The following is a 72,089-nucleotide window of genomic DNA, read 5'->3' as shown; positions in this document are numbered from 1 at the left end:
GCAGAGAGCAAGGATAAAGACTACATTTCACCACCCAAAAGAGCAATAACAGAGGCTGCAGCTGAATCCAGGTCAACTGCAAAATCACTCCTAGGTGCTTTAGCTCCTAGGTTTCTGCACATGCTTGTTTCCTCAGCTCTTTTGGGAAGTTCTTTGCTTTAACAGAAATTAAATGATTAATCTTCACCTGAGCTATTTTCAAAGCTTGTTAGGTTATTTCAGTCCCAGACCTATCAAGCTGACCTGGATGGCTACTCCAGATATATTTCATTGTACATTTGTCTTGTTGTTACAAAGATGTAAGTGATGTTTCCGCCTATAAAAAACAAGGCATTAATAAAGCCCTGATAGTCTTTGCATTTCCTATAGTCACGTGGTCATCGGGCAAATTCTCCCTTCTTTCCGTGCTCATTGAAAAATCAAGCTTTTAGCTCTTCTCCTGGCATCAACATATGTCTGGGAATCCCCAAAAGCACTGAATAAATTACTGTGATTTCTCTAGCGTTTTTAACCACCTGTCTCTTTAATATGATTGTGATTCTGATGCATGGAAAAATTTGCCAGCAAAACATTAGTCTCATGGTTGTTGTTTTTGTGTTGTTTTTTTTTTTTTTTTTTTACATTGACTGGTTACCTATTAGTCTGGATAGCATCCTGTTCATCTGCCACTGTAGAATATTTAATTTGTCCTCCTTCTCCTCCTCCACTCATTCCCAAATATATATGCAAACCAAATGACAGGAAGACCTTCACTTACTTAAATGAGAATACTGTATAGGGATTGTATAGGGAGAGGTTTAAGATCTCATATTCAGAATATCTTACATCTCAGATTTCCCCGCTTTAAGTCCCTTTGAAGTTCTTTTTTTAATTGGATTGGACTCGGAAATTAATTATCATGATTCTCAGCAGCTAGAGACTGTTTTACCTCCTCAGAGCCTTGCTCAGATGTTAATGAATTAAGGACAGTTTGCATCTAATTTGGTCTAGGTGACTAAACGGCTCAGATAAGGGTCGCGTTTCCATACACGCTGCCTCATTTGTAGCTGCTGGAGATGCAGATGCTGTGGGATGGCTGACATCTAAGGGTTTGCTCAGAGAGGATCCTTCCTTTTGCAGCATGGTGTCATTAAGCTCTACTCCGAGCAAGTTTTTTGACAGGGTGTTGGAAACAGTGGAGCTCCCGGCGCTGTACGTGCAACTGCACCAGTTCACTCGGAGAAACAACCCAAAACCACGGACAGCTTGTACCAAGGTAGACGGGTGTAATAAAGTGCTAAATATATTCAACCGTAGTCAATGGCTCATTGCCGGTGGGTTAAACAACCTTCTGCCTTGCCGAGGGTTTTTATCTGACAGCAAGGTTAGAGTGAAACACCAGAAATCCAATATCCTTTCTGTGAAATACAGAAGGAGAAAAAAAAATATGTGGACTAAAATTATGACTTTTAATATCACATTTAGTTTGTCCTTTGCTGGGATTGGTAGGCTGTGTTTCAATGCGTTATAATTGATATTGCTCATAACACCAGGGAAAAAAAGAAAGAGGGCAGGCTATAAACTAAAGGATTGGAGCTGTAAGACAAGCATATTGTGAAGTGACAATAGGGAATAAGGTGGTTAAAGGGATCACTAGATGGCAGTCTGTTCTCCAGCAAGGGTAATCGTGGACAGGAGATAGAGGCTTGTGGAGGGAGACACAAAAACAGCGGGGAGGAAAGCAGCTGTAATGGCATAAAATTATTGAAATGGTGTCAAATTTGCTTTGCTTTACGCCAGTAGTCCCAGAGCAGCCAGAGCTCCCTCCAGAGCAGTCTCATTGTGTCAATGGATTCATGCACAGGAGAACAGGTGAGATCGGTCTGTTCACACACAAAGCAAAAGAAGATAAAAGAATTCAGTTAAAAAAAATAGACAAAGACAAAGAAAATAAAGAAAAATGTCTTGGCAAATATTTAAGTCTTGGTTTGGGATGTGAAAATACAACAGCTCAAACTCAAGCCCTAATGAATTTTTGGATAGAGACTGCATACATTAACGTCACTTACTTACACAGCATCAGTGCAGGAGTGTCATATATTTTAGATAGACTGAAAGCAGTAGAAAATCTCCATACTTGGTGAGTTTATATTGTTGATTATTTCTGTCACAGCCCTCATTGTGCCTCGGGCTATGCTAACTGTAGTAGAGAGGGAGAGGTATCCCCAACCTGTAAAGCAATACTGGGAATTGATTAAATTGTACAAATTGAGGCTCACTCCCACATTTTCCTTTCATGGATATGTCAGAGTGACTTTTTTCTCAATAGCTGCAGAATTAGACAAGATATCAGTGATATCTTTCCCAGTGCTATAGACTAAGACAGTGCCATCTACCCACACCTATATTTAAGAAATATATTAGTCCCCACTAGACTCAAGAGCCAGAAAATAACCAGTAGGAGATAATGTTCAGTTGCTTATCCAATGTGCACAAAGTCTTCCTAAAGTTATTGCTTTTTAAGACCTTCAACAGTCAGTCTGTGGTCTGTTCTTTATTTCTACAGGAATGTAGGAATATGGCTGTATTTATTGCTTACTTGAGAACTTTTCAATGTAACATGATAAAAAACATGCTGTTTTAATGATCTGTAAAGGACTTGGTGATGACTTTCTACCTTTAACCAAACTTATACCTCAAACCTCTCTGATACCTTGACCATCTTTCTAGACAAGTTGCCAGACCTCTTCCCCAGGCAAGTGGTCCTCTGTGCATCACAGGTAGAGAGGCTTTGTGTTTCTGCTCCTATAATTTCATCATTATAGGAACAACAAATTGTTCCCACTGTTTCTGAAGTAAAATACTGTAGATCTGTTATTCAGGGAAAAGAGAAGAAAATGCGTTGGCTCTTTATTTTGACACAGATTGAGCATTTTTCTTTTAGGTTTTCAGAATTTCAATGAAACTGAAATAGTGGGTGTGTCTGTGTTATTTTAACTCAGAGCAGCAGGGCACTTTCGAAGCAGAATTCTTCAGCATGCTGTTCACTACGCTTCATGTTTCAGAATGGTTTTGGAGCGTATTTTTAGCAGATGAAGCTAAAATATAAAAAGCACTCCTGTAACGCAGCAGCGTGTTCTAACCACTAATGGGCCTTCAATCTGGAGTTAGTCCACAGTAAACGCACCTGAAATGAGGGCAGCGTGGGCTTGGGTTCCTCAACAACAGCTGTTTTGTTCTACAAATATGGTTTTTCTTAGCAGCACTGCTTGCAACCCTAATACAGCTTTGTATCCCAGCCAGCCTCACAAAAGCACACAATTTCAATGAACAAAACTTATCCAGCAATATCCTATCCACTTCATATCTGTAACCTTGTCTTCATTATTTTTACCTACGGCACAAAAAATGTTGCAGCAATTCTGTTCCCTATTCAAATCAGGAGTCTTGATTTTTTGAACCTGCAGACTGATCTGACCATTTGGGGTATCTATTTAGACTTGATGCCTTGGTCTCCCTCAGAACAAAACAGAGGACCTGGAAGAACCAGGAGCATCTAGATTGCTAGATGATGCTCACACTTCTGATGCATTAGGCCCCATTGACTGTAACACAAAGGCAAGTATCAGGATGTCTCAGCATATGAAACATCCATGTGAGCCTGCTTTCAGGGTCTAGCAGGAGACATTTAAAGCTGAGCTAATCACATGAGGCTCATTCTGTAGTCAATTAAGAGAAACAGGGGCTTGCAGAAAGCATTTAATCTGACCTACATTAGAAATGTATCTTTGGACAAAATAAATCACCTGACAGATAAATATATACATATATTTCAACAGCAGTGGTATTATGTGAGATGTAGGTGTTCTGGTTTTGGAATCAGATTAATGCTATAAGGAGACCAGCTAGAAAGATGCAAAATTACGGCTTGGGAAGAGGAAACTGATTTCTTTTTCTCTAAATCACTATAAATCTCAATACTAACAAAATAAAAACGTCCATAGTGATGAAAAATTCCTCAGGTGACAGGTCAGGCAGGCAATTTGCTGTTTCTGTGGAAGAATTTATTTGAGATGAGAGTACTGTGCACAATCAGAATATTATATATGTAATAAGCAATTATCAGTTGAGCTCTGTTCTGCAGGCTCAGTGTAGAAAAAAGATATCTAGGGCTACTGCTTAGTATTATTGTCTTATGCTGAGTTTCACCTTGCTGTAGTTGTATAGAAATGGGGATTTCTTCTCTTAAACCTTTCTCTTTCATGGTAAGGATAAGATATTTGTCATTTTTGTCCCTGGTGCCATATTATCTATTTCATACCATAATAGTTCTCCTTTGTCTGCACTGCCACCTTACTTGATAATATCAAAGCAACTCCATCTCCTTCTCCTTATGCATGTATTTCTGGGATGATGTGCAGAAATGAGGATAATTCATGTCATGGGACTCGCATAGGTTCATGTCATCATAAACCTAGAAAGTGTTTACGTGCATGTGGTTAAAACTCGAAAGCCCTGTGGCCTGCTCTCTGTTATTTTGCTGTGATGTTAGCATATAGATTGACACACCGGTAAAAGTAGATGAAGATATTTATGTTTCACCCTTAGAGGAAATCCCCTCTGTTGCACTACTTTAGCTTAGCAATACACTTTCCATAGTATGCTTGGGCATCAATCCTTTGCAAAAATATAAATACTGATTCTCTCTTCCAGGTATTCCTCTGTTCCTTCCTTCCTGTTTTTGATTGGTTTGCCTTTAGTCCTTCTTCACAGAAAATCCTCTTAGAAACTAATGGAGTTTGTAAAACCTTCTATGTCACTATAAAACCCTACCATAGCACTTAGTGAACAACTGCACATTTGCTAGTTGATGTTAGAGGTCACGAAAAGGAAATGGATAAATGCCCTGGGGAATTTCATGGGCTTTTTGATCAACTTCTTTTTAGTGCAAACATTTTACAAGAGTTCCTGTGAAGGTGAGCAAAGTTTTATCTCCCAGGGATATGGAAGAATAACTTGTAGCAGCTCCAGGCCACAAAACTTACCTCAGTTCTCTTCATAGTTACTGCTATTAAGGGCTTGACTGTCACTTGATCTCCACCTTTCTCTAGTTGGTGCTTGCTCCTTCCTTCACATTCTTATGACTTGCAATCTTTGTCTCCCTTCAGGACTTCCTTGATACATTTAGTATTCTGGTTCCTGATCTTGCTCTAATGCTGCTACTAGGTTGGAGGAGCACTAGTTTCTTATAAGCATTATCTCATAAGGGCATAAGATGCTGGTTATTTCAGATGGCTTTACACCTCGATCACCTAACTATTCAGATAAGTAGTAGTAGTTGTTGTTGTTATCATCATCATTATGTGTTGCTTCTGGCAGTGTTCCCAATAGCTGTTTTCTTCAGAAACAAAGATGTTTTGAGGGGTGTTGTCTTGGTCATACAGGAAGATGCATAAATAATCCTGTGCTTCTCTTTCAGTTTCAACAAAAAATTGGTCCATGTGCCAATTTACATTAAGTATCTTGTACTCTGGAGGTGGCCTTTGGTTATCACAGAGCCTCATAACAAAGAAAACTGAACTTTTGGGGGTCTGGAGATCAAACTATGCAGTAGTACTGAAAACTAACCCCTCTCGCAAAGACTGAATCAACACCTAGAAAGAGAAAGAGGGAGAGAAAGAGGGAGAGAGGGAGAGATGGAGAGAGGGAGAGGGGGAGAGAGAGAGAGAGAGAGAGAGAGAGAGAGGGAGAGAAAGTGAGAAAGTGAGAAAGAGGGATAGAAAGAGAGAGAGAGAGAGAGAAAGAAAGAAAGAAAGAAAGAGAGAAAGAGAGAAATGGTACCCCCGACTTGCTCAGCTCCCAGATATATTGACACCTTTCAGCCACCCTGATGTCAGATGATGCTGAACTGCCCTAAGGGCACTGCCACGGGCACAACTGGTTGCAGAGCCTCCCAAGGGCTTTGGAGGGAGCCTGGTGGAGCACCATGCTGATGCTACCACAGAAAGCTGCCTTCAGGTGTCCCTCAAAAGGTGGCAAGGCTGCATCCAAAAACCTTTTGGATTGAATATGTGGGATATTTGTCACTGTCATATTTTGAAAGTGATTTCTGTCCCTGAGCTAAAAGGTTTTGGCTGGATGTCTGCATAGTGTTAAACCGTGACTCTCAGTAACCAGTAATGAACCATTCCCTGTCACCAAATATTAATTTATGGTGTAATAATAGTTACATGCTTACTATTAAATATTACTAAATATAACTCATGTGCATATGGAATAAAGTCAGTTTTGTGACTCCTCTTAACTCTGGTCCAGTTTCATTAGCTTTTATTTTCCTCACCTATCTGTGTCCGTTGTCATTATTGTCAGTTTGGGGGCATTCATTGCTGAAACATTCATTTTAATTATAGCACAATAAGGGAAGAACTCTTTGCGATATTTACTGGTGGAATACTCAGGAAATTTTTAATATATTGAAAATAAATCCTGTTTATAGCATACTGCTTTCCCAACTGTAGAAGACTTTAGCAGTTCATATATCATGCATTTACCACCTTTTTAACATTTAAACAGAGCTTGGAATTTATACCCTTTGATGACTCACTAGTCCCCACTGCTCAGATGTAATCATCACTCAGTAAGAAGTGAAAGAACTGAACGAACTCAACTAATTCTGCGGTGCTGATCTGATCCAAAGAGCTGAACGAAGCAGATTAATAAGCAGCAATATGATCTACTCTGACAGACAGACTTGGGCACGTCAAATCAGGCAAAATCTGATCCATATTCACACAAGGTCAGGTAACAGAGAAACTGAGGCTGATGAATGCTCAGTACAGAAGCCCATTAAATAAACTCCTGCTAGACTTCGGCTGGCCCCTCAACCCATGAGAAACACAACCTTTGATGAATAAATGATTCATCATTTCCTAGGAACATGTGGAAATCACAGAACAAGGTATTTGTAAAAGTTGTTTGAATAGACTTTGGCATGGCACAACTTTGATAGGCTAAGTGTATCTTATTATGGTAGGATAACATTTTATAGGCCTGATAGCAAGGCAATGTCTAAGTAAAAGACTAGATCTTCACTACTGAGAGACATAATTGTGTAGTATTGTTGCCATTTTCCTCTGACATGTGAAAGGGTTTGACATAGTCATATATTCATCCTCATATTTTTGCTGTTATTGCTGTTATTGCAATTAAACACTAAGAACTGGATACTGCCTTTGTTTAGGCTTTAGGCTTTAGCTGTACCTGAGATCAGGCCCTGCCTTGGTATGTCGCTTGGAGCTTGCTATGCATCTCTAAGAACTCCTTTATTGAAGTATGCAGCTGCGCTGCTTTGGAGTTTGTGGTACTTGCAGTGTTGATGTGCTTTGGAGGTGCAAGGAGGTTTGGTAGCAGCAGGCTGCAGCTTGCTGAAGGGGGTTGCCGGAAGGGAAGAGCCTCCAAACGGGCGAGCTGTCCCAAAAACGGAGGAGAAATCGCTCAGTCTGCCCAGAGACAGCTGGACGGCTCCTTTGCAATGCATGGGACTCAGCTGCTTGGGATTGCTTGCGCTGAGATATGTAATTCATGTGTGGTTTAAGGGACTCAATTTCACTGAGGTGATGCTGATTTACCCCTCCTGATGATCTGACCATATATATTTATTTAAAGTCCTGTCAGATTCGAGGTACCTTAGAGCCCTGTGTGGTCTATATTGCCTGTAGGATGAAATAGTGTATCAAGTGAAATAAACCTCAGCACTGGTACTGGGTATTTATGGCTGTTGTCACCTCCTTCAAATGGATGCCTGACAAACAGCAACCTGAAGTGAAACAAGGTGGCTCAGGGATAAAAAGCTTTCTTAGCAACACTAAAGTCATAGCACATCATCTCCTCTGCCTGCCTGTCAGCTAGCTGGTACTAGGATGAAGGCTGCTGAAAAGCAGAAACACCTTTACAAGCCATAGAAAGGAAAAAATAAAAAGATGCAACTTAGCCATAGTCAGAGCTCCTTCTTGGCCACCCCCTCCAGAAGCAGAGTGATGTCTCTCTGTCTTTGGCAGAACCAGGATGCCCTGAGCCATCTCTCTCAATGAAACTTGCTCCTTGGAGTAATTTCTTCCTACCCCACAAGCCCTGGGGACTAAATGGAGCGATATGCTAGGAGAAAGGTCACTTTCTTGGGACCAATAAGCTAGACCATAGGCTGTCTGTTCACACAATGCATCCACAATCTCTTTGATGCATTTGCATTTTCCCTGTCTCCCCTCTGCTCCGCACTGATCACTGCCCTTCCATTGCCTTCCCCTTTGCCTTCCCTGGCTTCCTCTGCTTAGCTACCCTTTGCCTTGTCTGTTTTGACAAAGTCTTTTTGGGTCAGGGATTTCCACAGTACATAGTAATTAATACAATGGGATTCCAACCTCAGTTGACCTGTGTGTAACTGTGTGCAACCCTTATGCTGCCATAAATTTCACCATTTATTTTCTACTGTTCTCAGGATGTTGTGCTAAAGGATATCAGTAAGGACTGAGATTTCCAGTTTAAACTATGATCTTTGCATTTGACTTAAAAACAACTTGCTAAAACTACTAGATTGAAATAGGGAAAACTTTTGTGTTTATTTAAGGAAATAATTATTAATAAAGGCCCCAGGACTGCCCATATAGCTGGCACTATGGAAATATAGATAAACTGATGAAGTGTAAACTAGATAAGTGCCCAGGGAGGTGGACTGAAAATTGTCTGAAAGAGCAAGACCACAGAGTTATGACCAGTGGCATGAAACGCAGCTGGAGAACGGTTACTGGTGGAGGAACCCCAGGGATCGATAGTAGGGCCAACACTGTTTAACATCTTTAAAGATCTGGATGGTGGGACACAGGACACCCTCAGCAAGTTTGCTGATGATGCCGTACGAGAAAGAGTGGCTGATAACATAAGTGAGCTGTGCTGCTCTTCAGAGAGACCGTGATAGGCTGGAGAAATGGGTGGAGAGGAACCTGATGAAGTTCAACACTAGGAAATGCCAAGTTCTGCTCCTAGCAGGAGAAAAAAACCTCGCAGGCTGAGAGCTAACAAGCTCAAAAACAGCTTTGCAGAGGACAAGTTGAAACAGCAATGTGCCTTCATGGCAAAGGTGGCCTACCGCATCCTGAGCTGCATTGGGAATGCTGTTGGCAGCAGGCCAAGGGTGGTGATCCTTCATCTTTTTCAGCACTGGTGAGACCACATGTGGAGCGCTTTGTCCAGTTCTGGAGTCCTCAGCACAGGAAAGACAGGAACTTACCAGAAAGGACCACAAAGATAATTAAGAGACAAGAGCATCTCTCATACAAGAAGGGGCTTAGAGAGCTTGGAGCGTTCAGTATGGAGAAGATAAAGGTATCTTATCAATATTTATAAATATCTGACAGGAAGGTTAAAGATGCTGGGGCCAGATCCTTCTTGGTGGTTCCCAGTGACACATAACAAGAAGCAACTGGCACAAATCAAAACACAGGAAATTCCTTCTGAACACAAGGAAACATTTCCTTACTGTGAAGGTAACTAAGCAGTGGAAAAGGTTCACCAAATGATTGTGGAGTGCTTGCAGACACTCAAAAGCAATCTGCTCTAAGTGACCCCACTTCAGCAGGAGGGTTGGACCAGCTATCTCCTGAGGTCCCTTCCAAATCTGGCTATTCTGTGATTCTGTAATATGTGACAAATAAACCACCTAGCTGCCTAGGTAGCTAAGGCTGGGATTCATGTTGCCTAAAATCTAGCAACAGTGAAGAAATATTTACATCCACAAACGCCGATTCACTCCACATGTCAAAAATGACCTTCCAGATAGGCTAGCATAGACCTGCTCTTTAGATAGTTGAAGCTCAGGAACACTCCTCAAACAAAATAACATGCTTTTGGAGGACCAATATATATTTCCTTTTCCTCTCTCTATGCACACTACAAATTCAGTATGTGGTCTGCTTGTCTCAATTCCATGGTTGCATCCACCTACTTCTCCAGTTTGTTTGGCCTCAAAGCATTAAAAGATTATGAGGATTTCTGCAACTTATGTTATTTTGAAAACAGAACTTGTGAGAAAGATACCCCCTATCAATCCTAAGTTTTATGAAAAGATGCAACAATAGCATCTGTTTTTAATGCTTGCTTGTGCACCCACACACCTACGGCATTGTATTCATTTTGCATGCCCATTTTGTGACAAGAGATCCAAATCTCCAATCTTCAAAAGATCTTCAGTTTTCAAAAGACCCAAATGCTGACCATTCCAGTTGAAGTCAACAGCAGACACAACTTGTAAGGTAGGGATTACTTGGAGTCCATTTATTTACCTAATCTTTACAGTCAGGCTTGCTTCCTGTCCATTTAACCTATTTCAGTACCAGTATTTCCCATTATTTTCTGCCTGGGGACAACTGTTGGGGTACAAAGAGCACAGCAATGCATTTTCTAGATTAAACAGTGAAAACAGAATGAATCACTGCTTCATACAGTCTGTTTTTGAAGGAGAGCCAAGAGAGGCATTGATTTAAAGAGTAAAGTAATTGGCGCTTTGAGTTTTGATCTCACATATAGAAAACATAGAAGTTCAAGAGACCAGAGAATTCATCAGAATTGATTCAGTGTGACAGGGTAGTGCAGAACTTCTGAAAAGTCACATAAAATAAAGGCTAACCCCCACAAATCCTCCAGTTGATCAAATTGTTACCCCTTCGACCTCTCTTCTCACTGGGGGAAATGAAAGGAAGAGTTTTTTGGGGGGCATTTTATTTGGGCAAAACTAAAGTGGGTGCATTCGTAAGTAAAATTAAAAAAGAAAAGAGTTCACTGTAACTACTTTTTAAAATTTATATAGATGGAGCTCGGTCAAGTGTCTAATGTAACAGGAACAGTGAATTTCTAGGACTGAAGGCTCTAGAGTTGCTTCACTGTGCTTGACTACAGCTACCTTCAAGACGTGCTACGTAAGTAACTATTATCCCACAGTTTTCACAGAGGCAGAAGTAGTTCAATTGTCTGAAAAAAAAAAAGACAATAAACAAATAAATAAAACATATATAAGTCAAGATACAGGCATTTCAGCAAGTTTTTTACACACACACACACACACACACACACACACACACACACACATATATATGTGTCAAAAACATCAACATTTGTCTGCAAGAGTAAACCTAAATCAGAATGGCAGAATGGGATACTCTGTTTTAGGAAGGAAACGCATTGAAGAAATTCAACTGATTAAATCAGAAATCTTTGGCTACCACTGTGAAGATGGTAATTAACATCAGGGCTAGCTGAGATTTTCTCCTGGCTTTAAGGACCATGCCATTTCCCAAAGCTTTGAAGTGACAGCTCTAAGAGAATGTCGACGTCATGGACATACTAGAACTATCTTTGCTATTTTCCTCTTCTCATAACTTTTTCTCTTTTGCAGGCTGGTACCAAACCTTTTGCTTGGTAGAACAAATATAAATGTTTTCGGATAAAAGCCTATCTGATAAGAGCAAATTACGCAAACATGAAGCACGTTGCCTCTCCTGTCATCACCTGCCAATGCACCACAGCTTGTATGAACCCAACTGCCAGGATTTTTGTAACTTGGGAGGAATTTGGGACTATCTGGGACTGGAGAACAGCTCCTGTCAAGAGGACAGGGTCACCCGGGACTAGGTGCCTACTAGATCACCTAGATGCCTACTTGCAGAGAAACATCCCAGTCTAGGCACAGAAAGGAGAAACTAAGCAAAACACTTACTGATGAGCACAGTAATAAAAACTGTGACAAAGAGGAGGCAAAACTACAAAACTACAAAATCTCAAAATCCCTTTTCCCCCGCTCCAGCATAAAATCTTCATTTAGTTTTGGAAAACAGACATATTGCTATTCCCAGGTTAAAATGCACAACTCTGTTTCTTTATTCCATCAGCAAAGGAGATTACTAAACAGCACCAACACAGAAAACTTGGACCACTGCCTTTGAAAGCATTGACTGAGGAGATTGCTAAAGTGCTATTTTCAAAGTGGGATACTGGCAATGTCCTTTGAGATACAGTGAATGTCCAAAAGATTGAACAGAGATCACAGGAAACAATATTTTTAAAGGATAAAGTGCTGAAAATGTAACTACAGGTCTGACAGTTTAATGCTTATCCAAGACAAAATCTCAGGAAGGCAAAACAGGATGTGTTCAATGAAGAATAAAGGGACAGCAATATAATTAGTACTGAATAATGTGGCTTAGTGAAAGATAAAACTTTGAAAATAAACAGGATGCACTTCTCATGAGATTATTAGTATGTATACTCATACATTAAAATATCAGTTACATAACACAGCAAATTAAACCTGTAAGAATTTAAAATAAAATACTGTTTGGAATGAGATTTCAGAAAGAAATAATCTTTCAAAAAGAATATTTCTCATAAAGCTTTTCATCCAAATGTAGTTCAGCTAATTCATGGACTGGGTGGGAGGAGCGAGGAGAAATTTGTGGCAAGGTCATAGTTGAGCCACGACCACAAGATCAGCAAGTGAAAAAGGCAGACTCTAGAGAAAGGTCCAGACTGCATGAGAATCTGGGCTTACCTTTCTTTAATTAAAGAGCTAGGTGCCAAGATCAAACAGCAAAGAACACAGGAGGATGCAAAATAAAAAATTAATTAATGTTGGCACAAAAAAAAAAAAAAAAAAAAAAAAAAGCAGCACTTCTTTTAATGACAGCAGGCTGGAGAGAATTCAGATGAGATGCCTGAAATGATTTGAAATTTCAAAATGTCTTTAATGAGAAGCTGAAGAAACTCAAGTGCATTTCAACTTTATGCTTACATTACCCCAAAGCCCCAGTCACAGCAAAAACTTCCCCTCTACCTGTAGCACTGGAACTATCCTTTGCTGGAACTATCCTTTAAGGTCAGGACAAGACAAAAGTATTGATTCCAGAAAATGAGGGGCACTTGCAGGAATTCTCAAGAGGTAAGGGAGGAAAAGGAGCTGTTCACATCTCAGATGCACTGAAAATGGTATCCAGGGTCTTGCAGACCTCCCCAGAAGTGCTGAGAGAGCAACCAGAGGGACCCTGCAGAGTCATCATGGGCAGAGCCTGAAAGAAAGGAGACTGAAAGTTGCTAACAAGAAATGGAGTTGAAGACAGCGAGCCAATTTCAAGGTGCAATGGAGAAAAATCATTTGAGATTTTGATTAAAACCTGTCAGATGTTAGATACAGGAAGAATGACTTCAAACTATAGAATTATTGCAAGCAAGCAACAAGAGAAAGGAGGTGTTGGTACTTAAAACGAGTTGGGGCAAGATCTTTCTTTTCCTCTCTGCAAGACACAAATACTATTTCTTGGATTGTGAGATGTTAAGTGGAAAATGTGGATTAAGGAGAGAAAAGAGTGAAAGTGGGAGATGAAAAGAGCTGTAGGCAGTATAAGACATAGGGAAAGATGGGAAAACAGGCAATCTAGGGTGCAGTGAAACAAACATATCTTTGAGAAGTGGGAATAGTGACTGAAAAAAAAAAAGCAAAAAAAAAAAAGTTGAAGCAACACCTTACCCCCCCGTTTCATCCAATTGTTGCTAGACAAGATGTCTTGGAGAGTCAATCCTTTGACTGGACCAAGAATACCAGAAATAATTTATAAATTACAGGCATCTGATTCAACTCGGTGAGAGAGAGAGACAGAAATATTTAGTTAGAAAGGTGGTACGACTGAACAGAAAGAAGGAATTGCATAACAGAGGGAACGAGAAGGATTTCAATGGGAAAGAGTATATTCTTTAGGAGAAGGACTATAGAAAACAAGCACCTGGAGGTGAGTGAAAGAGCAAGTGAGCATGGGAGAGGGCAGACTCGGGCACTGCATGGGATGGACAGAGCAGGAAGAGCCACATCATACACATTCACCACCCTTTCACCCAGCTCTTGGCTATACTGACATGCCCCTTTTCATTTCCCAGAGAACTTCGTCCTTTAGCATAGAGCAGGGGGTGTGTAAAAAAGCCATCAGAGCATCACTGATGAGTCCCACCATTAAGAGCCTGACAGGTGAGGTATTCTTCAAGGTGGGAGACATGGATTTGCTCCATACATCAATACTGTAAATTCCTTAAATGAATACTGCATTTCTTCCGAGGAAGGCATTTCCTGACTTAGATGGTCCAAAAAATCTAGACAGGAATTGTGCTGTCAATTCAAACTGAAATTCAAAATAGCTGGATTCTAATGGTTTAGCCATTCTGCTGACACAAATTGGTATCAACACAGATAAAGCTAGGGTGGTTCCTATTCTAAATCCTAACTCTATACTAATCCTATTAGCAATATATGTTTCTGAAACACTACCAACATCATCAATGCATGATGATGGTCTCAACTTTAGTCTCAAAATCACCGAAGTTGTTACTTTCACATAAATAAGATTTCTTTTCATATCACTGCATAACAGATAATTAATTTTGGTTGTGCAAGTTTATAGCCAGAGGAGAACTATTTACATTTAAAAACTTTCCTCAAAGCTTCACTGCAACAGGTAGATAGTAAAAGCTATTAGTTTCTAAACTGTTGATTGATAATGAAGCCTGCTTCCAGTCTACAGCAAGTCCATTTCATTATAACTCCTTTAAAATGATGTCTACTATCTAAAGTAAAAGAGTAGTAACTTGAAAGTCTTGGCAAGGTGTTCTTAGGGGAAGGGGGTAATTTTGAGATACCGAAGGCTTGCAACAGGGTAAGAAAAGCTATTTCTAGATATCCTCATAACATCAGTTCTCATATGCATGTAACCTCTTATCATCTCCATTGCAGGCCATGGCTGTCAAAGACATTGCCCAGCCACTGTTCATATAGAGTTGTTTGTTCTGCTCAGGAAGATAGCACAGGGAAAATCTAGACACTTTGCCATTATAAAAGGCTGGAATAGTCAATGATTGAAATAGCTAAACGCTGTGGAAAGCATTTCAAATAAGAGATTGAAATGCTGGATAACAGAAAGCACTCTGAAGGCTGCGATGAAGTTTCATCTTTGAAGACAGCCAAAAGAAAGTAGACAAGCTTAATGGAAGAGGTTATCCAAGGTGATTTGCCATCACTGTTCCTGAATATGAAAACAGCAAGTTAGTAAGATTTTTTTTTCTCTCTCTCTCTCCCCTCCTTTCCACACAGCAACATGATCATACTGCATTTTAACTTGCCAGTGGCCATGGTGACTTCCCCTCTCACTCAGCCTCCTCAGGAGGACTTAGGAGTACGGAATTCCCAATGTGGAAAAGCTGCTTCAAAACAACCACTTGCAAGCCTTAGTACAAGAGGACCTGATTAAAGAAAAGACATTTTCTTTAAAATACACTTGCATGCACATACATACATCCCACCCACCCTTCAAGTCATCTTTTATGAATATAGTCATATTGTACCAAGAAAATACTGGTCAAAAAATACCTTGGCACACCTGTGGACAGGAAAAACTGTACAGGAAGTCTTTAACGTTGCCTACAATATACTTGTAAATGCAGAAGATTTGTTTTATCTGCATGGCTTATGCACCACGTGCTGCACATCTTCCTTTTTCATTAGGCATATTTAGGTTGTACATCTGACTCTCGGAAAGCATCAACATGTTGTTCTTTGCAAAAACAGGGATATATGATCTCAATTCCATGAAAATACAGGGGAAAAAAAGCAAGAATCTAAAGCCAAACTTGCAATAGTGTTGCCCACTTCTGTGACAGAAGTTGCAGGTAATACAGGTAAAAGGGAAAAACTGTTCTATCATAGAAAAAGGAAAGAAGACGAAATAACATCAAAAAACATTTAGTTTTATTTCTCCCATGGATATTGTACCATTTAAAAAACATTTGAAAGATTCTATCAACAATACAGCAGCAAATGCTCAAGAAGAAGCCATGTGTATAAATACAGTAGTTCATAAACAACAGCATGAATAAAAACAACTGCATTCTCTCTCCTCCTCCCTACTCATAAGCTACTTCAGTTTAAGTCTCTGAGAAGTTTTTGCCTGGGTACAGAACAAAACGTACACATTGATATTCCTGCAGTTTCTGTGGGCGCTTTATTATTTTTTTCCTCTCTCTGAGATCCCAATAACTGCGATAATTGCTTTCTGTATGAGGCAAAACATTTATGAAAATGAGACATTTGTTTATTAAAAATTAAATAAGACTTTTATAATCAGCTGCATGTGATACACGTGAATAATGACAGCTAGAACCAGCCTCTGCAGATTGCTCGTGAAGTGGGTGTGGAGTTGAAGACAGGGTAAGGAAGAAAATAAATGAACGCCATGACAGAAGAGAGTTTGCTTGAAGCTTTTACAAGGTTGTTTGGCCAAGGCCGGATAAAAGTGAATATTCCTCCAATACCCTGCAACAAGAGGAAGAGAACAGAATTCAAAATAATCTTTTACAGCAAAACAAAAATCAAAGTCACGCTGCTCCAGGATTAAGTCCGCTGGAAAATAAACTCTCCCCTTTTCTTCCGACAGGTTTAAACATTTAATTATGTAAAGCACTCATGAAAGGATTTCTATCTTCTTGTAAATTTGATTCACAAAATTCTAATTATCTGCAGACATATTAATAACTCTTTGAACAATACATTAATGTAGCAAGCTGAAATGTGCTTTCAAACCAACAGCAAAACAAAGCATGAAAAAGCAAAACCATCCACAACTCATACACTTCATATGTAAATATACCATTGATGTTGTAAATATTGCCAAAAAACAACAACACAAAGCAAACAAAGAAATCCTGGGAGCTGAAGCTCCTTCTACTGCCCCAGATTTACAAAACCTAGCAGGATTGCGTGCTGCACAAGACGGCCATTTCTTTCCCCATGGGAAGTTGTCTTTGTCTATTCACTGTCTGTCTGGTGACTTTAAGTTAATTTTTAATAACACCTTACTGCTCCTAAAAGTGAAGGGACAGTTCATGAGAGGCCAACATCATCATTTGAATCCCATCTTTAGAATACAAATCTGCTGCAAAAATATTCACTAATAACAACTACTGGAACAGAAAGCTGGGAAGAAAGAGAGGCATGAGAAATTGAGAGTATCTCAATCTGTAGGAGAAGAGCTAAAAGGAAGATTGGTTTTTAACCTTCTCCCCTCCCTCCATTTCCTCTTTATAACATTCTAGCTTTTAAAAAATGAGTTCTGTCAAAGCCATGTCCTAAGGCAATAGTAGTGCATGTCAGGACCCGGCATTTGCTTCAAAATTCCAGGAGCCACAAAGGAAAGGGCTCTGCAAAAGTTTTAAAATGAGAACTGGGAATTGGGGTAGGGAACCCATTTGAGAAAAGGACGGCAGAGCAGTGAAGCTTATGAAAAGGTCATTTGAAAACAGGAGGCTTGATTTCTGTCTCTCAGGCCTGGTGTTTGACCACCAGACCCGACTGATATGAACAGTTTCTGTTTTTTTCTCCCATGAGAAATAGGCAGACAAATGCAGCCCAGAACAGAATCGGTTTATTTCACTTACAACCACTGGAAGTTGCACAAACAAGTCCTGCACTGCCAGCTGCTTTCCTCAGCTGCCCTGTTTTTTGGCCTAAGACTGGAAAAGTGAATGCAACTGTACGGAGGTTTCAGCATCAGCATCACTACACCTGGAGCAGATGCTTCCAGCAGCATCAGCTCTTCCTCTGATAGAAGCACACACATTTTGCAGTTGTTCGTTGAGAGAACATGGTTGTAGTGATTTTACCCTTCAAAGATCCAGAAATGAACAGGGCCACTTGGCAAGGGCTGGTTTCAGAATTAGTATATATTAGTCTATGTGCACTGACACAGTTATCTCTTTCATATTACTTGAGGATAAACCCACATAACCTATCATAAGGAAATATCAAATATGAAGTTAAATTAACACCATTACTGACACCAGAAACAACTAAAATTTATTATTCTTACCTTTGGACAACACCGGTCTTTTGTCCCCAAATAGTTTGACTCCCAGATTAAAAAAAAAAAAAGGAAAAAATGACTACCTTATTACAATACAAACAGATTTACAACAACGTATTTACACAATTATTGCTATCCACTTAGGTGGATTTTGTTTCTTAATTATTTGGTGCCTTTTCTGCCTTTTCAAAGTCCACCTAAATAATTAAACCCTTCTGCTAAATTCCAGTTACAGTAATAAGTATTTCTCGCATTTGAACTGAATGTCAATAGAGGGATATATGAAAACAGATAAGTATATCCTGGTTTTGCTGAAAAGAGGCAATCCAAAAGCACAGCAAATACCTTCAGATGCCTCAATCCCTTCTTGATCTCACACAAACGGAAGGAATAAAAGGTTTCTTCCCTTCCTCCCCAGGCTCCCAACTATTCTCTTTTAAAGTGAGACATTCAAAAGGAAACAATGACTGAGCTCAAAGTCAAGCCAGGCAGAGCACATCTGCATATGCTGTTTGACTGGCTTTTCAAAGGTAAGTTATTAAAGTCAGCTACAGCATGTCAGGACCCACTCAATTTTGGTCCCTATATCAATGCTAATTTCATGATATTGATATCCTGTGGAGTGGGGTTTATTTATTTATTAAATTTTCCTTCATCATTCTGGCAGGAAAGACTAGCACTTTACTCACAATAAAAGAAAAAAAAATATCCTTTCCAATACAGATCGTACCTAGACTGATCAGGTTAAAGCTAGATTAGCAAGACATGTTCTTTGCTAAGAATAACCACAGTGGACTGCAATCAAGGGGCTTCTTATATAAATATTCCATTTACAGTGCTCCCAGTTTAAATGAAAAGGTTTTTGTTTGTGCTGTGAAAGCAGCATTTTCAGTGCAACCCCATACTTGCCAAAGCTCACTAACATAGCCATTTAAGTCTAATTATATATGGAAGACTGTGATATACACGTTGGCCTTCCCACTTCATAATTCTGAGGTATCATTTTCCTTTGTTGTACACCAGGAAAATTCACGACATGTTCTCTATCAAACCGTAAGCAAATAATATAAATCCAGTGTTGACAGACTCCAGAGGCACACTCTAATGCAGCACACTACAATAGCTAAACCACGTGCTAATCCCCTCACCGTGTTTAAAACAGTTTTATTTAGTATCCACCGAGTTGTCGATCTATATGTGGGAAGGACGAATGTGGTTTCCTGTCACTCCGCACCTGTGTGTTCAGGCCACAGGTTGTTTCCTCCTCTAAATATCTAGAATTATGCATCACCTGGAAGAGCAGAGTCAGCACGTGAAAGAGCCCTCCTCATTCTTATGCCCGACACGCTGTAGTGGAGACATTGAGCCGAGAAGGTGCAATATGTCATCTTGCCTTCTCCACTGCAGCTTGATTACAGCTCGGCGTTGCAACAAGGAAACTAGTATTTCATTAAAGAGGATTCGACACATAAATTCTAGCTATTTGCCATATGACCTTTTCTCTATTAATAGAATAAACAAAAGGGGCCTTGTCAATACTGGATTTCCATATTTATCTATATGGATATATAGATAACAAAAAACCCAAATACACACACAAATACAAATCCCCAAAACTCAGCCAAGGATTCTTCTATTAGCTTGCTATATATTTGCACTTTGCTGCAAATCCCTCAGTACTACAGTATGGGCAAATCTCACAAGGGAGCAAATATAAAAGTGCTTAACTGTTAATAAAATTGTTCTTTCATAAAAGTAGAAGTATTTTTATATTTAAACAAAACTAATAACTTGTTGCACTACAGTGAACAGAAATCATCTCAGTTATAGGCTGCACTTACGTGAGGATTAAACCCCATTGCCCCACTGGCCAAACTTCGATATCGAAATTTTTATTTATATATATATATATACACACACACACACATATATATATATTATTTAAACATAAGTGTAAACCATTTAGGAGTTTAAGACAATGGCAGCACAGGGGACATCAAAGTTTTCCATGTAGCCTATAATCAGACTCTTGTCTATCTCTAGGGTGCCGTAGCTCTGAGAGAGAAGTGGAAATTTATTAAATTGTCTTCCCATTAGAAAAAGCAAATGACAACCACCCAGAGAGCACCCTGGCATTTATAACCAAAAAATGCAGACAAGATTACTTCCATTAAGATACTTCTTGAAATAACAGCATATAAATATTCCTAATAAAACACACAATGTCTGGAAGGCAGAGCTTTTAAGACCTCATTTCCTATCAATCAGGGGACAAAATCATGGGCAGCATAACTAGTCTTCTCCTTGTTCCCCAAACCCAAACAATAAATCCACCTCCCTCCTCCAGCCACTGCTTTTCACAAAGCCTAATTATCTTTAAGGCTCATATACCCCTTCAACTCCAGCAAAGATTGGTCAGAAGGCTGAAAATCCTTACAGCGTGATGGAGAAAACTTCATTTCTTTAGGAAAGCAGACTGTAAAAAAATACAGGAGGCGTATGGATAGCACAGCACCATTTTCTACACATGTAGAGTCATTGTGATGCAAGAGTTGAACCAGAAAACAAACAAATAAAAAACAAACAGCAACAGATACTTCCTCTTCAATGCTGTTGCACAGAAGATGCAAACTCCAAACACTTGCAGGTTGTAACTTCAGGAACTCGTTTCATTCCTTTTAATCTTGGTGGATAGTCTGACCTGCTCCCATTAAACCCTCTTCAATGTTATAGATTGTGCTGCTGACTACATAACTTCTATGGCTCACCTGGAGGTCAAGTCTTCCTGTTCAAAAACACAAGGAAGAATTCGGATATACTCAAAGACACTGAGATTGCAGCCTCAAAGCTATCTTTGGCAAGAGACTTTTCTCTCTTGCTCTTGCTACAAATACTCATCTTTAACTCCTTTCAGTGGTGACATATTCTTTCATACTTCAGTCTTTTTTTGTTTTGCTTAGCCTTATTTTACATGAAAAGCAGATAAACTAGCATTATCCAACAGCAGGCAAGTTCCTTGGGAACTATTAAGTAAACACCCAGAGTGGGAAATTTATCACTACTCCTACTCAGAGGGTTTTGTTGCAATTGTATCAGTGCATTCTTACTTTATTAAAAAATGATATATTGGTTGTGTACATCATAGAGCTGTCTATTACTGAAATTGTGTCTGGGTTCAGTATATGCATTTGGTGGTACAAACAAGTGCTGTATAGAAGACAACCTATGGGATCTGACCATAGGAAAAGCTCCACTTCCACCACAGATGACAGCCAAGTTCCCAGTCATGGCAGTGGATGCATGGCAGTTTGAGATATTTGGGATCCTGCTCTCTGATAGACTTCCTTTTTGGTTTTCTCAGGAAGTGGTTTACGGATTGGGATAAAAGACATAAACGAAATATAAAGAACAATGCTGCCCTTACTGGTCTAATTACCAGTTTCCATTCAGAAGATTTTTACCTTTTGTCCCTGACTAGGCAAAAGTTGGCTCTGCCCTACCCAAGGTCTGCATTACTGCTGTCTACAGACACCTTTTCAGATCTGTCATAGATCTGCCAGAGAACACTCTTAACTCACTCCCTCACTAGCCTGGATATCACAAGCTTGACTTCCAGTAACTCCTGGACTGTCTGGCTTGCCATCGTGCAAGACTTGCTGGTAAGGGCCCTAGTGAACTAGTTCACCCAGTAACTACCACCCAACCCTATGGGTCATTAGCTGGCAGGTCAACAGAGCTTGCCTGAAGTTTGTAGTGATTAAAAGAATCTCTATCCAGAGTGCCTAGAAAACTCCAGCAATAACAAATACTTGCATTTCTGACATGCCTTTTAGGTTCAGGACTTAGTAGGAACCTGAACTGCAGTTCTCTTGTCATTCACCTGCCAAGATACAAATCCACACTCCTGTGAATGTCTACCAACACATGGATTAGACAGGGCTACTTTCACATGTAATTAAGCAGATTTATACAGGTTCAGGATGGGCCTCAAATGGCCAGAATAATTAAACTAGTCCACCTCAAAATTCATTTGGTTTCCACTACTCTACTCTGAAACATTCACTGCATTATTAGACTTGCATATCTTTGCTTTTCAGTCCTCTTAAGGCTTCCATTTCTGCACTACTGTCCTCCCAGTAATGCAGTTTCACCCTAATGGAAATTTCCACAGTGGAAATACTACAAAATGTTTTTGAATCACTGAAGAATGCAATTCCAAGTAACAACAATCACACTTACGCCTCATTAAAACAGTGGAGAAAATCTAGTATCTAGGACTGAATATTTAATAAGCTAGAGTTAAGATACCTTTTCTTCAGAGAAACCTTCTAAGTACTGTATATTTTAAATGGATTTAAATGGATGCAGTTGGATTTTCCTTGCTACAACTTTATATGGGGAAAAAAAAAATGAACAGCTGTATCTTTCATATTTTTCCTCCCATCCAATTTCAGTATCATATTAAAATGTTTATAGCATTTCCAAGCATCTCTCATTTAAAAGAAAAAGAAAAAAAGAACTCCTTAAGATTTGATGATTCTTGTTCCAAAGTTAAGAAAGGAACTTGGATACAGCATCTTGCATGGAAATCAATATGCTTCTTCTGTAAGGGAAATTCTTAATTCCTCCCCCATACAAATAGCATACATTTAAGGACAGATTTTTTTAAGAGCATAGGCAACAAGAAAGGAATGTAAGTTTAATGAACAGACTAAACAAACACATCTACAGAGCAGTATCCAGGGAAAAATGACCTTTAAAAGAAATCCTATTGCTTTCATGTTCTAGATCCATAAACTTACCCATTAGTTGTTACTGTAGTAGTTCTGACTCCTCGGATATTCAGGTTGGCAGATGCTATTAGCTTGCGTTTTGTTCTGTAGTCGGTCCAGGAAAGCATTGTTTACCCTTAAAAACAATGAAATGGTAGCTGAGGAGTTCACAAATTTGGGAGATTGAAACCTCTGTGAGTGGCTTTCCCTATTCTCAGTTAAACATACACTTCACTGCCTTTCAAGTCTGTGCTGAATAACTAAAGAACGGCATAAGACAGGGTGGATTTCATTTTCAGTTCTTGAGGTTTATTCCTACCTTGTGATCAATCTTTTATGATTAAAAAGCATCTCGTGGCTGCTGTGAGAAATGCATCTAAATCCTCAGTAGAAAGTCTACGTGCACAGCACCCACATTCACAGTGAGTTGGGCTATTTAGACAATTCACCTTAAGTAGCCTTTCAGCTTGCAGTACACAAGGACAGCTTCTAAAGTACTGATTTCCTAATGCCAATGAAAAAGCCACTTAAGTTCATTACTAATAGAGAAGTTGTGCAGTTGTCAATTTTCCCTGCCCTTCAGTTCAGAACCTCTAGCATTTTCTTGTATGGCTTTATCAATCTGGAACACATAAATACACTTTCCCCTCAGTCTGTTTTAATTATTTTCAAACTGGCTGAAGGTTGCATCTTCTTCCCTCTCATTTATACCTAGGCCTGACACATAGGTTTAGAAATGACAGTCATGTTTTACATGATTTCTCTCAAAAAGGATGCAAAATGAGAGATTGCAGGTTTCTAAACTTTATTTCTATCTAGGGAAACAGAGATGGACTTAGTCTAAAATATTTCATTAATTCTATAGCTAATTATTTCAATATATTTGCTGGAAAGAAAAATAGAAAACAGTATGAAGAGTGATTGCTCTCAAAATTACTTCTTTTCTTAAATACTTCGATGATATATAACAACCTCCCCACATCCCAGTGATGGGGCTTTTATAGTTGAGACTGAGAGGTGGTTTTTACTTGCTGAAAACCAAGCAGAGAATATAGCTGTGTTTCAAAAGAACGTAGATAGAACTATAAGATTAAAATCACAAAACAGGGTCATGGCACGCCAGCGAGACACAAAACACTGCAACTATAGAAGGCTTTGCCACAATGCAGTTTATCTCTGTATAAACTGTATAAACTCAGTGTTAGCTCTGAGTGAGTATATAAACTCAGGCTTAGCTCTGCCTGTTAGCTTCTGTGACACTGAAGAAGTTGCATGGACAAAGTAGTGCATTATAAAGTGTGTTTGAGCCCATTACAAAGTATGTTTGTATACATACATATATATATATATGTGTGTGTATATATATGTATGTATGTATTCATTCAGCTAGCTTTCAGTACTTCAGCTTAATGCTGAGGGATAAATAAAATGGCAGTCTATGTCAAATTGCATACTGTGAGTTGCAGTAATTCTGGATATTGTGACTTATATGAAGGAAAAGGTGAACTAGAGTCTAGGTCAAGAATCCTCATTGCAGCAGTTTTATAATACCTGGATGGTTGCAATTTTGAGACCCTTTCTAGGAGAGGAATTCAATTAAAGTGCATTCTCTCTCTCTCTATTTTTTTTTTTTTTTTTTTTTGCATCCTACCTCCTCTGTTCATTTTGGTGTGCTCTTGTTCGGGCTTCTTCCTCTTGCTTTTGTTTAATTTCCATTAATTCAGCCTGGGAATGATAAAAATCAGAAAATAAACCTTTTTAATTAACTTGTCTATGTTAAGAACCCAATTAATTTCACATGGTGTTAACATCAATGAGAAAAATGTGGTATTTACAAAACTTCCCTCAATAGCATTTCATTTACATGACAGCCCTTTATTAAAAATTGAGCTCAGTTTTCTGTTCACGGTTGCACTAGATAAGATATATTTGTGTCTAAAAAGTAGAAACCAAAACAACTCAAACAGCTGCATTCATACACTTAAGGCAATGCCAGTCCACATGCAAGGTTTGTCCCTCTAGCCACGTCTCTATTTTGCACGTGCTGTTCCTTCATGCCCTCAGTACCTTGAGGTAGAGTTTGCTGTGCTCTGTGACAGAGAAACATGTGAAGCCTTCAGCTTGAGACCTTCAGCTTCCTCCTGCTCCAACTCACAGGCAGGGGGGCAAAGATTACCTAAGGCCCTTCACACGAGCCAACACAGCCCAACATGACCTTGGTAGGTGCAAAGGAGATGTGTCCTTTGCCTCGTAACACTGTGAAGCATTTCAGGGTGCACCTCTACTGTGTATTTTCCTCTTTTGTCTGCTTTCCCAAATCAGTTTGACAGGAAGCCTCTTCCAAAAGCATTATTCCAGTGCGGAACCCATAACAAAATGATCACACACGCACTCCATGTTCAGTGGCCTTGCTGTACATGTGAATTTCTTTTCTCCTGTCTAGCTAAAAATGTTAGAATTGGAGACTACAAACCTTACATTATGTAATACTACAGTATATAAATAACTTCAAAGGGACTTCTCTGGAGAAGAGAGTTTGCCTCTGCATTTTCAGGCTGGACTGCTAAGGAAACACAGCTTATGACTGTGCTATGCCTGAGTACTTACTTGTTTGTCTCTTACTCCCTGAAATGCACCCAAGAATTGAAGATGCAGATTTTTCTGCAAAGAGAATTTCACTTGCAAGGGGGAGGGGAAAGAAATAAGAAAAGACCCATCCTTCACATTTTCCATAGCAACTGAGTAGTAGTAGGACTAGAAAGTAAAGTTAAATTACGCAGTCTGATAAAAGAAAGCTTCAATGACTGAATGAAACTACGAACACAAAAGAAAAAGAAAAATCAATTTATCTGGAACATTAAATAAAAACTGTGCAATAAATGTATGCAAAAAAAAATCAATAACTGCAAATGTGTTGTGTATCAATATTTGTCTAGCCTTAAAAGAAGAAACAGGATTAAGAAATAAAAAGCCAACCTTAATTTTCACTGTTTTAAATAACTATTCAACCTGAAAATTAAAATCCAGTATCTGACTTTCCAATATGCTGAGTCCTCTCCCGGAGTAATGTTCTGAAATATATTGTGTGTGTATGATGCACTGTTTAAAGCGCAATGAAAATTTTTAAATCATACTATACATACTAAAACTTAGTCTAAAAAAATTCAACTGACAATACCTATGCATTTTACAGCAACATTGTACTAGAAGGTGCACACAGGACAATTTACAGTTACTTTAATACATATTAGTTTGAAATAACCCAACATAAATCTTAGGGACAATCATTCGGCTTTTAAAGTATGTATTATTTGCAGTGGGTTTGTAAGCAGTACATTAATCTATGCAATAGGCAACTGCAAATACGGAGGGAAGGAGCACTCTAGAATGGCACACAAAGAAAGAACAGTCTTGGAATCAGTCAACACCTTCACCTTAATCTATGTTAACCAGCAAAGAGTCCCAGCTCTACCTCCTCCTAGCATGCTTGTGCTCTGTGAGGTCGGTTTAATTCACACTTGTATTTATTTTGTCTATAGCAGAACATATGCTCAATGCAGCAGTTGCAGACCCCCATGGCTAGCTCTGAAGGATTTTTCTTGTGTATTGTTCCAGGGGGTAGTTACACACCTAACAAAACAGTTAAAATTCACTCTCAGTTAAGGCTGTGTGTTCATTTATTTATTTGCTTCTTTCTTTTCTTTTTGCTTCTAGCATTCTAGTAACTAAAATACTATTTAAAGAACACAATTATTGTCAGCACTTAATGAAAAGCACCTGTGAAGGGATCAAGTCACTTCTCCAGCTCTATTAGAAATGCATTCTATGGGATTTGTTGAGTTACCAAAACATCTACTTCTGTGGAAGCAGTTTAGCATTAACTTGGATATGAACAACAGCACAGGGTTAACTAGATGCTTAGTATTTGCCAATGTTTCTTCAGAGATTTGCATTTAACGTTGTCCTTCTCATACTTGCACATTTTGAACTGCAGGTGAGAGAGTGAGTTTAGCATGCAGGTGAGAGAGTGAGTTTAGCATGAGGTTACAGCCTTGTGGAGATTCCACATGTTCATAGTACCCAAAATGATCCTAAAGAGACTGGATGGGCTAGGATGCATTTCAGACCATGTCTTGCATATGCAGAAGGTGGATTTCTCACTTGTAGTTATGGCATACCTGCTTTTAGACTACTCTGAATTCTTGGTTTATTCGGTTAATAAACCAACTAAACACTGAAGATGACAGTGAACAGTAAATCTGAGTGCTTCTGCACACTTATTTTAAAAGGCAAGGTGCACAGGCCTTGGTTGTCTAAAAATGGATAATCATGAATATCTCAGTAAGATCCTTCTGCCTGAAAGAGAGGAAATTGGTTTCCTTAGAGTCTGAAATTGTGCAATCATGATCCAGAAAACACCCTGCACAATGGCTCAAATGGGGAGACAAGTAGAAACTTGTCTTCTAGATGCAAATAACCATGAACTCAGAAGATAATTCACTGTACACCCAAATCTTATAGTGTGGCTCATCTCTCTTACAATATTTGAGAACAACAACCCAATCACTTTCCCTGAAGATAAGTTCTGTGCTTAGGCTACAATAATCAATGCATTTAATTGGTTTCACAGCATGCAAAAATGATACAATATGCAAACTGCTAACGTACAATCACCTTTCTCCGTTGCTCTTGCTTCATCTCCTCTAATCTTCTGTTTTCATCCTCTCGAAGAGCTTGCTTGTAAGTATGGCTTCTAGTCTGTTGTTCAACAGAGAATATAAAACATATTGACAGGGAGAGGAGACCTCACCAAAATCCCAAATCTCGCCCCCAAATCATTATAAGAGCAATTAACACAACAGAAATGGTTGATGGATTCTGGTCACTTAAGAAAATTCAAGTCTTCACACTAATATAAGGTGGAAGTATTTTAAAAAAATAATTTGAGCTAAATGTCCATTGGCACATTACAATAAACCACCCAGTGCACCTGCTATTGCTCGTCTTGCTCATCCAATTGACAAGTATATAAACTCCTTAAATATCCTATTGGCATATGTGATAATGAGATGGGGAGTTTTGGGAAGAAAAGGTCTGGAAATATTACCAGAATAACAAAGCAGAAAGGAAGCCTAATAAAAGGGTAATCGAGGAGTATTTCCCATGTCAGTACAGAAAAGTGGTATGTGGAAGAAGAGAGAGATCCTCCTAAGATCCTTCCTAAGTCAAGAGACCCTGCTTGTTTTTGAAGGGCAACTAAGAGAAATGAAAACGTGAAGTAAATCACAAATCTTATTTGTGTAAATCACAAATAGGATACACGACTGTGCAGCAGTTCCCTGCAATAACCAACAGTTCCCTGCAATAGCTAACCCAAGTCTCTCTGAAATTGTAGCTGCTTGCAAAGTTCTAGACTAGGATCAAGTCCTTCGGTCCTTAAATTACAAAGTCTTTGGGCAGGGACTGAGTGATAAACCACTGTTGCTTAACATGAAAAGTATGCAGGCCTAGCTGCACACAGATTGAGTTCAGCAAGGGATTTGATGCAGGTCTACACAATGTTCTTCAAACTTGATATATGTGGTTCAGAATGACACCATTAAAACGACAGGCACATAATCTGCTAAAAGGGCTGAACAGAGAAAGCCATTATTAATAGCTCAATTTTGAGCTGGGAGGAGTTGTTACATGTGTCCAGGGAGACTCATTCTGGGTCCAATATTATTCATTACTCTCAGTAATGGCTTGGAGGATTGTGTGGCGTGTATGTTAATCAAGTTGGAAGACAAAAAGACAGGATTAAAATTAATTATGAACTTGATGAAAGAAGTGGGCCAAAAAAAGTCACCAGTGACATGAAATTACTCAAAAGGAGGCTTTTTTTTTCCACATGCATTTAAGTACTTGACAGTGATATTTGAACAAGGTGCGCTAAATGAGTACCAAAATCAAAGGAACAATGGGCATGGAGAAAAAGCAAAAAAAAAAAAAACAAAAAAAAAAAAAAAAAAAAACCCAAAAACAAAAAACCCAAGCACCACAGTCAAAATGACATTGCCTCCAAGAGCTTGTTTTAGAACATTAAAAAAAGATATATATAAATTTATATGATCTGAATAAGGTATAAAACACTTGACAGGCACTTCTTGGACAAATTGATGCTGAATGTTTCAGTTACTCTAAACAAGGGGTGAGTCCAATATCATATTAAAATTAGAGTATGAGTTTCCCCACAGGTTAAGTGATTTGATATTATGCCAATTCTATCTGGGTAACAAATCACTGGAATGTGCTTCACTCAAGGGTTAGGTGCCCTTTTGTAGAGTACAGAGGCTGTGAGTATGGCAACAAATTGTGCTTCATCCAAATTGCCTGGAAAGACATTTTGCTAACTGCTTTGCTGCATTATAAGCGAGTGATAAATTGAGTCTCAAAGGTATTCAAATGCTGTCACACAACAGGCATGCAACATCAACTGATATCAATAAAGAACACTACAAAAACCTGCGTATTTTATCTGGCTGGGTATTGTTTAAGCTGAAGATGAACTTTATTAAGAAAAAAACTAAAAATGCAATGAGAAGGGTACAGTTGGAAAAGCAGGATGCCTGCTTGGCATAAAAAATAAAAAATAAAAAATAAAAATAAAAAATAAAAAATAAAAAATAAAAAATAAAAAATAAAAAATAAAAAATAAAAAATAAAAAATAAAAAATAAAAAATAAAAAATAAAAAATAAAATAAAAAATAAAAAATAAAAAATAAAAAATAAAAAATAAAATCCAGTGTTCTTGTAGGCATCCTTCTGCACAGATATGGGGCCACAGCACTAAAGTCCTGATGTGCAAGTCAGTCCTGAGGACATGCACTCACTTATCTCAACGCCCTGAGAAAGGCCAAGGAGAAGAGTCTGCCAGCAACAATGGACCAGCTCCCCATTGTTCAGGGTGCCTCACAGGGAAGCACCAGGGATTTCCAGACTTCTTTTTCCTCTCTTCTCATAGTACTGCACATGGCTGGTCTCTTCACCACTACAAAAAGACTCTTACACTTCAGTGGGCCAGTCCTGCTTTGCAGAGTTTGGTGACCTTGTACATCTGCCTACATTATCACTAGGATTTATCTTATTCAAAGCCTCAATATGACCCAAGGAAGCAAAGGGAAAAGGAATCTGCGTTCAGCATCTCCTCCTTTCAGATAGCTGAGACACAGGAAGAGATACTACAGCAAGAGAGAGCTCCATATATTGTGATACTACAGGCTGGAGAGTTGGGCAGAGAGGAACCTCATGAGGTTCAATAAGGACAAGTGTAGGGTCCTGCACCTGGGGAGGAATAACCCCAGGCATCAGTACAGATTAGGGGTGGACCTGCTGGAAAGCACCTCCACGGAGAGGGACCTGGGAGTCCTGGTTGACACTAAGTTAACCATGAGTGAGCAGTGTGCCCTCGTGGCCAAGAAGGCCAATGGCATCCTGGCCTGCATCAGGAGGAGCGTTGCCAGCAGGTCAAGGGAGGTGATTCTGCCCCTCTACTCAGCTCTGGTGAGGCCGCACCTGGAGTACTGTGTGCAGTTCTGGGCTCCCCAGTATAGGAAGGACGTGGAGCTTCTGGAGAGGGTCCAGAGAAGGGCAACCAGGATGATTAAGGGTATGGAACATCTCTCGTATGAAGAGAGGCTGAGCGAGCTGGGCCTGTTTTCTCTGGAGAAGAGACGGCTCAGAGGGGATATGATTAATATGTATAAGTTCAGGAAGGGAGAATGCAGGGCGGAAGGGGACAGGCTGTTCTCACTGGTGGCCAGCGATAGGACGAGGGGTAATGGCCACAAGCTGAARCACAAGAAGTTCCGTCKCCAGGTGAGGAGGAACTTCTTTACTGTTAGGGTGACAGAGCAGTGGAACAGGCTGCCCAGGGAGGTTGTGGAGTCTCCTTCTCTGGAGGTCTTCAAAACCCGCCTGGATGCCACCCTGTGCCACATGCTCTAGGTGTGCCTGCTTGAGCAGGAAGGTTGGACTAGATGATCTGTAGAGGTCCCTTCCAACCTGAAATATTCTGAAATATTCTGAAATAATTTCTATAGATGGGACAAAGTCTGGCACATTTCCTTGGCTCCTGAGAAAACCTTTTTCTCAGAAGAATCTTTTCTTCCCTTTCTCAACAGCTGATGTTCAAGACTCCATACAACAGAGGGCTGCTCAGGTTTCTGCTGATCAAATATTGTTGCCCAAAATAATAATTTATGTCCTCATAGCCATCCACTGCAGGTTTCCCTCCACTGAGAAGTTCCTTAAATGAGAGATTTTCTATCTGAGGGTTGATACACCTAAATTGCCTCATTGCAAGTTTCTCCATCAGGGAAAAGACTGGTTTAGACATAAAGAGACTGTCCAAATATGGAAAAAAACCTTTTTGAAACAATTAGAATAATTAGAACTTAAGCAATATTTCACATCTGCTCTAACTACATTGATTCTAGGCTCAAACAGGGACAAAGTCCCAGTGCAGTCTATGGAATCACTTTTATGACACACTGAAAAATAAGGTTCTCTGACTAGATTTCCAACACAGGCAGCATCCCCTGACATAAGCCAGCTGAGATCTCATAACCGCTTGCCACCAATTGATGGGTACAGACATGTTTAAGCTTCTGTTCTGAACCAAGAATATAAATCTGCCTCTTAGTTATGAGGGAGAGATCAGTGAGTAATAAAGACTGTGCCCTACTATGCAGGATAACCCTGCCTGTGTATTGCAGAACAACGTAAGCAACCTCATTCAGCCAGAAGGATTCCTGGTATTCACTGAATTATGTCGGGGCAATTCAGCTCGGTTAGAATACTCTAAATGTTCCACTATTGGCAGCACCTGGAAAATTGACAGAGATCATTTCACATTCCATGGTTTTACTTACCCATGCTGTAGACTCTGGGCCGCGATTCGCAATCTGACAGGAATCACTCTTTGGCAAACCCAAGTCCAGTCTGTTCAATAATTCATTGGTTTTGCTACAAAGAAATACAATCCAAATAGAATTGTTAGTGCTTTCATTAAAGAAAAAAAAAAAAAAGGCAACAAAAACAACAACAACAAAAAAAAAATCCAGCTTTTTATTCCATCCTTGGAATCTAGCCTTGGCATTTTATCACGCGACTACTGAAAAACATCACAGGTGGAACAAAAGGTTATAGAGACAGACAGAATGAAAGGGGAGAGCTGAAACAGAAGCTGTATCATGGATAAGGCATTTGTCAGGTGCATTTTCAGGTAAATAATTACTGTCATTTCCATGTTAGGGGTCTGTATTGGCTATGCTTTCTTTCCCTATTGTCAAGCTCCTAAAACAGGCTGACATACCACTGGACTTCAGTAGATGACAATTACTTCATTGATTGGTTGGATATATTTCTATTAGATTCATAAATCTCAGATAAGTAATTTTAAAGATTATTTTAAGGTATTTTCCTTCACGGTTAATATAACACATGCTTTCAATGGATTACTTGAAGTTGGAAGTGTTTCTAGCATTTAAATAATTTCTCTTGTCCTTTGTTGAAATGGACTTGCACAACATTGTCATTTCTTATTAAGGCAAAAGTAACCGTTTTTCTAATCATACCCCTTATTAATCAGATTTTCAAGGTGACATCAGTTCATTCACACTTCCAAAAATGTACAGTTAAGCAAAGTCCTAAGAGCAGCATTTAAACAAATGCAGGATGCAAGAGTTGCGGTGCTGTGATCCGAAATCTGAATTTCCTAACCTGCAGACCCAGGCATATCTATTCAACTCCTTGCTCATTCAGAGGAATCAAGTTGGAGGAAAGAGGCAATTTTATTTCTGTACACAGCTTTAGACACAGTAGTTCATTGCCATTTTAAAGAAAGCATGAAAGTGCTGAACTGAAAGCAGAAAGAGCCTTTCAAAAGGAATTCAACAACACAAAGAGATTTGCTTTGCTTACAGAGCAACCAGTGAGCTCTGTGGGGAGAAGAGGTCAATACTAAAGGCATCTTAACCTTGGAGAAAAACCTTAGGCTGCCAAACAGTGATGATGACTAACTGCTGAAACAGACTATTAAGCATGGTTTTATCTTTCACTCTACGTCCTCAAAGGACAGCAGATTCAGTTTTGGAAAATCTCCCGCTGGTCAATGGGTATATTGAAGAGAATGGGGGAGGAAGGGAGAGAATTTCATTATTATTACTATTTTTTAATCACAAGTTCTTCTGTATTACTGTACAGATTACAGAAAAAATGCTTTAAAATATAGATCACTGGTTATTCTGGGGCTGTGCAAGGTAAAGCTTGAGAGTCTTAATATTCCCAGATCATTCATCCTTTTCTTTATTGCAGGGTGAATTAATATAGATCTCAGCCACACACAATACAGAAAGAACCAAATGAAATATAAGACTCCCTGCTATACAGAGTGCCAGGTTAAATGAACTAATGGTCTCTTCTAACCCAAGCTTTAAGAATACAAAATCTCTCCATTTAAGGGAGGGGAAAAAAAAAAAAAAAAAAAGGATGAGTGATGATATTGAAGAGTAATTTTAGAAGATTTAGGTTTTACATTTTTAGTTATGCCAAAAAGAACAATTTATTTTTGTATCAGAAAGACTAAATACTTCTGCAGAGAGCTTGGAATAAATTTGAGTAGTCGCTTTTTCTATGAAGAAATATTTTACACCCTCAGCAAGTTCTCAGATACAGAACTGGAAGGTTGCAAAGAGAAATATGAAGTTCTGTACTTAAAGATGACCAACCTTATGCAGAAAAGGGTGTGCTGGAGAACAGCTTTGCAGAGAAGGTCTGCGGCTCCCAACAGGTAAGCTGACCATGAGCAGTGTGGCAAGGAAGGCCAAGGGCATCCTGGGCTGCACTGGGAAGAGCCTGGCCAGGAGAACCTTCCCCTCTGCTCAGGGCTCGTGAGGACAAACCTGGAGTGCTGGGTCCAGTGCTGGGCTCCCCAGTGTGAGAAATATGCATTTATTGAAGCAAGTCCAACACAAGGCCCCAAAGATGATTAAGGGACTGGAGCATCTCTTACATGAGGAGAAGCTAAGGGAGCTGCAACTGGTTAGACTGGAGAAAGGAAGGCTCTGGGGGGGATCCTATCAACATTTACTGATACCTAATGGGAGGGTATAAAGAGAAGGGTCCAGATAATTCTTAGTGGTGCCCAGGTCAGGATGCAGGGCAATGGGCAAAAGGCAAGAAATTCTACCTGAACATAAAAAAAAACCCCACACCTTTTCTGTGAGGGTGAGATTGAATACAGAAACAGATTGCCACAAGAGACTATGGAGAGCATCCTTGGAGATGGTCAAAACTTGACTGGATATGATCCTGAACAACTTATTCTAGCTTACCCTCCTTCAGTAGGTGTACCAGGGCAATATAGAGAGGGCAGAGGGGCAAGAGGGCAGAGGGGCAAGACAAATGATCCCCAGAAGTCCCTTTAATTATTACGCAATTTTGCCATTTGGCAATTGGGGTACAGCTGGATTTCCTAATACCTTATGGAGCATGGCATGGAAAATGTGGACATTTTCCATATCTTACAGGCATAAGAATGGCATGGAGGGTTAAGACATTGTCTTTCCCAGATCAACTCCCTGATCTGTGAAAAGATAACTCAGCTTTCAGTACTAGAAACTATAATTACAAGGGTGGAAACAAATCAAGTTTCTCAGCAAGACTTTTAAAGACATTCAGACATCATACTACACTGCACCAAGCAATAAATTTATAGAGTTCCTTTTGCAAGAAAGGGGTTCAGAGTTCTGAAAATGACTGAAGAAGGACACTGTCAAGTCAGTCATACATTTTAATACGCTGTGCCTCACCTCTGTGGAAACCTAGCAATACATCTTCAGTTGCCAGACTATCAAAGTGTTGTCTGTGTGGTGTTTTTCGTAATATTTATCCTAAAATCTTAATGCAAGGCATAACATAAGTTATGTTGCTTGGGAAGAGAGAGGCAGAGGAACGACAGTTCAATTAATGTCCCAGAGAGGCAAACATCATCTCTAGGAAGAAATAAGCATATCTAAGCATTTCATAGGTGTTCCACATGCAGACAGTTGGTGCAACATCTCCCTTGTACAAAATTTCAAGCGCTAATCAGAGATGCCAGAAATGCGTTCCCCTAGAAGGACTGCAGAAAGAAGAGCAAGAGCCCAAAAAACACAATTAATTTGCACGTATCAGTAACCTGCTGTCCCTCACAACCAGGAGATGCAAAATCTAAACAACTCAAGAGGCTGGCACCCTCCTCTTGATGAGTAAGGTGCTAACCTGAGCTCTTGCCAGCATGGGGAAGCCTCAGGCTCTCCCCTGCCCTGGAAGCACCAGGCTGAAGTAGCACAAGCAACGTTCTCATGCTGGTATTTTGTGTTTCTCTAACCTTGCTTCCCATTACGCAGTGGGGAATAGTGTCTTTTTGCTTTCCTAACAACAGCTCCTGGTGTGCTTAATAGTGCTAGGCAATACTCTTAAAACAGCAACTCCGCCATCTATCTATATTGTCAGAACAGTTGCTGGCATTGTTTTGACCTGTTCCAAAGAGCACTTTAATATATGTACAAATAACTCTTGGATGCTTTCCAGAAATTAATATTAGCCACGAATAACTGCCATTTTGGGTACACCTGCCTCATTTTAGGAAGTAAAAACTTTGCAAGCAATGGAGGCAGGCAGTAAAGTAACCTAGTCCCTAACACCATTTAATTTATGAGTATAGATGGAGCAACTGTAAACCAAAAAGTGAATTTGGACGCTAAAGTTTTTAAGAGCTTTAATGGGAAAAAATACTGATTCTGTTTCCAAGCTAATAGCATAACAAAAGCGGGGACATTTCCCAACAGGAGAAATCAGCCCACTTTGCAGATTCTACAGAAGCCTCTCTGTATTTCCTAGATACATGGCTCCTAGTTTTGCACGTTATCTAAACAGAGTACTTGCATTTCATAAAAACTTTTACTTAAAAACATATATACGTTAAGTCCTTGGTGTCTGCATAAAAAAACAGAAATATTCATGTTATGTGTTGCACTGAGAATAATGCAACTTCACAATTTACAGCTGACACTCCCAAGCTACCTCTAGAGTAGGGAACCTACAAACATTTCAAATCTGAGGGGACAAAATGCATATGCTGTGACAAATGAGGTTTTTTTTATGGCCTAGATAGGGTCTAATAGTGTCCTTTAACAGGGTCTAATAGGATACCCAGCCTTGAAAACTGAGAAGCAAAAAGTGCCACTGACTGTGGGCATCGACTCCAGCAGGAAATTACTGAAGATCCACAATGACCTTAACTGTAGACTTAAGGTCTAAATCCTACACAGAAAAAAAGCATGGACTTCTTGTATCACATGGGTCTTAACACTCATCTAATTTGCCATCAGAAAGTAGAGGTCTGCAAGGTAAAGGGAAGATCCAGTTCTGAAAAAGATTCAGCCCTAAGGACATGAATACAGGATGTGCACCCAGTTCCCAGAATCTTCCTCCTTCCAAGATTAGTTCTAGGAAGCTTTTTGTGGCTAGGTTTTTATTTCACTGAGTCCTTGCATTTCCACGGATATGAAGATGTAAAGAAAAGATGTTTTTTCCCCTGCATACAAATAAAGTTATAAAGTTCTTTTTTTTTTTTTTTTAAACTGTTTTTGCAGGGTAACATTAAAAATGCATATATTAGAAAAGGCTGTTTGTAATCTTCATTACTGGTTCCCAATGAAACTAGTGCAGTTCATTCTTTTGCTTTAATTGATGGATATTGAAATGCCAGGGCACAGCAGAACATACTGGCTTTAATGCCAGTACTTTAAAAAAGCATATTACTTTTGAATATATCATAAATATATTTTATATATATATAAATCTATTTGTCCTGGCAACTTTTAAATGATAATGGTCACTGTTATTACTACCGAAAACAAGACAGCTTCTAAACTGTTTTCCCAAGCTACAGAATCTCCAGTATTAGAATATTACTCTAACAAAGTGTCCACAAGGAAACCAAGAGCCATCCAAACAAAGCAATAAAAAAAATAAACAAGTCCAGCCTAGGTGAATCATTACAGCCATTTCAGACAGAGAAAACATGTGACTAAGCAGACATTGACTAAAGAGACAAAAGGAGCATCCAGTAACGAATGACAGAGAACACATCAGCTTCCAAATTCAGAGCCAGTGAGCTACACTAACATGAAAATCCACCATTTTCTCCAAGTTCACCTAAGCAGCAAAATTCATGCATGCCCAGTGTTAGCCTCGTAGTTCTGCACAAGTCTCATGATGGCTTTAAAAAACTAACAGGGCCTTCTCAAAAAGGAGAAACGTGAATTCTATATCAGACATCTTTTCACAGCAGTAACAATAATTTGCACACTTCTCCCCACCTCAACACACTCAACTGGCCAAGCATAACACCTACTTTTGCAGAGAGTGAGACACATTAACACCACCACAGGCTCCCAGCAAGAAAAGCTGCCTTTGTTTTCTAAGAACAGCCCCAGGAATCAGTAGATGCAGATGTGAACCTTTCAGGTTGTTCCTTGTTCTTGCTCTGTCCTCATCCAGGGCTTTACCTCGTGCACTGCCACATGCAATCTGGGCAGTCTATTGCTATGACTGACAAGCCAAGTTGACTGGTGCTAAGGCACTTCATTTTCTTATTATGTAACTTAACACAAGGCATTCAAATCAAATGTTAAAATTGAATTTCAGAAATCTACGCACTGGTAGGATGGGATGAGTACTGAGTTATGCAAATTTTATGCAGATTCTATGTTGAGAGATGGAGAAAGACTCCAGATGGAGCTGTACTTGGGATTTTCACGTGTGAAAAATCATTTGCGTAAGTGAGAATGAAACTGGAGGTCAATATTAAGGCTTATCAAAACTAAAAACAATAATCCAAAGGCACTTATGTTCAAACTAACTCATTAAGAAAGTAGAAAGCAGTGTCAGTGGAAATTAAACAGCTTTTTGCCTGTGTACAGTCCATACATACCTCCTCCCACATCTACTCCTTTGTCACTGTGATAAACCTCTGTAAAAGTGGTTTAAAAAGTTACAGGGAACCATCATGTTTCCCATGGCTGGGCCACAACAAGGGGCAAAGCAGTAAAACCACTTGCCATCTCTGGGCAACAGGTAGCCCTCTCATCCTACACAGAGGCCGACTTTTTTCCTGTACTTCACATCTAACAGATGCCTGTAGGAGAGGTTTACTTTTTGTTAAAAAGAAAAGCTGAGTGAGCCACATGAAAAGTTATTAACAAGAATTAGTGCAAATTTTTTTTCCCCATGAGCCGATAGATCTTTTCCTAATAGCTTTTCCTGGAAACTATTAGGTGAAAGGGTCTAATACTTAGCCCAGGGGATTCCTGCATGATTTGATAACTCCCTCCCAACAGGATTTACTAGGAAGAAAGGCCCTGCTTCCACTATTGGATTTACTCACCTTCTAACTCAATTCCTTTTGGTAGCTATGTTCTGATCTCACACACACAGTACTCACAGACTTCACTGGGATCCATGTGCAGGCATACAACAGGAGCCTGGGACAAATCTAACTTTAATGATCAAAACATCCTATCCATGGCTGGCAGCACATTCCTGTCTGCAAGTCCTCAAGCGAGGGTTCTTATTTTTTTTCTGGACGGGAACAAAATACGCACTTTTTAGGTGCAAGGCTTGTAGAAAGTATAAAAATAGGTTAAAAGAACACAGCCATTTTCTCAACAGACTTATTTCCTTCACTTCCCACCCACATCTAGAACTAATTTTTCCTATCAACCCACTTTTTTTTTTTTTTTTTTTTKTTTTKTTTTCCCAACTGGATKAAATAATACTGCTAGACTATTCTTTCCTCCCACCAACTCCTCCAATATTCTACAAAGTTATTTTAGACATCAAGTTTCATTTATTATCCGAAGTAATAAACATAAATCCAGTTTTAAGGAAAATGCAGTTTTGTATAAGTCTATTGCATAGATCTTCCATTCTGTGTGCTCCATCTGCATGTGCAATCTGCTTCTATATTTTCAGCCAGCTTGCATGTGCAGATTAATGTGTACAATTAGAAAGCAACCTCACAGGCGTTCAATAAACTGCCTTCATTACTACACTCAAGAGAGTCCCTTTGGATGTCTATAAAAGCCTAGTTTTCTGCCTGTTAGCTAAATAATTGACAACGCTTAAAATAATCAGGAGCAAATGAACAAAATGAAGAACATTGTGGTGAAAGGAAGCAAACAAAAGATTCTCAAGGCTGTAAACCTTTGTGTGGTTCCTGCAAGTCCTCTTTCACTCCCTTTGGCAGCCTACATTGAAAGTCAAGTCAGGTTTACATTTGCACTTCTGTGGGGAAAATTTGCTACCAGCCTGCTGTTTGAACCACACATCATAGAGGACTGAAAACTGGCAAGGACACTAGAATTTATCCTGTAAAAATAGATAAATAAGAGTTCTGTTTTGATTCAGGTTTTATTTTCTTGCATTTTATGACTTCTGAAGAGACTGCTTTGGCAGGCAAGCATACATCAGCTTGGCTGGGTGAAAACTCCTGCACTGTATTTGCAATATTCACTTAGTGACTCTCCAGCAAGTTCTGTGTTTCAAGCTCCAAATTCACAGCAGAATACACTGAATGCACACATGGACCTTGGTGCAACAGTGCCAGAAATTTTTACAAAAGTGCAACCTTCACAAAAACAAAGACATGAATAGGCATGAAAGGGAGGAATTAAGTGATAAGACAATTATGCAATACCTCCTCCCTCACCATAAGCTCCAACCCTATGTGCTAGGCTACTCCCATTATACAAATGTAGGTAGACGGCTGTTAGAAACCAGGTGAACTACACCTAACACAGCAGCCCCCAGAAAGTCAAATCCAAATGAAATAAAAGCACCTTATAAGAGAGCTTGCTAAAACCTTGCAACGAGATATCTGACAGTTCAGGCACAGATTCATGCAGCCTGTTCAGCAAGTCACAGCAAGGCAATTTATCAGGTGGCCATCTCTCATTATAGTTTCAATGATCATTTCTGTGTCTGAAAGAAAGGGGGAGGTCTTGGCCAAGTCACTTAATCTCTTCTTCATTCCTGCTAAGAAAGATGGATGCTCAGTCTTTTCCCCCGAAGAATTAGCTTTTGTGGTCCTAAACTTTCAATTGCATTCATTTTAACCCAGACTGACAAAAATAGTCTTTAGTGCAGGGTATTAAGAAACATAAATTGCATCCAAGACACCATTACTCACAGAAAGAAAAAAACAAACAAATAAAAAAAAAAAATTTCACCTACAAGCAATTTCATCTAGACAAGTGTGCATCTTCCTCATCTGATATCTGTACAGTCAGGACCACAGAAATGCTGCCACCAACAAAACTCTCAAGCACTTCTCCTCTGTTAGAACAAGCTATAGGGGGACAACTCCTCTAGCCCAAAGCCTACTTCTGCAGGTTGGTCAAGCTTTTTATACCTTAACACCTACCTTGTGGATTTTGCCTATCTTAACCACTTAAATCCACCTAAGCTCAAGTTCACCTAAGCCAGCAGAGCTGCTGATCCTGGTACTTCTACATGCGAGTCAAGACCTCATTTCCAGAGGTTATCAAGAGTTCAAGCAACTGTCACAATAGATATAGTCCAATTTTAGAGATATTTGGGCATAAAGAAGCTAAAAAGCTTTCAAGAGTTAGGAAATAACTGTATTTGCCAGACAGCAGTCAAGATTGCAGTAATTTTTTCCTCCTGTCATTTGATCACACCTTCAAAAAGAGATTTCTATGAGAAGTTCCTGTTTTTTTTGACAGCAACAGGATTTTAGTCAGAACCAAGGAACTTCTGTGTATTGCTGTGCTCTATTAGTACAGCATATTAATGACCCAAGACTCTTGGATGCTTCTTCCATATCAAATACAAGATGAACTTCATACAAGGGAAGATTCTGGCTGGGCTCTATCCTGTGCAGGAAGATACACCTGAAGGAGGCGAGCAATTTAAAAAGCTTTCTCAGCTAATAGGCACTGATTTCTTTAAAGAAGATAATGACGTTGCAGCTAAGAATACTTAGAAAGGCCTAACAAGGCAGCTTATTTTTGAAATAGTCCTACAGGCCACAATTTCTTAGAGGTTGTTGCTCTGTATGCAGCTCATGACCTTCCCTTACCCCACTGCCAGCAAGCAGGAAACAAGAGCAAAATACCCGAGCCGAGATGGACATTATGGGGGCACAACCTCATATTTACTCTTTTTGCCTCTAGACATGGTCTCCACAATGATGGAAGTAACAAGTCACTCATTTTTACACAGCATGCATTCAGGACTGTGTTAAATACCAAGTGCTTGGCATTATAGGGCTCTAATGACAACTAGCACACTGTCAAGAGTTACTTTACAAGAGCTGAGCCGTGACAGCAGCTTTCTAGTACTGCTGGACACCGTGTTCCATCTCAACAACATCCAAAGTTCAATTCATTGCTGACCAAGAATCCTCTACTCAGTCCACTGAAAAATTTCTTCAGAGGAGAAGGCAGTAGTGTTATACCATACAGTAGGAGAGATGTGGAGCTGACATGGAGTTGACTCCACATGAGTGGAGATGCAGAGATTGGCATTCACTATACATAAGTTTTCAACTCACTTTCTCCAGGTATAATATTCACCAGACCCTTACGGTCTGTTTAGTACACAAAGTCTTTGCACAGTTATATGTAACCTTCATGGTAACAGAGCTTGAGACTCCAAAGCTTCATCTTAAATAAATCCACACAGAGTGGCACCAAGGGCAGAATACTAATACCCATGAGGAAGACTTTGCAATGCGTTTAAGGAAAGACCTAAGGCCTAATAGGAAAGGCAAAAATAGAAGACAGAGGCAGAGGAGAAAGGGGAGGGGAGAAGGCAAGAAGAGAATAGCTCTAATGCTTATATATTAAAAAAAAAAAAAAAAAAAAAAAAAAAAAGGTAATCTGGGCAAGTAAGCAAGGAGCTCTGGAACTACTAGCATAGGACATAGTTGGCTGTTTTAAAAGTCAGAGAAGGATAGAGTAATCCATCACACAGGGAACAAAGGTGCACTACTTCAGGATTTAGAGATAGAAAAGGTGACCAAACAGCACTGTGTGTTAATTATGTGATACAGGTGTTCTGAATCAGTTAAAAATAAATACTTCAGGGTAGAGTGAAGTGGCAAGTCAGGAACTTCACTGTCAATGGAATCAATTAGTGCAGGAGTTAATCCATATCTAAATCTGGCAATAAAGAAGTATTACTAGGAAACAGGTCTTCATGGCAGGCTAAATTCCCACACCTAAATTGTAGAGCTGTGCTAAGTCCTCATTATTTTCACGAAAGTTAGATTTCTTTACCAGCGAATAAATAGGGGGAGATGTAATTTAGATCCTGTTTTGATAATTATTGCATTGAATGTTCACATATTCATTCATCTAGATAAAGAAAGCACAAAGTCAGCCTGTAATTCTGTGATTTTCAAAGTGCATCTTTTGAGAATTTAAGAGAAATCTGATGGCCAAAAGAACTGAATGAAAAGAATGAACTACGAAGGAGAATTGCATTGAATTACTTAAGTCAAAAAGTGGAAAAATGCTCCCCCCAGCACCATCTCCCACCAGAAGTAGTAATTAAAAACGAGAATGGGAAAAACAGTAGCATGCACCACATTAATTGGGAAGAATTTCCAATTTCAAACATTTAATGAAGTTTTTATGATTTGCATAGTAGTTAGCAAGGAAGAAAAGGCACATATTGATCAAACGGCAGTTTCTCCAAGAGTAAGAAATGAAGTAAAAAAATGCCAAAAGGCTGGAGTGTGTAGCTCAGCTAAAGCAGCAAAAGGTCCTTCAGTCTTACAAGTGCACAGAGATCAGAAAAGGGAGGTATGGGGAAATAAAGCCATCAAGTACACTCCTGACGTGAAGGGTTAGTTTTCGGAAGAGAGGGAGTATCCTGGGAGGGGGGTGGTGGTGAATGGATCTCACAGAATAAAGCAGCTTCTCTTAAGAAAGAAAAAAAGTCCTGTAACAGAAATTCTAGTCACTTCCAATGCACACCTAAAAGTTATTTTATTTATTTTTAAGTGGTATTAGTGAGAAAGAGATGCATGCCACATTTTCTCTGAAAACGAGCTATTATTAAAGTAAAAATTACTGTTAGGACAGTTACTCTGTCCTACCTGCTTTAGAAGGGGCTGCTGAAGTAAATTGCCCGGTCTCTGTCTATGGCCAGTAGAGGTGAATTTCTAGTAGCTAATTCATGTTCTTTGTACTAGGCATTTATTTTAGAACAGGTAAAATAGCTTCCTACAAGGGACTCTATATACTCATAGAAAGGACAGACTTTTAGAGTCAGTGTCTAATGCTAAGCAAGTTGAATCTCTCCCAACACATGAGGTCTTGACTCTGGTTATCTGATGGAGGTGAGAGAAGACAAAAAGAAAACAGGTCACCTAGCTCAGTTGACTCAGGATCAGGGATGCTGAAGAGAAAAATATTTAGAGACAGCTAAAGCTTTGCTTTTGTTTTCAAATGTAGAAACACAGAGATGAAACCTGAAAATTATGGCTAGACAAGACAGTTCCAGAATAGTAGCTGTGGTTTTAAACTATGTTGTTGAAACGCAGCAGCATGTGACTCTTCCCATTTAGCACTGTATCCACCACTGTAAGTACCTCTGTATCCTCTGTTGCAAGACTTCAATTTTTGAAGAAATAAAATCCAAGCACTACTTCTATATATCTAGAGTGTGGTACTGTTTTATTCTTTTTTATAAAAACACTTTGATCTTCAAAATAAGTTAGCATAAAATAGAGAATAGGTCCTTTCTTTCCTCCTTAATCACATACCCTCAGCTTCTCAAATAGAAGGAAATTGAAAAAGTTAAATATTTAAGAGGAGAACATTATTTGAAGAGGGAAAACAAACAAACAAACTTCCTTTACCACCACACACACACAGGCTATCTTGGCCAGTAAAGTCTAATAGCATGACAGAAAACCCAGAACTTCAGTTCAGTAGTTTGGAGCCAATGAACCAGATGCCCCTGCTGAAAGAATTTCCAAAGGCATCGGTTTTTGTACAGAAATGGTAAATATAAGTTTCACATAACAAGGAGAGAAAACAAGAGTAGTCAGATTCAAACTTTACTTACTAATATTGATCTTCAGAGTACATCTTCCTTCTCTGCACTTCGTCTTGCCTTTTCTTAGCTTCAAGCCTCTCTGCCTGCAGCATTAAAAACAGTAAATCATTGTTGGGATTTCTGATAGGCAAGAAACAAATTATTTCAGTATTCGGGTTTTCAAAATAACAATTGTAGTAGTTGGGTACACAAGTGACTCAATCCCAAATTAAGAAGTATTGAAACGTGACCAGGAGCCTTAGACAACTCCGTAAACTTGTCAAGGGACCAGTCTGCAGCACAAAAACCCTCTGATTTCCCTGGCAGACACACACACCCTCACAGAGGGCCTCGTTAGGCTTTGCAGCTCCCAAGCTGTAATGCTAAGGCCATCTCTAGGATTAATTGATGCAGCTTAATGGAACCCATACGTGAGTGATGATATGGGCTACTCCGAGACGTGGAAGCATTTGCAATTAGATTAGCTGTTGGGTGATGATGTTCCTGTGGCTCTCAGCTCTGCTGCTCCAGTAGCAGCAACAAGAGCACACAATGCTCTGCACGTAGATCTGTGGCCTCTGGAAGCTTTAGGTCCTGAGCAGTGCAAAGATAAAAGTCATATCTGCACTTACCCAGTGCTATTCTATTTCAGATACCATGCCCAGTGCAAGTGTCCACCCAAGTTTTGACGCACACAATTCCTGAGGACATCTGGACAAAGAAGTAACCAGCCCCTTTAAAACATTTAAAATGGGATGCAATGCCCTTGTGGAAGAGCTGGTTAGGTACCTACGCCCTGTCCCTTCCTTCCCCCAAAACAAGAGAAAACTGCAAATTCCTCCTCAGCATGTACTGGATTCAAAAAAAGAAAGCAACCAACAAAAACCGCAACCCTGTCAGATGTCTACAGATCAACACAAACAAACAAAAACACAAAGGCATTAGGTTGTATAATAACAATACAGATACTGAAAGGTAAATGACTTGGAGGTTGCTTTTCTGGAAGAGGCAATGGGGGGAAAAAATAGGAAGGAAGTGCTCTCTGAATAAGGTGACCAGTCAGTGAGGATGTTGAGATATTTGTAAAAGGTATACACTACTGACCTAATTAAAATAGGGGAGATATACCAGCCATTTCTATATTCTTTTGTGGAATACCTTGCCTGCTCCTAACTATCCTACCCAGAGATGGATAATTTTAAGCCAAAACTTCCACTTATCTGCACAACTTAACAATTTACATTTCATCTTCTGTTTCACCCAGGTTTCACAAACAGATCTTGTAGCAGCAGACTTGGAAAGCATTTGGAAAGCACTTCAGCACCAGAGAGCTGAAATATTCAGACCCACTATTCATTTAAAGGGGGCAACATTTTCAGTACTAGTGAGATAACACTGCTAAGCAGACTCCATAAAAAACACAGAATGATCCATATTGGAAAAGATCCTTACGGGACCTGGTCCTACCCTGGCTAACGAGCAAGAAACTAAATCTTGGCTAATACAGATAGCATCTGTACCACTAACAGTGATGTTGGCACCCCTGTGACAACAGGGACAGGGCCCAGGCTTTCTGCCACCCTCTGCTCAATGTTGAAGCTGATACTTATGCCTTTGAAAGAACATATACAGAGAGGGGTCAAAGCTAAGATAAATTTCAAGTTAAAATCCAAAGCTTACCAGGGTTGCCATGGCCTTGCTCTCAGCTAGAAGAATGATACTAAATTTGATCAATCTAATTCTTCGATATTACCTCCCCAGCTCCCAGTAGATAAAAGAGAAGCAAACACTCTATACTTATTCCAGCATCAGAGTGGTGCTGGAAGAAAACTCCAGCACATGGAAGTTATTTTCTATAACAGGATGGTGTAACTGCTGCCTAGCCTGAAAGTTTACCTTGGGATTCTGCTTAGGGCACATAAATATGACAGAAAAAGCAAATGGGATATTCTCTAAGTAATGACAATCTATCAATAAACACTGCCAAAGCACTTCACATTTGGCACCGTCTTCAAAAATAAAGCCAAGAGTGGAACAGCTGTGATATGAAGGTAAACATGTTGAAAAGCATTAGCAGAATGTCTGTAAAGTGCCTGGTTTTAGCAAATTCCCGGAAAAGACCATTCATGTTGATTAACACAGTCAAATTAAAGAGCACATGATTTGATAAAAAATAAAATGAAGTTACAGCTCATTTTAAATAGGGCAGCTTCAGAAGATGGCATGACTGTTTCTAAGCAATGTAAAAGCAGAAGAAGAGTCGGTTTCACACTGGAATAAACTTGAACATTTTCACTTCAACTCTTCTGAATCTTTCTACATTTACATGAGTCCTAGAACACTGAGGAAATCCTAAGTGCAGGATAATAGGAACACAGATTGAAGGGCAGAAAATTGAAACATGTCATGTACTGAAATTTGGCTTCTTAATCATACAGATCTCTGCATGTGTGCTGTATGCAAAACAGCACAACTTTAGTGCTACAGGCTCATTTTCCTGGAAATCTGGCTGCCCTTTCATCCAAAAGGACTCAAATTAAGTTGTGGTTTAGCCCAGGAGAAATCGGTGATGCAGAAGGCTACACAGAATACAGCAAACTGCAGATGCCTCTACAAATGAGCAGAGAATAACAATGCTACTTCCCCACACACTCCCACACTTTCTGCAGATCAGACACCCACCTCAGTATTAGGGCCAGGTATTAAAACACATAAGCAAAAAAAACTCCAAAATTATTTCACAGAGTCACAGACTGGTTGAGGTTGGAAGGGACCTCTAGAGATCATCTAGTCCCTGGTCCAGCAGGGACATCCAGAGCACAGGGCACAGGGCGGCATCCAGGTGGGTTTGGGAGATCTCCAGAGAAGGAGACTCCAAGATCTCCAAGAAGGGAACTGCTTTGACAGTCCCCCATTTTTCTCTCCATCACAAACATAAAGGAAGAACAGACACTACTTTTCTCTGAAAATGGGGCATTTGCAGCAATAACTTAATCAGAGCCCATGCTTAGCCATGCTAAGCAGCACTGGCTTGCAACACATCATCCTCACAATCACAGAAACCCAAGCAGAGCATCTGCACACATTCTGGGCATCACACAGCCTTTTGTAGGGCTTTGCAATTCACGTGGGCTGGCAAAGCAGCTCTCCAGCTGCGAAAGTCTCAGGGCTCCTGCTGACAAAGCTGCCTTGCCATTATCTCCTCTCAGACTGTCAGACAATTTGTTTTTATTGAATGAATAATAACCTTGAGCAAAGGAAGGCCTGCCCAGTAAGAAAGGCAGGCTTGTGAATTTGCAGAATGACAAGCTCCTAGCTGAATCCCTGCATGCACTAATTTACCATATAAAAATAGTTGTTCTCCTGGAGAAAGGATGTCCTAACATTGTCCCTGTAGTAGCAGTCCTTTAGGATCCCTTCCTTGCCATCCTGACCTCTCAGGGACTATTCATCTGCAGCAGGAAGAAATAGACAGATCAACACCCTTTAGTGGCTTTCCACCATGCTTTTCTTAATAACTTAATAATAACGATAACAGACCTTAAGTATATTAATGTCATATTCCAAGAAGAAACCTTTACCTGCTCAGTTACTATTATGGAAGACAATCCCAATAAACTAATTCAAGTTAAGAGACCTCCTTCATACTCCTCTATTTTATTTGTTTGCTTTGTGCAAATAAGTTTATTCAAAATAAATTGTTTGCCAAAGATGCTTGCCATGATATCACACCCTCCTTTAGAAGAAACTGGCTGTTAGAGTTTTACTATCTAAAGCGCCTATAAACACTTTATAATCCGTGGGTGTGAAGGTAAAGAAATTAAATGGCATGAAAACAGAACTGCCACATCAATATATTTTCTAGGTATAGCTATAAATTATGACAGTCTTGCAATATTCTTCTTGTCCAATGCCCACAGGCAAACAACATATTTAATAGGTAAATAAAATATAATGAATCCCCTTTCTACCATTGTTATCATCGCTGCTTCTGGAGTTATACGTGAGCTGGTAACTGTTAATGACATTTCCACATGACACTGTTTATACCCCTGCAGGTTACTGTGCATGAGTTTATCCCCAAGGACCACCATCAACTGGTAAAAGTGGGCAAGATTAACCCCTACCTAGGCTCAGTTAAGGCCATTTTTGTTTATGTGCCATTGTATGCAATTCAGGACTGATGACTGGTGAATCACACCTCAGCCTTCAGGTTGCACATGGAAGATTTTTACTGTTGTGAAGACAAACCTTGAAAATCTTAAATCTCCCCTTCTCTCATAACCATCATGCACATCACTATCATCCCCCTCCCATATATATTTTTGAAATTACAGATTACACTCTCAACTGAACACCATTTGTTTTCCCTTCAAGAAGGGCAGAGGACCAAGAAAAAAGGTGAGCAAACTTTTCCCAAGTTTCACATAGCACAAAAGCCCAGGAGCAGCTTTGTGCAAGTAACTGGCAGAGACAAACATGAAACAAAACTGCAGATCTGACCATGAGCTGTCAATGGTATATATATGCTCCCCCAGTAAGAGAAGAGAAAGCAATTTTACATACTAGCCAATGCATCTTAAAAGACCAGGCGCCTACACCGAAGAGTAAAGTTAGTCTGTGGACATGGGGCTGGCTTTGTGTGCTCAGGGAGGACTGCCACTGCTCTCAGCACTGAACTTGCAACACAGATGCCTTCAAGCTGCTCCAGGTACAAGGTCACAGCAAAGGGTCATGCTGTAGGCCCCGCAGCATTCTTACACCTTCCAGGAGCTTACCAACAGGCATGAGCACAGGTCTACAATGCCAGTACACAGACCAAACACATTTTTGGACACCTAAAAGAAGGAAAGCTGTTTGTGAAACAGCTCGCTTAAGTCTTTCCTCATAAGGCAGACACTCCAGTCCCTTAATCATCTCTCTAGAAGCTCCACCTCCCTCTTGTATTGAGGAGCCCAGAACTGCACACAATACTCCAGGAAATTTCTGCAAACTCCTAAGGACACAACCACAACACTGGAGTTCCTGAAACACCAACTGAATAAGCAAGACCAACAGAATATCAAGACAGATATCATTTACTGAACTACTAAGAAAGGGAAGTCAGCTTCCACTAACTCTCTGGTGAAATTCAGGGGCACCAATTCACATAAGCAATCTGTTTCACATAGTTCATTAAAATAAGGCATCAAAATATACATGTTCTCTTACAGTTCCAGCTCTACTGTAACCACATTTACCTTTTCTCTTTGAATTTCTTTCTTTCTCATGTGTTCAGCTTCTTCAGCTGCCTTTTTTGTTCTTATATATTCTTCTCTCTTGTGCTATATGACATAAACATAAAAAGTTTGCAAATGTATGTATAAAAAACACATAAGATAACTTGACTCCTGTACTGTATCTTTCAAACCTAAGTGTGTTTGATGGAAGTTACTGGAGATTTTTCTTAAACTGAAACATTTCATTTAATAAAGCAGAGTGTGCAACAGCTACTCTGATATTGGCTTTAAGAAGACTGAGAAACCTGGGATTGATATATGTGCATCTATGCAAGGAATCACAAAGCTGATGGATAACTTACAAGCATTTATACCTTTTATAACAAGAACAACATTTCTACATACAGCACTGGATGGCTGGTACATTCATCAATTAGTTGAAGTGTCTGCGGCATGTTGGGAGATACAGTGAAGTGTGTGACTTCCGAGCGCACTGACATGATCTGTGATATGGTTTGCTACATATATATAGCCAGTTTCCTCATTTTCTTTGGTGCAGAACATTTGTTTTCAGTTTTCTGCTGCTGCTTCAGGTTTCATGACTTTCTTCTGTCAAGCAGCTGGGAGTTCATTTTACAGCCATATGAAGCAATGAAACTTACAGAAAAGCCTTTTTAAGCTAGTTATTTTAAAATAAACAAATAAATTTATTCTTCCTGACCTTTTGCTGGTATTTAGATTGCATGAGCACCATCTGTTGTTTTTGCCTTGCTTGATCTTCTGATTCTTTTCCACCTAAACAGATAAAGAAAATATAAATTGCATTGTGCATAAGCACTTATTTTAAGTTCAAATGTCAGTCATTCCAAAACACAGCAATAACAGATCAGATGTATGCATATACAGCAAGTTTTTCATAGTTACAGTAGCTGTCTGACTTCTTTAAAAAAAAAAAAAAAGCATATAGGAGACCTTTTCAATCATTTTGTCCATCCTCCAGAAGCACTGAGTTGTTATTTACAGAATATACATTCTGTCATCCATTCTGCCAGTAAATATATCCTATTGTGGATGATCAGTTTACAGCAACAGAAAAACTATTCAATTTTCAGAAGATCAGTCATGCTTTACAGATAATTCTTCCTTTCCAGGCCCAGATTCCTTTCCACTTTTGCTCAGTTCATCCATCCCTCTGTCTGTCACACAAACACACACACTTTGAAAACTTCATTCCCAATATTTTCTGTTCTATCAATTACAAGAAATCAGAGTTCCTGCCAGCTCTGATTGGATATTGCCACTACAATTTCTTCCTTGAGGAAGAATCCCCTAGAGGAAGGATCTCCTTTCTAAAATGAAATCAAAGGCTTTTTGAAGAGACCTCGCAGTCATATCCAGGTAGGAGAGAAGATGCCCTTTCTGAGGGCATCTTCTCCAATAACAGCATCTAAGCCTCTGCCCACACAGCTTCAGTCTTCAGCTAAAAATAAAATAAAAATAAAAAACCAACAACCACACACACTCCTCACCTGCTCACACACACATACTGGAAGTGATAGGTGTTCGTAGGGATGGACAGTGGTGGTAGTAGTAGGGAAACTAGTAAATTATTCCCTCAGTTTAGGGGATCTGGGAAGCAGAAAATGACTACAAGCCCTATTCTGTAGGCAAAGGCTGTGTATTTGCTTGATGATTCTGAGAGGTTCCTCACTGCAGGGAGGAACTAACTCTGCAATGCCTAACTCTGCAATTGCAGCTTGATCCTGCATAGAGTAATCGAGGAGCTAACTCACCTCTGGTAGTGCAGGTCCTTAAAACTGGAAACATCTACTCCATGGTTGTCCATCCTGCTTGCAGGAAAGGGCATGAATCACCCTTTAGTAATAATCTTCCCTTTACTAATGGTAGCCAACTAATCTTTAAGGTGCCTTTCTGAGGTTCAGGGAATGGGAGATCAATTCCTTAAGCATCGAAACATCCCTATGCACACAATTAACTCCATAAGAATGAGGCTATACAGGATACAAGCAACAAGCTTACATCAGCAATAAGCATACAGCTCGTTTAGCAGCTCATCCCCATGTCTACGAAATGAAAATATTACTAACCGCTTTAGAAGCTTGATATTTCTTTTCTTCTGCCCTGCTATCAGCAACATTTATCACTCTTATGTTCACTGCAAGCTTCTGCAGGTGCTGCTGGACATTAGCTCATAACAAGTAATCAGTCATTACCCACAGCCTTACAGTCAGGTTTAATTCATTCAAGTTGGCTTGGCTGTAACATATCTAATATTTCACAAAGTCAGACTGGTGTGTTATGACTGGCATCACTTTATATCATATAATCAAAGCAGCAGCCATTTCATTTTTTTCAGGCATGATTTGTTCTTTACAATCCTGCTCCATTCATGCTTTGAGAAAAGGATGAAACTTAAATGATTCATCACTCTCATCCTCCATGGTGCCCTTAAAGCTTGCCAGTCACATAAGCATTCCAGATTTCAACTCCACAGTATTCCCCTAAGAAAAGCACAAGTATTAAAAAACTTCAAGAATTCTCTGATTTGGACTAGATGAGCAGTCTCCTAAAAAAATACACTCTGAGAAAATAACATAGGATACTTGTTCCTTGATGAGCACCTAAGGTTGTGAAATTAGGGATGACACTTTTTCTTCCTCCCTCTTGAACTCTCTTCTGTTCTGAATTTACTCCTGTGGAAATGGTAAGATCTAATAATCCTTGCACTTTACCACTTCTCAGAGGCACTTAAGATAGTTCATGTGCCTCAGTCTCCAGGAGTCTAAGTAGTAGCTAGGCAGTGACGGAAGAGCTCATATAACTCCCACTCTTTCAGAAGCTTTTTGATTTTTTAAATGCTTCTTTCTCAAGAAAGTTTTTAAGCGCAGTGGAATCAGAGACGACAGACTTCCCACATTCTTACTTACTATAGGTTTCTCCCTATATTTCCAGTTATGCAGTCAGCTTGCTGGCATGCTTAATAGGCACCACAGACCAACTTTTTCTTATTTCACTTTCTTCAGCAATAGGTGTTTTAGTTCTATTGGGATAGAAGCATATTTTCTAGGAATTGCTCACAGGGAGGAAGCAGCTGGTATGTAAAACAGATGAAGAACATGCCTATCCCCATACCTGCAATGGAAAGGGTAGTGCACTCAATTGCAGAAGGAGATTCACCACTTCAAGCACCTGGGACTCAGGCAGAAGGGCAAAACTGCATGTGGGATCAGTACCACCTTGACCCAATAAACAAATCTGGCTTGGAGTCAGGTCAAAATGCTTCACATTAGGAAGAATTCTGATCCTCTTGCCATCTCCCACATGAAGACAATTTTTAAACACATGCTACTGCCCCAATAAACTTGGGTAGCACGGTAAAGAATTTCAAGAGGTCAAGATAGACAATAATCTGCATAGCACACCCCAAATTATCCCATGACAGCAAAAAGAAGGAAGAGAAGTTATAGATTTACAAACCAATAAAGGTACTATTATAATCCTTCACTTCATCATAATGAGTTTTGTTCCATTTCTATTAATGCAGTCCCTCAAGGTCATCCCATTCTTTCCATGCAATAGCCTCATCATATTCTGTACAGATGATGCCTTCAAGTTTTGTCTTGCCAGCAAGTTTCATCAGCCCACTCCTACTTTTTGTGCCAAAGACATTAGTGAAAGATATTAAAACAAGATAAGTTTGAAGGCTAATAGTTGAAAACACTTCTAATAACCTCCCTCTTGTTTCATACTTCTTTGCAGCACAATCTGCTGTCCCATTTTCCTTGCAGTTCTTTCTGTCACCCTTCCTTAAAGCTAAATTTCAAGTAGCGCCACATTAATTGCCTTATGTGTTCCATCTGAAGAGATATACTATGTTTCCTCTCTTTTGTCTATAAAAGATAAAGCTATCAATCACTTACCAAACACACAGTTCAACCCAGTGTGACTTGTATCTGTGTTGCTTTTTATCCTGTTTTGTTTTTTTCCACTCATCTCCAGAGTTGTTTTTGTTAAGATTGGTTATACAGAACCTCATGCACATTAGCCTGAGGCTGAAGGGATCAGCTTTACCTCTTCAAAAGCCAGCAGTCAGGCTCCCTATACAATAGTATAACAGTGGCCCCTAACCTGGAGGAATTTACTCATAAGTAAGTGATAAGGATCTGACACAGGCTGTTCATCCGCACACTAATGCCAGGTGCACGTTTATTCAGAGACATTAACTATAGACAGCGCTCTCAGCAGGTGGGCTTGTCAACCTCTCGCTCCTGTTAATACAGATTTTCTACACTGATCTTGACAGATTGCTTGAATGATAATCTATGCCACTGTTTCAAGAATAATCTTCATTGTCAGGACCATCAAAATCCACAAAGCATTTAAAGCAAACTCCTGTTAGCACAACTGACAGTAAATAACAAGCTTATAAATAACAAGCTTATAAAAAGGAGTGAAAACACTCATGTAGCGAGGGGTCAATATATTTACATGTATTTTGCAATTTGTAACAACTCTTACGTTTCTTACCCAGTCTCTGTGGAGTGAACTTAATTGGCCCTGGCCTGTGGTCTTCCTTCCACCTCTTCAGGTCATCTAGCTCTTTCTTAGCAACTGAGGAGATGCAGAAATAAGCAGATATGCAGTGGTGAGAGGTAGCACTAAGCAGCAGGCAGTATCATTAATTGCATGCAACACTGAAGACCCACCCAAGAACAGGTAGATTCTTGTTTTTCATGGATGCAGAGATCCCCCCTAAGACACTGACTGTTCCGGTGGAGCCATCAGCATGTGGGGCAAACACCATCTCATCCAAGACTGTATGAGTGAGTAAACCCAAGGACTTTCCAGGGTCTAGCACCAACCCCAAGAGGAAAACTAAAATAAATAAATAAAAATGATGGCAGGTTGCTTTTGAACTCCTGGAAATCAGTAGATAAACACTACACTCTTCGTGGTTAATTCAGGAGTTTTGCAGGCTAATGCAGTGTTCATGTACCCTGCTTTGGCAGTATGTACTTATGCACTCCCCAGCAGAAGAGTGAATAATAAGCAACCTTCCCTCTCAAAGACATGTTCCCCTAATAAAAGCTGGAGTTATACACAATTCAGCTTCAAATCAAGACCTTTCAACGGGTGTCCGTACGTGAGCTGGGTGCCAAGCTCACACTGTAGTCAGTGGCGATCTAGGCACTACAGTCAGTGGCACTGGGAGTCCTATAAAGCCAAGCTACAGGCTCTAGGATGACCTGGTTGATTGTATCGCTCTCCAGGATCAAGTGACAGGAATAAGACAGTGTCCTTCAATAAGATGGCCCACAAAGAGCATGGAAAGAAAAGTTGTGTCTCGGGGTAGTACCTAAGTGGCTTCAAGAGCTCAATTCACTCTTACAAATACCAGTAAAAACAACAGAAACCACAGTTTCTAATGGCAGGTTATAGCTAAGAGATGCTCATACCAATTCTCCTTTAATAAGAAAAAGCCACTCTCTGGACAGGTCCCCAGAGAGGCTGAAGAGTCACTTGTGATTTCACCTTTAGAACAACAAAGGTTTAGACAGAATCCAGATTCAATGTGTTAGGCTGTGCTTCTGCCAGCACCCAAGGCAAAAGTACTTTGCTTGCTTGATACCTTATATGCTGGTGGCAACAGCATCTGCATTAAGGTCAGAGTCTACTCTCAGCTCATCTGCTTTTCTTCCTTCCAAATGATTAAGGTTTGGTTCAGAGGAAGCCCATTTTATTTCTAAAACTTCAACATAAGCTCATGATGTTTGAGAATAAACATTTTAACTGCCCAATTTCTCAGGGGGCTCTAAGCGTGAGGGCTCACTGGCTCATTATGATTCTGTGCAAACAAAGAATGAGAAGTGCAGCACTGCAGCACTCGGTCACTCACACATACAAGATTTCTGTCATGACAGGATCTTTTGTCATAAGTTTTGCCAAAGAAAGCTTTTTAAACACATCTAATCTCTCTGGTACAGGTTCAGGGTGTTTTCTGCTTAGCTACCTCTACCAGCAAGACTACACTATCTAGATTGGTCTTTCTCTGTTTCATTAGAAGATCCATCTACATTCTTTAAATGGATATTCAGGAATAAATATACAGTGTGGTTCTAGTTATTCTGGTTTCCACAAGAAAGGACTGTCAAAACATTTCTTACTGATATTCTCTTCTTCCTTCCTCCCCCTCCACCTAAAATATGCTCAAAGTTGAATCCTCCAATCTAAACTCAAGGCATGAAAACCATGAGCTGTAGGAGCAAGGAATGGATAATGGAATAATTTTACTGTGAAAGCTGCGCACATAAATGCATTGTAAAAATAAGAACAACAACTCCAAGGGTGATAAAGCATACAAAAATTTTTTTCTTTAATTGAAATAATATATTATAGTACTAGATAACAACTTACTTTGCTGCAACCGTTTTCTTCTTGTCGCATTTGGAGTTATCAAGACATATGGGCTGACACTGAAATGAAAGACAAGACTGTTATTTTGTCCTGTCTATTGGAAAATGGAACTGGAAGGGATTTCCTTTGACATAAACGCCAATTTTCTCCTGTTGCAGCCAAGAAAAAAAACAGAAAACAAAACTACCTTTATTTTGAATCAATTGTTTAGATTTTTCAGTAAATATTTTTGAAAGAACTCTTAGAATTAAGATGTTAATATTAAGAGTTTCTGAAAAAATTACACTTAGCACTGTCTTTACTTTTCTTATTTAAGTCTCACTTTTGACTGCCAACCTCAAATTCAGCAGTTTCAAATCCAATACCTTCTCGAGAACTCCATGTAGCAGACAACTATTCCCACAAACTGGCTGGAGGTGATTTATAGTTCAGCTTGCTCAAGCACAGAGGAAGAACAGTCTTTTTGGAAGAGCATCAGTGCTGCCAATCCCACCCCAGGCTTCAGGGGCACCTCAGAAGATTTAAGCAGCCTGTCCAAGAGTTGTCAAAGGACTACACAAAAATCATACTCTCTATCTTGGATTCATGTGACCTGCTCTCAGCTTAAGCCTCAGTTTCCTTGTTAGCCTCGTGTTTGCCAGGCACTTGCAATGCATTGGGCATATTTATTTTGCTGTCATGCCTACAGTGCAAGGCACTAAATCAGGGCAGCGGCCCCTGTTTTGCTAGGCTTAATTCAAAACACAGTTGCTGGCTCAAAGAGCTATCAATCTAATGCGCCAGCAAAGAAACAGGACAGAGTTCAGAGTGTTTTAGAGACTTGGGGTGATCAAAAGAGTGATGAAAACGCATCAGTTCCACTTGGAGAAAACAAAGGTTTTTATCTAGCCAGTATATTGTGCGGGTATGAGCTTACACTGCCTGCTCCACAGCTGTGGAAGCTAAGCCACAGGGATGCAGGATTACTAGAAAGGCACTTAGTGGTTGGCTCCGAGCATCAGAGTAAACCCTCATCTCTGCAGTATTCAGCACGGCTTTACCCGCACATATGAGAACAGATATTTTATCCCTCTTCCTCAGGAGGGAGGCTGAAGGAGCAGAACAGAAAACAAGGAATAATGAGGGATGAAGACCAAGCCTTTTAGAGGAAGAAAGGGCCACAGGAGGTGGCTAGAGGACAAGCCAGCAAGCAGAAAAAAAACACAGTTGGCGGTGGAAAAGTAATGAGGGAACGAGGGCTGAGACTGTGGCTAAAAAAGGAGAGAGAAAGCCATGCTCACAGATCAAAGTGCACAAAGCTGCCTGCTGCTGTATCGCTCTAATTCACAAGTTGGAAAAGAAAGTATTTATATCCAATTACCTCCTTCTCTTTGAAGACTCACTCTAGGAGGATGTGGATTAATTTATAAGATTAAGTTAGGAAAGACAGAGCTGCTAGCTTTAATGGTGCCAATTAATACAACCCTTTCCCTTCCCACCAGCAAGACGAGGCAACGCTCCTCTGGCATTTGCCACACAACAAGACGCGGGTTTGACAATTTATGTTACTTTTATGGTATAAGCTTCTTCATCACCTTCCAGATTTTCCTTCATTTGATTGAGTAGTATCATTTAAAATGTACCCAAGACTGCCCTTGACTGAGCTGCTCTAGAGTTATATTGTTTAGTCAGTGTTAGGACGTTTTGGTTTTGTCAGCCACTTCAGATACTAGTGCTTATTTTCTCTCAAGTTCATATACACAAATTGTTACTTCGTATCTACTCCTTTTTCGGTGTATTAAAAGGAGAGAATCTTTGATTTTAAGTTGCATAACTATGTATTTTTACTATAACAAACATGAGTGCATCTTCAAGACCCTACCGATTCATAGCATAAGAGAACAGGAGACTTCTGCTATCCTCCGTGTACTTAACTAGTTAACATCAAATATTCAAGCTTTTTGATCAGGATTCCAATTAAAGAGGAAGCAAGGACCCCTGCGTGTGTGTGTGTATATGTATGAGGCATCACATCAAACCTAGTCCTTATGCCACAAATCATTTTCTTCACCCGCTTTTCCTTTTTGGCTGGAAGGCTCTGAGCCTACGAGGACAGATGGGCCACTCTTCTGACATCTGACCACGGCCATTACCCAGTAGCTTAGAAAGGCAGCACATGAAATACAGCAAAGATCAATCAGTTTGTGAAAGGGATGGAAGTGTGACCAGCAGCGACAGGGAATTGTTCTCAGTTCTCGGGAGAGCTCAGCCCTCTTGTCTAATCAGCGGCTTTGGAGCCACCAGGGTTAAAAAAAGTGCTGTTGACAAGCCAGTTTGGCTTCCATGTTACCGAAGTAAGGGGGAAGAGGGGATTTGAAATCCTTATTTAAGGAAAGAGAAAACAGGACTGCAACTTTGGATTCTCTTCTACTTGGTGCTTATGCTACAAGAGTTTTTTTAGTCCAAGTTCACAAAGAGAAAAGAGCATCATCATCTGGTTTCGCAAGCGCATTCATAGCATACGCATGTAAAACTGAGGAATACTCTACTTATCCCAGAAAAGGAGTCATGCAGACTTGACACCGTTAGCCTTGGTTTCCCTGAAATAATGAAATATGAGAACACAACTTTGGATACTGAAATCAGGGAAAAGAAGAGCAAAAACAAAAGTGTACCAAAAAGCTCATCTGAGTTTTCAAGCAGACAGACATCAAACATTACAGAAGTATAGTGAGACGACAAATAACTATGTAGTTACATGCATACACACATAAATATTTCAATCCCCCCCAAAAATATTATGCCCTCAAAATATATGCAAGGATAGTTTATCATTTGAATTATCAGTTACACAAAGAAGGTCATGGCTGCATTTTCCAACTCTGTGCCTTTCCATCTCTGCCTTTGTGCAGCTCTACTCTTTTACCCAGCGCTACTAGTTTTCAAAGCTTTCAAGGTAGAAACCACAGAAACCCTTGTTCTCTTCTCTTATAGCTATGTATAAAATAGATGATCTGTAAAACACCAGAACTACACTTCACAACTAATGCTTTTTGCAGAGTTGTGCCCTTCAGTTTTTCCTCAAGCCCACTCCAGCCAGTTACCACTGGGAGGCCTTCCAAATGAAGTGTGAAATAGTTTAAAGAGTTACAAAAGTAATAGTGGTTATAAACTATTTCCAGTTCCACTGTGCTTTATGCTGCCTTTCCCTCCCCCTCTCCCATCAGCACAGGAATACCACATAAAGCAGAAAGTTAAATAGTTTGCTCTCTAGGGCAATGGAATTTCTGTGCTCAGTCAGAAACAGAAATTGAGGAGAGCTCAGTGCAGGGTAACACAAATTAAAGCAGCTTTGGAAAGAGACCTGGGCAGGTCCAGTTGAATCCAGACAGGACTCAGGGGAGACAGACTACCTATCTGTATGTGTACCATTTCTTTCTATAAGAAAAGAAGTGGTTCATTGCTATTCAGAAATCAATGAAGAAAAAGGCTCAGGGAAAAAAGCACATGCACATGCCTGAGTATTTGCAAGCCTATTTATTTTTTTGTACCCGTGGGTATGTGTGTGTGTGTGTATATGTATTATTTCCTTTTGCTTTATATATATGTATAAATATATATATACACTTGATATATGGCCTTAACTTTCAAGGGGGAACACTTTGGTGAAATGCTGTATTAATACACATCTTAACATATTATTTAAGTGATATGTTAAGACTGATAAACTTCAAAAAAAAAAAAAAAAGAAAAAGAAGAAGAAATTGTCAAGGACATTTGCAGTATCACCTTCAAAGATACCTCAAGCTGAACTTTGCATCCAATTATCAGAACTATTGGAGGCCAATCAAGTCCATCTCACCACAAGCTCTTGTTTTCACCAAGGCTCTTAGGCCTGATGGAGCAGCTGCATGCTTAACAGCATGGTGCTTAACAGCACCATGGAAGCTGCCAGATCAGAGACCTACAACATGCCAAATCCCAGACAGCAGAAAGGAACTGTTCTGTAGGTATCTATATCTCAGTGTGCTACAGCCAGATGCTAACGATAACTGACAGCCACAGCTCCAGAGCTTGGTCTTGCAACATGATCCATGCCCGGGCAGTGCCATAAACAGAGCTCTGGGAGGATGAGAAAAATACCATATACAGGTTGGGGCTCTCACTTTCCATCTCTGTCAGCAGCAGCATCTTACTGCTTTACAGCTCAGACACAAAAGTAAATTACAGGGGCTTAACATTACACACTGCCTGAGCCATCCTAGCTGCGTTTGTGCTCTTAATATGAGAGGCAGAAAATAAACTGTGCCAGCTGAAAATGCCTATCTCTGAAATCCTTCCCTTATGGATTTTGTCCTGTGTTTGCCACAGGCTAAGCGTGTACTTAATGACTGCAGCTCAAGTGATATCTGGAAGCTTATTAAGCCAGGGTAACTCACTTGTATATCTGGGCTCTCTTTTGGGTGGAAACGTCTATTTAAGTGACCAGCATTTTTGCCAGCATGCAGCCTGAAGGCAAAACAGAGAGTTAAATCCCAAAGTGAACTTGAACATGGAAGGAAGGTTTTCTGGAAAAAGGCAGCAGCAACAGAGAAAGGCCCAAGAAAAGGACAGGAGGCAGAAGGAAACCTGTTGTTCTGCTACTGGCACCCACATCTCAAAGCTCTCACACCCCCAAGCTTACAGAGAATCTCCTGAACTTACAATAAGATGTAAGGAATAAAACTGAAATTAAGAAGTGAATTTCCAAGAGGAAAAAGGATATCAATTTGCTTCAGCTCAGCATGTGGCAACAGAGCAGAATAACAGGCTTGGCAAAACATGCGCCAAGCCAGGCTGTCTCTTGCCTACCATCCACACACTACAAATCACATTTGTCACTATTCCTGGAAAATTAGCCAAGCCAAACTACACAAAAATTAAGATTTAAACTGGTCGTAGGTTCATCTGTGCCTCCCTCAATTTCCCTACAACCTATCTTCTCCTCCCCTTCAGCTATTCACTGTCCTTTTATTGTTCCTGCCCAAGCACAGTACCCTCCCATATGTGACTTTTTGATTTTATGGCCACAGCTCCTCATCAAAGCAGGAGCAGAGGGAACATCTCTCGTGTAACCCAAGTTCTTCTGAGAAAATCTTCTAATATAGGAATTAGAAGCACTTTCTTTCCCCTCCTACGCAACATTATCACAGAATGGTTGAGGTTGGAAGAGACCTCTAGAGATTCCCTAGTCCAATCCCCTGCTCCAGCAGGGACACCCAGAGCACGGGGCGGCATCCAGGTGGGTTTGGGAGATCTCCAGAGAAGGAGACTCCACAGCCTTCCTGGGCAGCCTGTTCCAGGGCTCTGGCACCCTCACAGGGAAGAAGTTCTTAAACTAAACTAAAGAAGTTCTTAAATTATGGGGAACACAGGACCCCCATAACTCAAACTAATGGAAATCTTACTGTATAAGACATATATAACTGTATAAACTGCGTAGTTATCTTCTTACATTGATGCAGCCACTGAACACCTGGCTAGAGATAAGGGTGCCTGCTGATCACACAGGACCTGGACATCTTTGAATTGCCTCCCTGGGCTGTAAAGGTTAGCACATCCTCCTCAAAGGGATAGAGATGGGAGGTTTCCTGTGTAGCAAGCACAGATTTCAACTCTAACCAAACTGTCCATAATCCAAATTGCACTTCTGCAGCTCCTATCAGTCACAGAGCAGTAGTCAAAAACTGTTCATTTTTACTAACATGCTCCTCCACTTTAATAGCCTGATTTGGTGTATAACAACAAACAAACATTCACCTCTATATCAGCACAAGACAGAGAGGGGAAACACTACTATAGTTTTAATTCAGGATGACGACTGGAAAAGGAAGGGAAGAAGATAGAATATATTTGCCTCTTGCAGATAAAGGATACGATTTCTGAAGTCAAACGTTCAAACAACCTCAGTCTCGTTTCACACTATGAGAGACTGTTACCAGTTGTAGGACACTCTTTCTTCCGTTTAAAAAAACAGCCCCCCCCCCTCGCCAAAACATCCTTTCATTTTACCAGAAATGGTATTACTTTCCACCAGGCTCAGAAATGCCAATGCCAGGCTGTTTAATGGGGGTAGGGACTATCACAACCTTTTTGAGGCTTGTAGTTCATCACCTTCTTTTTCCCCCGAGGCCTGTTACTCCACCTTTCATTTTCCCACTTCACACCACCTTTCTTCTGCAGAGACTCTTGTTTCTACACAGTTATGAAGAGGTGCAATTTGGGAATTTCCTTTCTACAAGTTAATTTCATGGCACTTAACAGACTTGATGAGAAGTAACTTAAACACACACTCATAATAAATAGTCTCAAGCACTTGTCACCCTAGTGATTTTCTCTCCATGGCCTGAAACAGCATCCAAAATAGAACTAGGGCTGCCATGTGTAAACTTTTATGTCAGTTTTCGATTTGAACAAGTGTTTTTCTGACTTAATAAAACCAGTTTTAATATCTCTTTTCTGCCTCAACATAAAAAAATCTTCTCCAAGAATTATTACCTAGTAAAAAATCTTCTAGCTTGGACTATACTCTCCAGAAGCACAAAGAGCCCAACAGGAACATCTAGGCCAGAAACAGCTTCCTCAATTTATCTCATTTAAGTGAGGACCTAAAAATGGGTCAACATGATTGAGCACCACAACCCATGCATTTTTTCATTCACATTGCTAACGTTAGCAAGATTTTAAGTTGCCCATGCCGTACTTGAAAAGAGTCATGTTTGAATAAGGCCAGAATGTTCCTGGTCCCACAAATATCTGGTATCACAGAATCACAGACTGGTTGAGGTTGGAAGGGACCTCTAGAGATCATCTCTAGCAGGGACACCCAGCGCACGGGGCGGCATCCAGGCGGGTTTGGGAGATCTCCAGAGAAGGAGACTCCACAACCTCCCTGGGTAGCCTGCTCCAGGGCTCTGTCACCTTCACTATCAAAAAGTTCTTCTTATATAACAAATCCTCTCTAACTTACAAAGTGACAAATCCCTCGACATGAAAGGACACTTGATCCCATGATAAGATGTGGCGAAGGCCAGGGATTTCCCCCTTTCTGGTGCTCTGAAGACTCAGCCTGAGACCCAGCACGCATGGCAAAAAAACTTGTGCACATATCTGTACATGTGCACATGCACACACAAGTCATTCACATGTAGGCTTAAATTGAGAGTGACTCCTTGGGTGACAGCAAAAGCATATCCTGTTTCTAGAAAGTCGGAACAGTGTAGAAATTGGAACAGAGCCATTTTATGGCAGCCTACATGAGGCCCTCATACTGCAGCAGTGCTCTCCTCTGCTGCTCATTTTGCAAAGTTTTTTTTAGTCAATGCTAGTCTGAAGAATTTTTCTCCTACTGACACTCAGTGACATTAGCTCTCAAACTGTCACATACAAGAGTTGGATACCCCCACAGCCTGAAAAAACGGGCTATTCTGAGACTGTCCTACTATACTGGATTTAATGATCATCTCAAAAGGCACTCAGTGCTGAAAGACTAGGATTTGTCATTACCAAAAGGGTATTTTAATTTGTGGCCCTACTTGAAAGACAACTTGCAATAACATAGAGATGAGAACCTCTGTCAACCACGTACTGCCGTAACTTGTAACACTGCTGGTTTAAGAATGGATTGTCACAATTTTCTCCACACCCACAGGTTAGATCCTTTGTTTTGCATAGGGAAAATTTAAGTGTACACTCCTTGTACTAGATTCATAGCAATTTTGTTCACTTCAAGCATCAAATCAAGATGAAATGTGGAAACAAGGTTTTAAGTTGTTCTTGCCCCAAAGCATATCTAGTTTTACAGGGATTTCTATTGCCTGATGAGAATCTGTGAAGAACTTTTCAATCTCAATTAAACCTTAATTGGGAAATTCAGGCCAACTAACTAATCAAGTATTTACATAAGCTTTACTAGAGATTCTGTAACTAATACAAACTGTAAGTCAGGAATGGCTCTTTGCTCTCCTAAAAGTGCCTCACTGAAGAGCTCACTGATTTGCAGGCTACTCATCTCTAAATAATCCATGTAAAATTATTACCTCATGGTAATAATGTTGACCTCATGCCTTTTAAGGGTTAAGGCAAAGCTTCTGGCTGAGGTTTATGACCAGCGGCCTGCCACAGCTTTCCTAACACGTGGCTCCACCTTCTTCCAGAAACATGGAAAGGAAACTGAAACGGCTCTTAGAAAGCGGAACTAAGCAAACTCAGCACATATTACTAGTATTACATGCACTGCTACTACCGACACTTCATGGAAAGTGTATTTAGAAGAAAAAATTATGAGCCTGCATCAGCTAAATGTGTATACATTAAGCCCATGCAAAAACACACTGTGAGCTTCTACGTTGTATTGCATCTGCATGTTAGAGCTTATATGATCTAAAAATAGGCATTTAGAAAGAGAAAGGGGCAGAGCGTAGATTTAAGTATAAAGCTTAAAATGAAATGTAGGGTGTATTTGACTTTAGTTCTGCTAGTATCAAGTCATTTGAGGTGCTGCTGTATCCTGGATTGCATTCAGATCACATTTGGAATGGAGCCTATATCCATTTCTTAAGCCAGAAAAAGTATTTTTAGACTCAGAATGAATTATTAGGTGAGGAGACAAAAAAAAAAAAAAAGGGCAGAAAAGCAGAGAGGTAGAATTGTATTTGAAACTCCAGTTAGAAAGGAATTCCAGGAAACTGGCACCATGTAGAGAAAAATCAAATGAACAGAACCTGCTGCTGTGATTGCACATAGCACTGATACTGTCTGCATACACATACAGCACATCAGAGCAGCCCCACCTGTAAGTCACCGTATCACAAAATCGCCAGGGAAAAATAAAAAAAGAAGGACATGCTGCTTTTAGGTCCTGTCCCATTCACAGACTGGCTATAAAAGTATTCCCACCTGCAGAAATAACATCACGTTAGGTCAAGAACAGACACTTAATACAAGCATCACCACTAATTTGGCCAGGCTCCTTGCTACTCACTGCTGCTCTTGCTGTTGGTGATGGTGGGCTCCTGCTTGGCCTCCTCGCTCCACTTCGGGCATCACCAGCCTCTGCGTTGCTTGAGCCCCTTCTGTTTTTTTCCAGGTTTCCCCAGGGTGACCCTGAGAGGAAAAGGGAGTACTGGAGGCAGCAGCCATCCTATTCCTGCTTGTTTGTGTGCTTCCTCCTGCCCTATACATGGCTACAGGAGAGCCAAAAAAAGTAGTGCTGCAGCTAAGGCAAAGAAAAAACTCCAACTTCAGTTTGAGCAAGCTAGTTTCAATTCCTTGTTAGTCACGCCCCTAAGGAGATTCTCCCAGCTGTAAAACTGTAAATCCACTTATTGGTTTCTGGGTCATCCTCCAGCTGCAGCTCAGGCTGATCACCTGAATCAGAGCACCCAGTAAGATTACCACCATGGGCCCATAGTAAAACTCATTTGTTGCTCTTATGAATAAAACAGACAAGTAATAGTTTGTGCAATCTTGCAATACCCTGCCCTGGAACAAGTGAAGTGAGGTCCAAGCAAAGTGAGGTCTGGAGAAATGCTAAATCTCTGATAACATGACTACAGCACTGAAAAAAAAAAAAAAAAAAAAAAAAAGAAAAAAAAAAGTAGAAAAAGTCAAGGTTTTTTGTTAGTTGCTTATCTGTTGGACTATAACCAATCAATAAACCCTGGCAGTGGAAGAATAGTTCAGAGGAGAAGGGTAAGGTGCCCATGAAGCTCAGGAATCGTGTAGTGTGTAAGTCATTAACCACAGCTGCAGCACACAGAGTGATTTTACCTCAGCACACAGGCGACTACAGCGTGGTCCTTGTTTTAAATAAACATGTCTGTTGGGTAAATATGTCTCAGACCACATCCCATCTGAGTGGATTCCTCCCTGTGCAAATGGTTCTTCCTGAGTTTATCAGGAGTCTCCCTGAGTTTATCAGACCGGCATGGAGGGAGTATGTATATGTATGTGTGTGTGTGTATATACATATACATGTATATATATACACACACACATATGTGACTCAACCCACCATAGAGCATAAAACCCAAACAACTAACAAAACAATTTCAAAGACAGCAATGGGCTTAAGCTGGCTTCAGTCCACATATTCCTTCCCAGCACCTGTGTATGCCCAGTGTCTGGATGGTGAACATGTTACAGAGACAAGTAAGTGCAATCACATTGATACTGTGATTGAGGCCTGCAGTTTGCTAAGTGTTTCCACCTGAACTGTGATGTCAGTTAATTGCTGTATCACTCTGCTAAATCAAAAATCCTGTGTACTACTAAGTACTGCAAAGTACACTTTTACTTTAAACATTGCACTTTCTGTGCGTGGAATATTTAAAGGAAGCTGGTCAGAAAGTCCCGGACTCTTGACGTGCATGTTATGTCTGAATGGTGTGCATGCAGACAGAAGGAAGTCAAGTCAGAAAATAACCCTCTGACAAATAACCCTGTGATGCAATGTTCCTGTAAAACTCATCTGAATTCTACTCTGGTCAAGATTTCTCTTTATTTCCTACTTCTGTGCTATAAATAGTGAACAAATGCATGATCCTTTGAAATAAACCCCACCTGTTTCACTGAGCACAGCTGTGTGGTGGTGCTGTACCTGGCTGATCAGATACTGTGGGACCTGCAGGGCTAGGGAAAAGCTGGAACTTTCTTAATATCACTAACTAAATAAAGATACTTGGTAGATCTTAATGTGACAAAAAAATACTAATAATACAACTCAGCATTACACAGAAGAGCTGGGGAAATCTAGCTCCACAGAGGCAAATCTTGTCACTTTCTGACCTCAGCTGCTAAAGTCACACTTAAACCATCTTTTTTAAGGAATGACTTGTCGACAGATTTTCGGCTAGCCAGGCTGTCTAGGTCTTACAGCACATGCAACATCCTCTGGGAAAATAGCAAGATAAAATGCCACATGGAGAGCCTGAGACTACCTGGTGCTCGTGGTGCTCCACAGGACCCTGCCACCAGAATCCCACCTCTTAGAGACAACAGCAGAAGACACCATAGAGACTCTCTCAACCTTCAGCCAAGCTCTGACTTTTCTGCTCTCTGATCTCCACCACAGGCCAATCCCATCCTTCAAGAAACAAGGAGATGTTGAGCCATATGCAAACATCAGCCCTGATGGGGAATAAAGCATCTCCTTGTTTTATTTCTTAGGGGAAGATTTGGCTTCTGGAACATCTTCCAGGGGGCTGGATGAGCTGAGGGAGGGATCCTGCTGCCTTTTAGCTGTCTGGGTCAATGTGAGTTTGAGACCTGCCCCGGTGCAGGGCAGGGTCCTCCTTGCCCTGTGCCATTTATAGCCATGTGCTGTGAGCAGAGAAATGCTTCTAATCTGTACCAACACTGCCAGTTTTCTCATTTGAAGGTACAGTCTCTGTCTCTCACAGGTGTTTTACCCTAGATTAGGCTTATATCAGAAATCACATATATGTCACAGGGCAATATGAATCATCCCCTAAGCTGCCCATGCAGGGGTTTAGGTAGGCCATGAGGCCTGCCAACCTGCTTCATGTGTGCTGCCAAGTATAGCTGTAGAAAGCAGGCCCTTGGGTAGATACCTTAACTCAGATTTCCTCTCATCTTCACATAGATTTTTTTTTTTCAGACAAGCCACAGGCAAATGAAAGCAACCAACAAGTTTAATCCTTTCTGCAGGACTGTGGAGTGAACACATGAGTTGCCAGAACAAGAGCAAAGAGACGAGGCAAATGCTAGGAAATGATCAGAAAGTCATGTCTGAAGACTGCAAAGATTTGTGAGGTAACAGCTGTGCCTACAGGCACCCTATTTGGTAAAAATCCAATTTCGACATCTGGATTCCTCTTAAACCATACAGATTTATGTCTTAACGACACAAATTTAATTACTAAAACTGATTGTAATTGATGTGCCCATGGCTGCTGTATCTTCAAACCCACATTATTATGTAAAAGCTGATTTAGTATCAATTTCCTGTTGAACTTTGTTTTGGTGGCAAACAGTAACTGCATAATCTAAACAGCTTAAAAAAAGTATTGTTAAAAAAAAGAGAGACATAAAATGAACTCGAGCACAAGACAGTGGATTGCTTACATTGCTTCTCTGGTAGTTCATTTCCTAGCTCTTTTTTTGCATGACTTTAAGTCATCCAGGACAAAACCCAAGCCTGTCATGTCAGGCATGACTCCCAAAAGATAACTCTACTTTCTTCTACCCTAATCAGCTGTCCAACACTGTCAGCTGTCTTTGCATCTCGCATACATCCAACCTACCTTGGTGTCAGACTCTCCAGCATGCCCCACGTCCCCTCAGTTTTATGTCACTGAAACACAACTTGTGATGGGCACGTACGTCCTGTTATTTCAGACACAGTGAACTGAAAGATGGCCCAAAATAGTAAAAACTATCTAGGTTCACAATGGCACCATAACTTTACCTCCAAAATTGTATTTTTATAGACACAACAAACATTGGATGCATATTCTACTCTATTGCTTATGTGTATAGCTGTCTTACATCCTGAACTGGGTCACATTCTCTAGGAAGTTTCCTTGCCTTTGTTTTGGCAAAGAATCTGACTACTAGGCTTGTTTGATTAGCTTCCTTTTGCTGTCCTGTTTCTTCTGCTTCCTGGGTCCTTCTGACTCTCATCCTGTCTGACAGAGATACGTGAAGACCAAACAGGTCTGCCTAACAGAAGTCTGCTGGCCACACAGGCAGTTATAGATAAACACCCAGGCACCACTTTCTGAACTTTCTGGAGTCCAAAGAAACAGGATATTTTGATCCTCTCCTCACAGTAGCACAATGGACAGGCATTAACAAAATCAGCCAATTCATTCGGCATATATGGGGAGGGAAGCAATGATTCCCAGGTCTATGTCTGAACGAGTGCCAAAATTTTCTTTTGATGGCTTCCAAACCCTGGCCAGTTCTTTTGTCCTTGTCTTGAAACCTGAAATTTCTTCTCTCTTTACTCATTCCAAAGTTAGAAGGGGTATTTCAAAGTCATTCTCAACAGCAAGGTTGCTACTTTTAAAATCATATTTTGGACTTATTTAAGCTCATCACACTTCCTTTGCTCTTTCTGTTCTGCAGGGTCTTAGACCCATGAAGTTCTTAGTTGTGAGACCTATAAAGGGTAAAATAAAAAATGCAGAGACCATATTCGAAAAAGAGGCTGCTGATCACGTGATGTTTTACTACCACACGGGTCTTTCTTCATGATGGTGGAATCTTCCTGACTACAACAGAAGAACTTGTAGAAGAACCAGCAGACAAACTAGGTTTGGACAATGAAGAGAAAAAAAAGCAGGGTAGCACATGCGAAGGAGCATGTTCTGAGAAAGAATAAATTAATAAGAAAAAGAAGAAAATTTGGGACACTGAAGATTAAATGCTCAGCTTTTCACTTCCCATTCCCAAAGCAACTTGCTCCTTCTCACCATGGGATTTATGATCTACAAGTTGACTCAAGACCACTAGGATCAAGATATTTCTGCAAGCATGTACGGAAACCTTCCAGCACTGGTGATTCTTCCTTTCAGAAACGTTCTGGTTCCATAGTGCTCCCAAATTCACCTTCCCTTCATCCTTTTACTTCTTTTCTGCTCTGTTTAGTCAGCGTCCATCTGTCTGTAGATACCAAGGTGTCTCTATAGATGCTTACAGATGCTGAAAACAGCTACCTTGTTTGTCTCTACTTCCTTAACTCCCTACTAGCCAACTGAATTATTGCTTTCATTTATGCTTCCCATACGAAGGAGGTTTAGTTTTGCTTCCTCTTCCCATTGCACAGGCTCCTATCGGAAAGGCTCATTGCAGCTCTGAAAGAAGGAACAGGCTCCTGAGAAGCAGGACCAAGAAGGAAGAGCCCCTCTCAACACCCTTCTCAGCAATCTTCCCAGTCTTCTTGCAACACATATAAGAAATTCAGCGCCATGTCTTAAGAGCCCTACATGATACTGGATGGAGAAAATACCTGTGTTTCTTTTGTAAATAAACCATTCACTGGCTGCTAAGGCCTGATGGCACATGGCTTACACCACTGCCAGGCACATTCGGTCTGGCTATGTTTAATTAATAGAGTAAAACGTACAAATATTTTTTCTCTTTATTTTTTAACATGAACTGCTTAATGCTCTGCTTAGATGTTTCCTGCTGATAAATATGGGTAATTTATGGGTGAGGTTTCCCTTCATGCTATATTAACACTTCCCAGATACTTGACTCTTAGGTTTGAGTCCTTAATGTGCCTGTCTTAGATGCAGTCGCTAATGTGTCAGTCAGATTGACAGCTGTCTCACATGAACAAAAATCAAAATGTAGAATCAGACAGGTGGGAGCAGAATAGAGTGTATCTCTATTGAATCTTCCTATTGCTTACCTTGATTTAAAAACGTGACAGCTTTTTTTCTCCATAAAAATCTCGAAGGGATCGAAGGGAAGGGCTCTGGAGCGGACGCTCGTGCCAGACCTCCTTGTCTAGAGGCAAAGCACTGCGGCAGCAAAGCCGCTGAGCGAGAGAGCGCAGGCAGCGAGCAGCGCGAGGCAGCCCCGGCACCGACCCCTGAGCGGGCAGCGCGGAGCCCCGTGCCCGAGGAGGCTCCGACTCAGCGGGAGCAGAGCCGGCAGCACAGGCGGGAACTCAAAGGCCGCCCCCAGGGAGCGCGAGCGACCAGGAGCGCGCCGCCGCAGTAGGGCATGGCGTGGCAGTTTTCGCGGCAGTTCGAGCAGGCCGGGCGGGCAGGGAGGCCCCTCCCAGGCGAGCAAAAGAATTGTGCCCACAGTCTCTTCCGTCAGTGGGAGACCAGGGGAAGCCATGGTCTCTACTGGTCAGAGAGCTTGCGCCAGGAAGGCTGTGGCGACGCAGACTGACCCGCCACAGAAGCATGCGGCAGTGCAGGTCTCTAGCTGTGAGGAATGCCTCAGCCTCTCCTTGGTCCCAGGGAGTGGTGAAAACGCTGTCTGCCTTAGGTGTGAGCAGGTGGTGGAGCTAAAGGAGGAGGTGGAAAGGCTCAGGGCCATCAGGGAATGCGAAAGAGAAATAGACTGGTGGAGCCTGTTCTGCAGCCCTCCCAGGAAAGGTACCCAGAGAACCTCCCAGTTCAGTCTGGAAATTCAGCACCCTCTTGCCACAGGGCGGAGGGAAGAGAATTAACGGTATCCAAGGACGAACAACAATGGAAAAGGGTCCCTGTTCGGGGTGGCAGGACAACCCTCCCCCGGCCCACCTCACCCCCGCCAGTCACCATATCCAACAGGTATGAGGCCCTGGAGCTTGAGGAGCAGTTAGATGAGGATGCCAACCAAGGCCCATCTAGGGGCCGGTCTGCAGAGAGAGCGTCAGCTCCATGCCCCGAGGCTGCTCCCCCAAAGGAAAGATGGAGCACCCGGAAGAAGCGGCGGGTGATTGTTGTGCGTGACTCCCTGCTGCAGGGCACAGAGGCACCCATCTGCAGATCCGACCCCTTATCCAGGGAGGTCTGCTGCTTGCCGGGGGCTCGAATAAGGGATGTTACAAAGAGGCTCCCCTGGATGCTCCAAAACAGTGACTATTATCCCCTGCTGCTATTTCACGTGGGTGCTAATGATGCCATGGGGAAACTCTACAAAATCAAGAAAGATTACAGAGCCCTAGGTGTGGCAGTAAAAGAGATGGGAGCCCAGGTAGTGTTCTCCTCCCTCCTCCCAATGAGGGGAATGGATTCAAGTAGGAGAAAACATATTTGAGGTCAACAACTGGCTGTGCCGCTGGTGTTGGCAGCAAGGTTTTGGATTCTACAATCACAGGGCTCTGTTTGATGACCACCAGCTAGGGGAGGGTGACGGGATCCACCTCACCAAGAAGGGCAGGCGTGTGTTTGCCAAAAGACTTGCCAGTCTTGTTAGGAGAGCTTTAAACTAAGCAGGAAGGGGGAAGGGGAGTGTCATATGGACTGGGCAATCAATCCCATACAACCTAAGTCAATGGCCGTCCAACAGGCCTATGGTGGTGGGGAGGTACAGCTAGGATGTGATTATAGAGGGTCCATTCTCACGCCTCCTGGGAAAAGTTCAGGCTCGCTTACTTCCCTGAAGTGCTTATACACCAATGCACGAAACATGGGGAATAAGCAAGACGAGCTGGAGATCTGTGTGCAGTCCCAGCACCACGATCTCATAGGAATCACAGAAACGTGGTGGCATAGCTCAAGCGACTGGAGTGCTGTCATGGAGGGCTATGTGCTCTTTAGGAAGGACAGGCTGGGAAGGTGAGGTGGTGGAGTTGCTCTGTATGTGAGAGAGCAACTGGAATGCATGGAGCTCAGCCTGGGAGTAGATGATGAGCGGGTGGAGAGCTTGTGGGTAAGGGTTAAAGGGCAGGCCAACGTGGGAGACACTGTCTACTACAGGCCACCTGACCAGGAGGAGGAGGTTGACGAGGCCTTCTGCAAGCAGCTGGAAGTTGCCTCACAGTCACAGGCCCTGGTTCTCACTACTCCGACATCAGCTGGAAAGAAAGCACAGCAAGGCACAAACAGTCCTGGAAGTTTCTGCAGTGCGTCGATGACAACTTTTTGACGCAGGTTGT

General features: G+C 40.5%; 1 protein-coding gene across 3 annotated transcripts; it reads right to left on the bottom strand.

The window, feature by feature from the left end:
* Window positions 1–15,939: 15,939 nt before the first annotated feature.
* EPSTI1 (epithelial stromal interaction 1) lies at window positions 15,940–64,675 on the bottom strand. Of its 3 annotated transcripts, none has more exons than XM_026034509.1 (12): window positions 64,506–64,675; window positions 55,505–55,563; window positions 53,618–53,701; window positions 49,791–49,864; window positions 49,091–49,174; window positions 43,881–43,954; window positions 31,604–31,697; window positions 27,365–27,448; window positions 24,342–24,415; window positions 22,721–22,826; window positions 20,687–20,703; window positions 15,940–16,372 (listed from the first exon to the last, which is right to left on the bottom strand). In XM_026034509.1, exons 1-10 carry the CDS (start codon window positions 64,661–64,663, stop codon window positions 22,724–22,726), a joined length of 888 nt encoding a protein of 295 aa, XP_025890294.1. In that variant the 5' UTR covers window positions 64,664–64,675; the 3' UTR covers window positions 15,940–16,372; window positions 20,687–20,703; window positions 22,721–22,723. The 3 variants fall into 3 exon arrangements, with proteins under 3 accessions (XP_025890294.1, XP_025890292.1, XP_025890295.1); XM_026034510.1 differs by lacking the exon at window positions 15,940–16,372 and adding an exon at window positions 17,950–17,963; XM_026034507.1 differs by lacking the exon at window positions 20,687–20,703.
* Window positions 64,676–72,089: the final 7,414 nt, after the last annotated feature.

Source organism: Nothoprocta perdicaria, unplaced genomic scaffold (genome assembly GCF_003342845.1).
Source record: "Nothoprocta perdicaria isolate Ctin4 unplaced genomic scaffold, notPer1 scaffold_145, whole genome shotgun sequence".
In the NCBI taxonomy this organism is placed as follows: Eukaryota; Metazoa; Chordata; class Aves; order Tinamiformes; family Tinamidae; genus Nothoprocta; species Nothoprocta perdicaria.
This window is presented reverse-complemented; position numbering and strand designations above follow the sequence as displayed.

Excerpts from the sequence above, each read along its gene's own strand:
- EPSTI1 (XM_026034509.1), bottom strand. The coding sequence starts at position 64,663 with ATGGCTGCTGCCTCCAGTACTCCCTTTTCCTCTCAGGGTCACCCTGGG. Across the intron at positions 27,449-31,603 it reads GCCCAGAGTCTACAGCATGG|ACTAGAAGCCATACTTACAA; the intron begins GTAAGTAAAACC and ends GTTGAACAACAG. Across the intron at positions 24,416-27,364 it reads AGCAAGAGCAACGGAGAAAG|GCTGAATTAATGGAAATTAA; the intron begins GTGATTGTACGT and ends TATCATTCCCAG.